The following is a 71,837-nucleotide window of genomic DNA, read 5'->3' as shown; positions in this document are numbered from 1 at the left end:
AGGGGAGAACCAGTGTTGTTTAATTAACTGAATCTTGGGAATTAGGATGTCTCCTAACCAGAGAAAGGCCTAATGGGGTCATCAGTGTCTTCACTGGGTAGCCTCAGCATTTTTTTGTCAAGCAACCACATGAACTCCTTCCCCTCCAAACAAGGGTCTGTCTATATGACAGTGTCAAGATACTTGATAATCTCCAGATAGAAGGTACTTCGTGAGCAGAAAGAACACAGTACCTCCATTTTTTTTAATCAAAATGAATTCATCTGAAGGTAAAACAACCCATTCCACTGAGTTCTCTAAAGCATCTACACATCACTGAAAGCAGTGTGGCTTTCCTCACTAATATGACAAGAAGCTTTTAAGGTACGAGGTGGCACAACAGTGGTCTAGGAAAATGCTTAGAAATCTCATGTTTGAAGGAGCCAGAGATCCTGCACACACACACTTTGCCAGACCTGAAAACAAAGGCCTCAGGGTAAACCACACCACAGTTCAGGGTGTTTTAAGTGCTGAAGAGTGAGTAGGAAAAGCACCAGTGTGAAACCTGATAGATTTGGAGGATTGTTGAGGTGGGAGTTGGGGCAGGAAGAAGAGGAGAAGAGAAAAGGAGAAAATCCATCCCAGAGCCAGACCTCAGCGCATAAATATAGCAGCCAGTAATTCGCCCACCTCACACAGTCACCAACACCCCATGACTACTGTGCCATCACCGTCAGGATTTTGATTAAGTGTTTAAATAGGTAAACTCATTTTTCTCTTTAAAAAATTGTAAAATCTCTGGTCTTTCATATTCAGTCTGAAGCTCTGTAAAGCAGCAATTTTTTCTGGGATGATGGAAGTTGTCAGCCGGTGTTCTGCCCATTTCCAGGTAAGGCTGAACACCAGGTTTTTGCTCACCCAGTTTACTCTCAGTGGGTCATCCAGACCTGTAAGTGTGAACTTGAAGAATGTCACCTTCAGGCCAGCTTCAGATCTTTCCAGAATTTGAATCCTGTCCTCATTCTTCATCTTTTTAAAAAGAAATAGACCTCAGGATCTGATTTTATTCAAATCTTTGCATATCTACTTCCTGTAACTGAGACTCAATTTCTTCTTTTACAAATGGAAATTAAAATGTCGTCCTATTTTATAGTCTCTTTTACATTCCTCTCCTTTTAAAAAGTAAAAACTTAAGGTCTTTTTTAAAATATAAGGTACAAGATTTTGAAAAGGTCTGGGGTTATAAACAACGAAAGATTCTGGAAATTTTAGGATTCTGGATTTTTGCAACAGTAGAGGAGAGAGTTTCCAGAATCTTTAGTTTTAGTTTCCATAATCTTTAGCTCCTAGCTCTGTCGGCCTTCTTGAGAAAGCTGCAGTTCTGATGCTTATCAAAACTGATGTGATGGGCTTCCTGGGAAACTTTGGGATACTGCAGGTAACTCTCAGTCCACTGGGCCTGGTACCCGTCTACCATCTGAACCAAGGCATTCTCCTTCTTATTAGTAAGGTCGTCACCAACTGTTCAACATGAACAGAAAATAAACAGGTTTGGCATATGACTCTAGCCACCAGCACAGAATTGCCAGCTTCATCCAGGCCAGGCTGCCTCCACCCATGGAAAGAAAGGAGCCTGCAACTCGAAGTTCCAAGGTAAGAGAAAACCCAGCACTTGCATGTATAGAGACAGAACTTATGCCACATGCATGGATGGCTCTGGGCTTCTCTAGCAACTCTCTTTTTGTGAGACAGGGTCCTGTCACCCAGGCAAGGGTACAGTGGCACAGTCACGACTCATTGCAGCCTCTGCATCCTAGGCACAGATGATCATCCACCTCAGCCTTCCCAGAAGTTCACAGCTATTTTTTTAATGTTTTGCAGAGGCAGAGATCTCATTATATTGCCAAGGCTGTTCTCAAACCATACTCCTGCCTCAGCCTCCCAAAGTGCTGGCATTATAGGCACAAGCCACCACACCCAACCTTTAACAGCTCTCAATAAAGATTTATCGTTTTCACCACTAGAGGTCTTATACATATTTTTAAAGATTTATTCTTATGTACTTATTTCTTGGACTTATTAGAGATGGTATATATGTACTTAATTTCAGTTTGTTGTTAGTAATATAAATGTAATTGGCTTTTTTTTTACCTTGACTTTACACCCAGCAACCTTGCTAAGCTCTTATTAGTTCTAATCATTTATCTATAAAACTCTCAATAAAGATTTATCGTTTTCACCACTAGAGGTCTTATATACATTTTTAAAGATTTATTCTTGGCTGGACACCGTGGCTCATTTCTGTAACACCAGCACTATGGGAGGCCTAGGCGAGCAGATCACAAGGTCAAGAGATCGAGACCATCCTGGCCAACATGGTAAAACCCCATCTCTACTAAAAATACAAAAATTAGCTGGGCGTGGTGGCATGCGCCTGTAGTCCCAGCTACTCAGGAGGCTGAAGCAGGAGAATCGCCTGAACCCAGGGGACGGAGGCTGTGGTGAGTGGAGATCATGCCACTGCACTCCAGCCTGGTGACACAGCAAGACTCCCGTCTCAAAAATAAAAGATTTATTCTTATGCACTTCATTTCTTGGACTTATAGGTGATATATATTTACTTAATTTCTGTTTGTTATTAGTAATATAAACGTAATTGGCTTTTTCTTTCACCTTGACTTCACACCCAGCAACCATGCTAAGCTCTTAACCAGTTCTAATCATTTGTCTTTAGAATCATTTGGATTTTTCATATACACAGCCATATAAGCTGTGAATGATGACTACTGTGTTTCTTTCTTTCCAGTCTGTGTATTTCCTGTGCCTCGTCCATGCATTCCTACACTGGTTAGGACCTTCAGCTGAAAACACGTGCTGCTAGTAAACATCCTGTCTTACTCTTGATATTGTAGGGAATGCTTTCTGCATCTTGTCTTTTACCTTCACACTGTAGGTTTTAAAAGAATGAATACACATTATCTGATTATGAAAGTTTTCTTCTATTCCTACTTTGCTGAGGTTTTCATTATGAATGCAGAATTATAACCAATATTATTTCTGAATATACTGAAATGGCTCATCAACGTGACAAATAGCACTCATTGATATCCAAAAGTTAAACCAACCCTACCTTTCTTGGATAAATGTCAGATTCAGGGTTGACTCTCTTTGAATGCCGTCGAATAGTTCCTGTGGAATTGTAATTACTTATTCCTTGAATATTTAGAAGAACTTTGTGCAGTCCATAGGGACTACTGCTTTCTTGAAGGAAAATCACTTGAATTGATTTTGAACCTTTAAGACTTTCTGTTAAGTGAAATGTTCAAATAAAAAATCTTGAAGGAAAGATTTTTTAACTACCAGTTGAGAACCAAGATAGCATACTGATTAAGAGCATAGACCTAAAGCTAAACTGTCCGAATTTACATTCCAGCTTAGCCTCCTACAAGCATGCCTTTTAGCAAGTTATGTGATCTAAGACTTAATTTTCTCGTCGGTAAACAATAATTATTAGTAAGATTACCTACTTCAAATGATCTAACATACCTAAAACGTTTAAAATTATGTCCAGCTCATAGAAAGGATGCATTTGCTATTCTTATCACTGATAATGCCTTTCATAATTGTAAAATTATTCGTTTAAAATTTTTATAAATTATTCTAATTGTGGTTACATCCATGTAACGTAAAATGTATAGCTTAGTCATTTTTAAGTGTATAGTTCTGTGGTATTTAGTACATTCTTTTTTTTTATTTTTTTGAGATGGAGTCTTGCTCTGTCACCCAGGCTGGAGTGCAATGGCACGATCTCGACTCACTGCAACCTCGGCCTCCTGGGCTCAAGTGATTCTCCTGCCTCAGCCTCCTGAGTAGCTGGGATTACAGGCTCCCACCACAATGCCTGGCTAATTTTTTTGTATTTTTAGTAGAAACGGGGTTTCACGATGTTGGCCAGGCTGGTCTCAAACTCCTGACCTCATGATCCACCCACCTTGGCCTCTCAAAGTGCTGGGATTACAGGCATGAGCCAATCATCACCACTATCCAACTCCAGAATACTTCATACTGCAAAACTGAAACCCATTAAACAAGTCTCCATTCTTCCCTCCACATAGGGCCTGGAACCACTATTCTGCTTGCTCTATCTATGAATTTGACTACTCCGGGTACTTCAAATCAGTGGAATCACACAGTATTTGTCCTTTTGTGACTGGCTTATTTCACTTAACAGAAAGTCTTAAAGGTTCATCCTTGTAGCATGTGTCAGAATTGAATTTTTTTTTTTTTAAGAAAGAAAGTCTTGCTCTTGTCTCCCAGGTTGGAGTGCAATGGCACAATCTTGGCTCACTGCAATCTCTACCTCCTGAATTCAAGTGATTCTCCTGCCTCAGCCTCCTGGGTAACCACCACCATACCTGGCTAATTTTTTTGAATTTTTAGTAGAGACAAGGTTTCATGATGTTGACTGGGCTGGTCTCAAACTCCTGACCTCAGATGATCCATCTGCCTCTGCCTCCCAAAGAGCTGGGATTACAGGCTTGAGCCACTGTGCCCGGCTATGTTTCTTTTTAAAGCTGAGTAATATTGCTTTGTATCTATATATCACATTTTGCTTATCCATTTATCTGTTGCTGGGCATTTGTGTTGCATCCACATTTTGACTATTGTGAAAAATGCCACTATGAACATGGGGGTGCAAATATCTTCTCAAGATCCTACTGTATTAATCTGTTTTCACACTGCTATAAAGAACTGCCAGAAACCGAGTAATTTATTATATAAAGGAAAGAGGCTTAATTGACTCACAGTTCAGCGTGGCTGGAGAGGCCTCAGGAAACGGAAAATCATGGCAGAGGCAAAAGAAGGGGCAAGACAACATCTTCACAAGGCGGCAGAGGACAAAATGCTCAGAAAAGTGAGACGAGCCCCTTTTAAAACCATCAGATCTCGTGAGAACTCACTCACTATTACGAGAACAGCAAGGAAGAAAACGCACCCATGATTCAATCACCTTCACCTGGTCTCTCATTTGACACGTGATAATTATGGGGATTTCAATTAAGATGACATGTGGGTGAGGACTCAAAGCCTAACCATGTCACCTGCTTCCAGTTATCTTGATTACATACCCAGACGTGGGATTGCTGAATCATATGATAATTCTATGTTTAATTTCTTTTAGGAGCCCAGCAAACTGTTTTCCACAGCAGTTGAACTATTTTACATTTCCTCAACAGTGCACAGGGGTTTCTGTTTCTCCACATCATCACCAACACTTGTTATTATCCTGGGGTTTTTTTACAGTAGCTGTCCTAATGGGTATAAAGCGATTTGGTTTTGATTTGTATTTCCCTAATGATTAGTGATGTTGAGCATCTTTTTGTGTGCTTGTTGGATGCGTGTACATCTTTGGAGAAATGTCCCTTTAAGTCCTTTGCACATTTTTTAATCTTGTTGAGTTTTAGGAGTTCTCTGTATATTGTGGATACTAATACCTTATCAGATATGTAATTTGCAAATACTTTCTTGCATTCTACGGGTTGCCTGTTTTCTCTGTTGATAGCATCTTTTGAGACACAAAGGTTTTTCATTTTTATGAGGTCTAGTTTGTCCACCCTTTCTTTTGTCTGTCCCTTTCATGTCCTACATTTTCCCTTTATTCTTTCATCAGTTTGGGTGTACTGTATCCTTCCAGGAATTTGGCCATTTCATCTATTTCCATATTTATAATACTCTTTTATCATCTGATTAATGTCTGCAGCATATTTTACTATGATCCCATTTTTTACTCCTAGTATTGTTTACTAGTGCCTTCTTCATTTCCTTAATCAATCTTGCCAGAGATTTTTCAATCCTGTTCATCTTTACACACAGCATTTTGGCTTTGCTAAAGTTCTCTTTTGTATGTTGGTTTTCTATTTTATTAACTTCTACCTTTCTCTCGATTTCCACTTTCCCACTTTCTTTAGAATTTTCCTCCATCTTTTTCCTAACTTCTTAAGGTAAATGCTTATCTCACTCATTTTCAGCCTTTTTCTTGTCTGTTATAAACACCTTAGAGCTATAAATTTTCTTCTATATTCCACAAATTCTGATATGTAGTATTTTATGATTCAGTCATAAATGATTTTTAATTTGTATATTATGTTATTCTTTAACTCGTGAGTTTATAAATTATGCTGCCATTATTATTGTTTTATTATTATTATTATTATTTCAGATGGAGTTTTGCTCTTGTTGCCCAGGCTAGAGTGCAATTGCATGATCTTGGCTCACTGCAACCTCCACCTCCTGGGTTCAAGCAATTCTCCTGCCTTAGCCTCCCTAGTAGCTGGGATTACAGGTGCCTGCCACCGTACCCGGCTAATTTTTTATATTTTTAGTAGAGGCAGGGTTTCACCATATTGGCCAGGCTAGTCTCAAATTTCTGACCTCAGGTGATCCTCCCAACTTGGCCTCCTGAAATGCTGGAATTACAGGCGTGAGCCACTGTGCCTGGCTAAATTATGCCTTATAATTTATATACAACACATGTGACTGAGACTGTACATTAGGAACAATAGTGACAGAGAAATAATACTGTGGATTTAATTCAATATTCTGGCTCCAGATTTGAAAGCAAACTACATGGCAATAAACAGTCTGGCTGCACTTATTTACATAAACCAAATCTCACAAAAGCAGCCTTATTTTGTGAACAAAAATAATCTTTCTTTGAGATTATTATTATCACAAGGGAGAATATCATCATGGGCAATTTTCAGATTTTGCAATTTTTTAAAAAAAGTTTACTAAGTGTTCTGTCTACTTAGCATGATTTCAGGTTATACCTGTCTTTTATTGCTTTTGAACTATTTTATAACTCAATAAATTGAAAAAATCTGATAATGATGCAAATGTTTTTGTCTATAGAAGTACAAATTACTTAGGTCCAGTTGAATGTAATTGATTAGTGAACCATTTTGCATCTATTTCAAATTCATTTTCAGCATTCCTTATCTCGTGTGTGTGTGTTACTTTGAATTTTCCTTTAAGTAAGTTATAACTTCTTACTCGTGCCCCCAGTAATTAATGAGATAAATTAGAACTCTTAACCTTGTTCATTTAAAGAAATCAATGATGTGGCAGGGCATGGTAGCTCCTACCTGTAATCTCAGCACTTTGAGAGGCCAAAACAGAAAGATTGCTTGAGCTGAGGAGTTTGAGACCAGCCTAGGCAATGTAATGAGACCCTGTCTCTAGACAAAAATAATAAATTAGCAGAGCATAGTGGTATGTGTCTGTCATCCCAGCTACTCAAAAGGCTGAGATGGTCTGCACTCTAGCTTGGGTGACAGAGCTAGACCCTGTCTGAAAAAGAAGAAGAGGAAGAAGAGGAAGAGGAATAAGGAGAAGGAGAAGGAAAGGAGAAGGAGGAGGAGGAAGATGAGAAGGAGGAAAAGGAGGGGAGAGGAGTGGGAAAGGAGGAGGAAGAAGAGAAAGAAGGAGGAGGAGGGGGAGAAGAAAAAAGAGGAGGAGGAGGGGAAGGAGGAGGAGAAAAAATCAATTGCTGAAAGAAATATTTTAAAATTTGTTCACCCTGAACATCTATTTATCTATTTCTCTTTATATATACAATAATTTTTGCTCTATATACTTTAAAACCATGTTATTAGATACATACAAGCCTCAAATATTGTCTCTTCCTGACAAACGTAATCTTCTGTCATTATAGGGCAACTCTCTTTCTCTAAGAACGCTTCCTAACTCAAAGCCCATTTTCTCAGTCACAACTGATAGCTGAGTCAGTAAGTGTGTGCTTTATCTTTTTCCATTCTTTCAGTTTCAAGTATTTTTAAGTATATATGTTTTAGGTGTCTTTCTTGGAAAAATCTGTTCTTTAACTGCAGGATTTAGTCTGTTGCATTTATTTTCATTGCTTAGGTATTTGCACTTGCTTTTTTTTCTTTTTCTGAGACAGGGTCTCACTCTGTCACCAAGGCTTAAGTGCAGTGGTGCAATCTTAGCTCACTGCAACCTCCACCTCCTGGGTTCAAGCGATTCTCCTGCCTCAGCCTCCCAAGTAGCTGGGATTACAGGCACCCACCACCAGGACTGGCTGATTTTTGTACTTTTAGTAGAGATGGGGTTTAACCACGTTGACCAGGCTGTCCTTGAACTCCTGGCCTTAAGGAATCCACCCACCTCAGCCTCCCAAAGTGCTGGGATGACAGGAAAGATAACAGGTGTGAGCCACAATGCCCAGCCTGCACTTACTTTTATAATCTTATTTTACATTTTCTATTTGTCCTGTCCTGCTTTTTTTTTTCACTGTTTTTTTGTTTGTTTTGCTTCCTTTCTCTCCTTTGTTGTCTTTTTTCATCATGAAGAATTCTTTTCTCCCATTCCAATTTCCCTCCCTCTACTATTTCTGCTCTTTCAGTAGCCATCTGTTATGAGTTATGTTGTGCCCCCTCCCCCCCAAAAATGTGAAAATTCTAATCCTCAGTGCCTCAGAACATGACATAATTTAAATAGGGTCATTAACAAAGTAGTTAAGTTAAATTAAGGTCATCATACTGGGCAGGGTGAGCCCTTAACCTAATATGACTAATGCCTTTATGAAAAGACAGACACACAGGAAGAAAATCATATAAAGATTGAGGCAGAAATTGGAGGGCTGCATCTCCAAGCCAAGGAACACTCCGGGTTGCCAGCCATCACTGGAAGAGAGGAGAGGCAGGGAAGAGATTCTTCTTCCCAGCCCCAGAAGGAGCAAACCCTGCTGGCACCTTGATTTTGGACTTCAAGCCTCCAGAACTGGGAGAAAATCAGTTTCTGTTGTAAGCCTCCCAGTTTTTAGTACTTTGGGATCAGCCCTAGGGAGTTAGTACACTAGCCCAGAAATTATAACATGCATACTCAATTTATCAAAAGTATTACCATTAATGAGGTCATTATCATCCTCAGGAACAACATAGGGATTATGGGATATTTTAACCATGATTTTCCTTCGTGTTGCTATGCCTTTTTATTTTTCTTTTCTATTTTTTCCCCTAATCCCATAAAACGTTATTTTTATTAACGTTATATGCCTTTGTGATTTTTTCAATTCACCATCTTCTTTGTTTACCATTCTTTTTTTTTGTCTCTCAAACTTCCTTCCTGGGATTATTTTCCTTGTGTCTAAAGTGCATTGATGAAGATTTGCTGGTGAAAATGCTCTCTGTTAGTCTAACAATGTCCTCCCTAGATACACAGTACTGGGTTCTCAGGTGGTGTTCACCCTTGGCAGTCGACGCCTTTGGCATATCTTGGAGATATTATTTCACTGTCTTCTGGCTTTGTTGCTCTTAAGAACTCTATTCATAAGTCACCCATCAGTCTAAGCATTGCTATTTTTTGAGTCATCTGTCTTAATGGCTTCCTTAAGATTTTCTCTGCATTTTGCATTCTACAGCTTCCTCTGATGTATCTAGGTACAGATGTCTATTTATATTTCATGATTGCGGTTTGTTGGGATTCTGGAATCTGAGCATTGTTATCTTTATCATTTCAGAAAAATTGTAAGCCCAATCTACTCAAATATTGCCTTATCCTCATTCTCATTCTCCTCACCTTTGGGATCTTCTGGACCATAGGTGACACATATGTTAGACCTTTTGCTCTCTCCTCTTTCATAGTTCCTATCTCTTTGTCATTCTATATGCATAACCAGCAAATTCTTCAGATGCATTTTCCAGCTCACTAATTCTCCCTCTAGTGTCCAAGCTGCTGTTAAATGTGTCCAATGAGTTTCTAACTTTACAATTTTATTTCTAGTGGTTTTTGATTATTTTTCAAATTGGCTTGATTTTTATAGTATCAATTCTCTCCAGACAAAGAATACCAGAAACACACCTGTAGTTCAACAAGTGGGTTCATTACTCGTTGCAGCAAAGAAAAATGCATCCCATAAGGAACCATGAGGCATCTCAGTAAGAGGGCAGTAAAAGGACCTGTTAAAAAGATTTGGACTTTGGCTGGGTGATTTGAGGGAAGATTTAAGAAAGCAGGATTTTCCTTTGTGTTGGATGCTGTCAGGGAACAAAATTAACTCTATAACTTGGTATCAATAAATCTTATCTAAAAAGAGGACAATTATGATCACTCATATTAGCCAATCTATGGGGATATTTGGTCAATTTTGCTATTAGGACAATGTGCATATATCGTCAGACATGACACTAGAGTGGTCTTGGTTTGGCCCAGATCCATAATGGTCACAGAGTGGCCTTGTCTGATATTGATTTTTTTTTTAAGACAGAGTCTCGCTCTGTTGCCCAGGCAACACAATCATGGCTCACTTTAACCTCTGACTTCCAGGCTCAAAGAATCCTCCTACCTCAGCCTACCAAGTAGCTGAGACCAGAGGTGCATGCCACCACTCCCAGCTTATGTTTTTATTTATTATAGAGATGGGGGTCTCACCATGTTTCCCAGGTTGATCTCGAGCTCCTGGACTCAAGTGATCACCCACCTCAGCCTCCCAAAGTGCTGGGATTACAGGTATGAGCCAGCCAATTTTCTGTAACATCGTCTACGTTCAACACAAGAACAGCATGGCCTAGCAGTGTCAGGCCAGATACTAGATGTTAGGGGCTGCTCTTTGGTTTCTCAACAGTACATTTTAGATTTTACATTTTAAATTTTCAATCCGTTCTTGTACATCATTACACACATTAAACATGGTTACTTTATATTCTGAGTCTGATCACTTCAATATCTGTAATTTCTGTGGAGCCAATGTTACCATGTGTTGTTTCCACTGGCCCTAGCTTACCGTGCTTTGTTTGTATGTATATCTGGGTTTTCTTTTTTTTGTTGTTTGTTTGTTTTTGTTTTTGTTTTGAGACGGAGTTTAGCTCTTGTTGCCCACGCTGGACTGCAATGGCGTGATCACGGCTCACTGCAACCTCCGCCTCATGGGTTCAATAGATTCTCCTGCCCCAGCCTCCTCAGTAGCTGGGATGACAGGCGTCCACCACCATGCCCAGCTAACTTTCTGTATTTATAGTAGAAATGGGGTTTCACCATGTTAGCCAAGCTGGTCTCAAACTCCTGATCTCAGGTGATCCATCTGCCTTGGCCATTCAAAGTGCTGGGATTACAGGCGTGAGCCATCACGCCTGGCCTAAATGTAGGTTTTAACTCTGTCTTTGATTTCCTATTTCATGAGATTTTACCTATGTGAATTCTGAGTCTTGGAGGTGGGCTCCTGCAGTAAACACCTGCACTTGCTTCCACCAGGACCCTGCAGGCACTACCAGTCTATAAACATGTTTATAAATGATTGGCTTATAAATTATCAATGTGATGTTCAGACCAGCCTGATGACGTGAATTGGTGCTCCAAACCTGTGTGGAGGCCAGTTTTAAGCTGGAGTTCTCAGGTAATTTTTTTTTTTTTTTTTTTTTTTTTTTTACTTTCTGCCTTACTGGGTAGATTAACCAGCTGTATCCTCTTTTCTAAATCATTCTTGCACAGAGAATGTCATCACATGAAGTCCCAGCTTTATGTAGAAAGTCTCTGTTAGCTTATCCCTGGTGAGCTTTAGGCTTTATCTCCTGTCTCTGGTGCCATAAAAACTGAAACTCAGCTGGGTATAGTAGCTCATGCCTGTGATCCCAGCACCTTGGGAGGCCAAGGTGGGCAGATCACTTGAGGTCAGGAGTTTAAGACCAGCCTGGCCAACACGATGAAACCCGATCTTTTCCAAAAATAAAAAAATTTTAAAAAGAAATTAATTGAGCATGGTGGCAGGTGCCTGTAGTCCCAGGTACTAGGGAGGCTGAAGGAGGCTGAGGCAGGAGAACCCAGGAGGCAGAGGTTGCAGTAAGCCGAGATCACACCAGTGCACTCTGGACAACCAAGCACAACTGAAAAAAAAAAAAAAAAAAAAAAAAAAAAAAAAAAAAAAAAAAAAACTGAAACTCAAGATTTTAAAGATTGCCACTATTTAACTCCATTTTTTGTCATATAGAAACATATGATGCCAGTTCTTCCAGTTGCTGAGAATTGCCAAAAATCAAGATTTGGGGATTTTTATTTCACTCTTTCTCATTTGAAAACCTTTTAAACTTTAAAAAAGTTGCAAGAACAGTAAAAAATTCCCATTTGCCCTTTACCAAGTCCCAGGACATTAAAATGTGACATTTATTTCATTCTTTTTTTCTCTCTCTTTATGTGTTTAAGTTATTTTGTAAACCAAGAACTTCAAGATATAATGCCTCTTTCTATCTAAATACTTAGATATATGTTTTCTAAATGTATTTTCTTATATAACGAGAGTGAAGTTATCAAAATCAGGAAATTAGCACTGACATCTTATGCAGATTTCATCAACTTTCCAAATACTGCCTTTCATAGGAAAAAAAAAAAAAAAAGAAGAAGAAGATTCCTGGACCATGTTCGGCAATTCAGCATCCGGGTCTCTTTAGTCTCATTGAATTAACAACAGTTATTCACTGTTTCCTTAACTTTTATGGTCTTAACAATTTTGACAATTAAAGACCTGTAATAGAGTGCATGTTCTAAAAATGGCCACCATATTTCTTTTTCCACATGTGCTTCCAGAATAGTCTTGCTACTCTCCATTGAGAGGTAGAGTCTGTATCTTGAACCTGAGTGGGTTGTTACTGCTTTGGCCAGCAGAGCACAGCAGAAGTGATGCTCTGTGACTTCTGAGGCTAGGTTAAGAAAAGAATGTGACTTTTGTCTGATTCTCTTTTTCTGTCTTTATTTCTTTATCTCTCTTGCTGTCTCTCTCTTCACTTATCCTTGGAATCCAGTCACCAAGCTGTGAAGAAGCCAAGTAGATCTCGTGGAAAAACCACATATAGGTCTTTCTGCCAGGAGGCCCAGTCAAGATCCCAGCAACCGCCAGCATCAACCACCAGGCACGCAAGTGAATGAACTTGAGGACACTTCCAATCCCCAGGCTCTGAGTCTTCCAGCCAAGACCCACACATCATGGAGTAGGGACAAACCACTCATTTTTGCATTTTCTGGATTTCTGGCCCACAGAGGCCATAAGCAACATAAATGATTGTTTGACTTAAATATGTGTTGGGGTTATTTGTTACACAGCCATAATAACCAAAATAAGACCTGCTATTTTTTAAGATATCACTCAATTTGTGTTTGTCAAATGTCCAGTGTCATATTTGTTTCTTAATATTTCTGCTTTTTTTAAGATGTAGTTTTGCTCTTGTCACCGAGGCTGCAGTGCAGTGGCATGATCTCGGCTCACTGCAACCTCCGCCTCCCGAGTTCAAGCAATTGTCCTGCCTCAGCCTCCCAACTAGCTGGGATTACAGACACCCACAGCCATGCCTGGCTACTTTTTATATTTTTGGTAGAGATGGGGTTTCAGCACATTGGCCAGGCTGGTCTCAAACTCCTGACCTCAAGTGATTCACCTACCTTGGCCTCCCAAAGTGCTGAGATTACAGGAATATTTCTACTTTTAAAATATGGGCTTAAATTCAAACATTTTAAAATAAAGTATGGACCAGACAATTTTTTTTTTCTTTTTAGATACAACACTGAAACACAATTCATGGAAGAAGAATTAAAATTTAATACTGCTCTGCAAAAGTTACTGTTAAGAGAATGGAAAGACAAGCGATAGACTAGGAAAATGCATGCAAAATACATACCTGAAAAAAGGTTTGTGTTCAAAATATACAAATAACTCAACTCTCAATACAAAAACAAACAACCCAACGTAAAAATGGGCAAAAGACCTCAACACACACCTCACCAAAGAAAATATGCACGTGGCAAAATAAGCAAATAAAAAGACGCTCCAGTAATTTGCCATTAATGAATTGCAAATCAGACCAGTAGTGAGATACTACTAGAATGACTAGTTGACTAGAATGAAGTATTATTCGAATGACTAATACCCAAAACACTAAGAATTTCGAATGCTGGTGAGGATGTGGAGAAACAGGAACTCTCACTCGTTGCCAGTTGGTGTGAAAAATTGCACAGTCACTTTGAAAGACAGTTTGGAAGTTTGACAAAACTAAACATACTCTTACTGGTCCAGCAATCAAACTCCTGAGTATTTACCCAAATGAGTTAAAAACCTCTGTGCCCACAAAATCCTGCACACTAATGTTTATAGCTGCATTATCCATAATTGTCAAAGACTAGAAGTAACCAAGATGACCTTCAACAGGTGAAAGGGTGAGCAAACTGTGATACATCCAGATAATGGAATATTATCATGGCTCACATCTATAATCCTAGCAGTTTGGATGGCCAAGGCAGGAGGATACATTGAGCCCAGAGTTCGAGACCAGCCTAGGCAACACAGTGAGACCTTATCTCTACAAAAAATAAACAAAATTAGCCAGGTGTCGTGGTGCATGACTGTGGTTTCAGCTACTTGGGAGGCTGAGGTGGGAGGATCACTTAAGCCCAGGAGGATGAGGCTGCAGTGAGCCATAATCACACTCCAGCCTGGACAACAGACTGAGACTCCATAAACATTTTTTTTAAGAGTTATCAAGTCATGAAAAGACATGAAAGAACCTTAAATGCATATTGCTAAGTGAAAGAAATCAATCTGAAAAGGCCAGAGACTATAATTCCAGCTATGGCATTCTGGGAAAAGCAAAGCTATAGAAACACTTACAAAATCAGTGGTTGACAGGGATTCAGTGGGAAGGAGGAAGGGATAAAGGGAACACACTGGATTTTTAGTGCAGTGAAAATATTGTGTATGTTATGGTGATAGTGGATAAGTGTCATTATACATTTGTGAAAACCCATAAAATATGAATCACCAAGAGTGAACTCTAGTAAACTATGGAATTTAGATTAAGAATAAGGAATCAAATTGATTCATCTATTATAACAAATATATCACATTGATGCAAGATTTTGTACTCGAATATGGGAAATTCTATAGGTGGGGTTTATGGAAACACTGTCCTTTCTGCTTAATCTTTATGTAAATCTAAAACTCTAGGCCAGGCACAGTGGCTCACACCTGTAATCCCAGCACTTTGGGAGGCCAAGGTGGGTAGATCACCTGAGATCAGGAGCTCAAGATCAGCCTGACCAACATGGAGAAACCCCATATATACTAAAAATACAAAAAGTAGCCAGGTGTGGTGGTGCATGCCTGTAATCCCAGCACTTTGGGAAGTTGAGGCAGGTGGATCACCTGAGGTCAGGAGTTCAAGATCAGTCTAACTAACATGGAGAAACCTCATCTCTACTAAAAATACAAAAAGTAGCCAGGCATGTTGGTGCATGCCTGTAATCCCAGCTACTCAGGAGGCTGAGGCAGGAGAATTGCTTGAACCCAGGAGGCAGAGGTTGCAGTGAACTGAGAGTGTGCCACTACACTCCAGCCACGGCAACAAGAGTGACACTCCATCTCAAAAATAAAAATAAAAAATAAACTGATGTAAAAAATAATGTCTATTAATTTTTAAAAAGAAAAAAAGAAAGAAAGAAAGAAACCAGCATGAGCCGAAACCACCATGTCTGCAGGACCAATAGTTGGTAACCCTTGCTTAAAAGATGTGAAGCCATTAATATACAAACCAACCCCATTTTCAGAAAAAGGAACAGATGCCCATTAACATCTACAGTAGTTAGTTAATGGCTATGTCAAGACTAAAATTAGTCTTCTTGTTCAATTCCAAGTTTTTATCAATACACCTTACTTGAAAATTAGGGTCTCACCCTATCTAAGAACACGCTCAGATAAAACTTGTCTTTGCTCTAAGTGAGCTTTAAGTTACTTCAGGAAAAAGTCCACTGAATAAAAAAATGATCGTCACTCCCAAAAATGAGCTGAAATGAGGCCTGATCAAGTACCAATGGCAGTTGTCAGTGTGGTCAAGAATGCCTTCCAACGCTCAGCTCCAGAGAGCACACTGTGCCCCTGAGGGTCCCCACCCCAATGCACATGCCCTCCTAAGATTGATGTGAGAGATACAGAAGCCAGCGCTGCCACAAACTGTCATTTATCTTTCTATGCCTTTTCTTAAGAATTTTCACTCACAATGAACCTGATCCTTGAGTCATTTCAGGGAGAGGAATGTAACTTTCACTTTTCAATAAAACACCTCTGTGTGAATGCACATGTATTTAATATCCCTTTTATTTGCATGGTTAGTCACATCAGTGTACCTGTTGAGAACTTACTGCAAATCCATGGAGAAGAAAATATTAAATCTTTAAATGCGGTTGAGGCTTTACATTTAGAAAATGCATATTTATGTTGGGTTTTCTCCCCCATAATCTTTGCATAAACCCAGTGATACAGATTACTATGCCCATTTTACAGATGAGGAAACAATGTTCAGAGAAGCTGTGTGACTTACCCAAATTCATGCTGTAAGTGGTGTAAGCCAAACTTAACAGCTTGGCCTCCAAAAGACCCGCTCTTCATCACAAACCACCTTGTCATTTTTTATTTTTTGTAATATATATAGAGAGAGACAGAGTCTTGCTCTGTCAGCCAGGCTGGAGTGCAAGGGCACAATCTCGGCTTACTGCAACCTCTGCCTCCTGGGTTCAAGCCATTCTCCTGCCTCACCCTCCCAAATAGCTGGGATTACAGGCACCTGCCACCATGCTAGGCTAACTTTTTGTATTTTTAGTAGAGACGGGGTTTCACTGTGTTGGTCAGGCTGGTCTCAAACTCCTGACCTCGTGATCTGCTCGCCTGGGCCTCCCAAAGGGCTGGGATTACAGGTGTGAGCCACCGAACCTGGCCTTTTTTTTTTTTTTTTTTTTGAGACAAAGTCCAGCAGCCTCCACCTCTTGGGTTCAAGGGATTCTCCTGCCTCAGCCTCCCAAGTAGCTGAAATACCACCATGCCCTGCTAACTTTTGTACTTTTAATAGAAATGGGGTTCCACCAAGTTGGAGAGGCTGGTTTCCAACTCCTGGCCTCAAGTGATCCACCCAACTCTGCCTCCTAAAGTGCTGGGATTGCAGGCATGAGCCACCTGGCTACCTCCTTGCCATTCTAATCAATTCATAAGCAAAGAGCCTGCTCAAGCAAAGGAAGGTGATGCAAACTGAAGGCTGTAGGAAGGGCAACTGCCCTGAGTTTCCTGTCCCTTGAGGCAGCCCCAAACTCTGAATCTCTCAGACCTTTGCTACTCAAAGTGTGGTCTGAGGCCCAACAGCTTGTGGGAAGTGCAGAATCTCAGGTCCCACTCTGCTGAATCCGAATCTGCACTGTGACCAGGACCAGGGTAATTCCTAGGTCCTTTAGAGTCTGGGAAGCCCTAGTACAGACACAGCCCTGTGGTATAAGACATGGTCTCCAGCAGAACGGTCCCTCATCAAGTGAACATGAAGGGTGGAGAAACAGATTGAGTCAGACATCAAATGCCATTAAATTTGCCCGCTAGGTTTTTGGTTTTTTTCTTTCCCCAAAGGGATATGTCCTGGCAGTGAGCCCCAGTGGGCAAGTGCGGGTACATAGATGAAGGCTGCTCCAGCAAGGCAGCTCTAGCAGACACAAAGCGGGGGAGCTCTTGAATGGCCGCGGAGTGGCCCTGGAGTGGAAGTGGGGTACCACGGGAGAGCAGGCGGCAAGACTGTCAGCACTCCAGGAATCGCTTTCTAAGCTTGCCTACAAAACCTCAGATGTGGGCGGGCTGCTGCCAGCAGATGGCAGGTAGGTGGTCTCCACCTCCCATTCCCTTCCAGGCTGGGAGAGCAGTGGATGCTCAGTCAAGGCCCCGGGACTAGGAAGCCGATGTCGACAATCTCCTCTAGCCACCCCAGGAGCTGAGCATCATGGTGACAGGGATCCAAGCCGGAAAGGCACGTGCAGCTGGGTGTAGGGCAGGTGTAGGGTAGGTGTGGGGCAGGTGTGGGGCAGGTGTAGGGTAGGTGTGGGGCAAGTGAAGGGCAGGTGAGGGGCAGGTGTGGGGCAGGTGAAGGGTAGGTGTGGGGCAGGTGTAGGGCAGGTGTAGGGCAGATGTAGGGTAGGTGCAGGGCAGGTGTAGGGCAGGTGTAGGGTAGGTGTAGGGCAGGTGTAGGGTAGGTGTAAGGTAGGCGTAGGGCAGGTGTGGGGCAGGTGTAGGGTAGGTGTAGGGAAAGTGTGGGGCAGGTGTAGGGCAGGTGTAGGGTAGGTATGGGGCAGGTGTAGGGCAGGTGTAGGGTAGGTGTAGGGCAGGTGTGGGGCAGGTGCGGGGCAGGTGTAGGGCAGGTGTAGGGTAGGTGTAGGGCAGGTGTAGGGCAGGTGTAGGGTAGGTGTAGGGAAAGTGTGGGGCAGGTGTAGGGCAGGTGTAGGGTAGGTGTGGGGCAGGTGTAGGGCAGGTGTAGGGTAGGTGTAGGGCAGGTATGGGGCAGGTGTGGGGCAGGTGTAGGGTAGGTGTAGGGTGGGTGTGGGGCAGGTGTGGGGCAGGTGTGGGATAGGTGTGGGGTAGGTGTGGGGCAGGTGTGAGGCAGGTGTAGGGTAGGTGTGGGGCAGGTGTGGGGCAGGTGAGGGGCAGGTGTGGGGCAGGTGTAGGGTAGGTGTAGGGCAGGTGTGGGGCAGGTGTGGGGCAGGTGAGGGGCAGGTGTGGGGCAGGTGTAGGGCAGGTGTGGGGTAGGTGTAGGGTAGGTGTAGGGCAGGTGTGGGGCAGGTGTAGGGTAGGTGTAGGGTAGGTGTAGGGTAGGTGCGGGGCAGGTGTGGGGCAGGTGTGGGGTAGGTGTAGGGTAGGTGTAGGGTAGGTGTGGGGCAGGTGTGGGGTAGGTGTGGGGCGGGTGTGAAGCAGGTGTGGGGCAGGTGTGAGGCAGGTGTAGGGTAGGTGTAGGATAGGTGTGGGGCAGGTGTAGGGTAGGTGTGGGGCAGGTGTGGGGGGGCAGATGTGGGGCAGGTGCAGGGCACGTGTAGGGTAGGTGCGGGGCAGGTGTAGGGCAGGTGTAGGGCAGGTGTAGGGTAGGTGTAGGGCAGGTGTAGGGTAGATATAGGGTAGGTGTGGGGCAGGTGTAGGGTAGGTGCGGGGCAGGTGTAGGGTAGCTGTGGGGCAGGTGTGGGGCAGGTGTAGGGCAGGTGTAGGGTAGGTGTGGGGCAGGTGTAGGGCAGGTGTAGGTTAAGTGTAGGGTAGGTGTGGGGCAGGTGTGGGGCAGGTGTAGGGTAGGTGTGGGGCAGGTGTGGGATAGGCGAAGGGCAGGTGTGGGGCAGGTGTAGGGTAGGTGTGGGGTAGGTGTAAGGTAGGTGTAGGGTAGGTGTGGGGCAGGTGTGGGGCAAGTGTAGGGTAGGTGTAGGGTAGGTGTGGGGCAGGTGTGGGGCAGGTGTGTGGCAAGTGTAGGGTACGTGTGGGGCAGGTGTAGGGTAGGTGTGGGGCAGGTGTAGGGTAGGTGAGGGGCAGGTGTGGGGCAGGTGCGGGGCAGGTGTGGGGCAGGTGTGGGGCAGGTGTGGGGCAGTTGCGGGGCAGGTGTGGGGCAGGTGTGGGGCAGGTGTGGGGCAGGTGAGGGGCAGGTGAGGGGCAGGTGTAGGGTAGATTCAGGGCAGCTGCAGGCTGCCATCCCAAAGAAAGATCCCTATTTCATCTGTAAAACGGGGCGGGTTGTGGTGGGAGAAGAGATATAAAACAGGATAAAACAATCTGAGTGTGGTGTGCAGGTCACAGACAGTGTGAAAGATGATGAGAAGAGACAGACGAACACTTTTGCAAGTTATAGTTATAATGCAATAATAGTATCCCTTAAAGCATAGTATCGTGTGCTTTAACGGATACTATTATTTAGATTTTAAGTTAAATCGTTTTTTACATTTTCTAAAAGTGGGTAAAATCAACATAAACTAATAAGTAAATAATATTAACAGTAAGAAGGGAAGTGGAGCGCGGAAGTAAAACAGAAGTAGGGTCCAGATGAAGGGGCTTGGCCACCCTAAGTGCCCAGGGAGGGCGCGCGGTCCCCGGCAGCTTTGCTCCTCCGGAGTCGGGGAAGAGCACGAGGGCCCCTGGTGGTGTTATGGCTCGGCGTGGGCTCCTCCCACCGCCCCTGCCCCGCCCGGGGCCGCCGCCCACCCAGGCTCCTCTGGCGGGTCCCGCGGCCCGCGCCGAGCACCACTATCCACCCTGGCGCCGGCGGCCCCGCGCCGTCAACAGCGCGAGGTGTCGGGTGTCCCCGGGTGTTTGGGTCACCCCGGGAGGCCGTTCGAATGACTGGGACATCCCCCTGGCCAAAACAAAACAACCCAACCCCCTGCGGCGCCAGCCGGCGGGGAGCGGAGAGAGACTGACGGAGGCTGTGGCGCAACGCTGGGACCCCTGGACCCCAACCCCATCGGGGACAGAGTCCAAAAGTAAGCAAGTCCGCAAGGGGAGCGGGCGCCACAGCCGCGCCGTTCCCAGAAGCGCCTAGGAGATGGCCGGGGGTCCACGCGGTCTCTGAATTTGTTTTATTTGTCGTTCCAGGTGGCTCGCGTCCTTGGAGTTCGCCTTGGCGCAGTAGCTTCGCCGTCGCGCAATCTGCACTCGCCCCGATGCAGGTCTAAGGCCAGACCTGGGCCACCCTAACTTCTCCGCGTCTCCTATTTCTACGACCCTGCAGGGCAGAGGTTGCGCCGGGCGTGGTGGCTCCAAGGAAGTGCCCTGGGGCTCAGAACTCAGCCTCTGAAACCCGCCCCCAAGTTGGAATCAGGGACACGCGTTTGTTGTCCCGGCCGGCCTTATTATCCACGCTGAGATAAAGGGTACTCAGCTCAAACCATGGGATGAGGATTAAGGATTAAACGGGTTCATATCCGTTGAGACTGAGAACAGTTCCTGGCACCACGTAAACATTCTTATCAAGGGTTAAAAAACTTTCGCTGGTCGCGGTGGCTCACGGCTGTAATCCCAACACTTTGAGAGACCGAGGAGGGCGGATCACCTGAGGTCAGGAGTTCCAGACCAGCCTGAACAACATGAAGAAACCCAAAATTAACCGGATGTGGTGGCACATGCCTGTAATCCCAGATACTCGGGAGGCCGAGGCAGGAGAACCGCTGGAACCCGGGAGGAGGAGGTTGTAGCGAGCCGAGATCCTGCCATTGCACTCTAGATTGGGCAGCAAGAGCAAAACTGGGTCTCAAAAAACAACAAAAATTCTCTAAGATTTAGAAAGTGGACAGGTGATTTTTCTACGGATTATACGTGTCTGTGTCAATGTAAAATTCAACGTGTATATTTCAAAATATATAGTTAAATGGGTGGCTATTCTATTAAAATGGTCAAAGAAACCTCTAATGAGAAAATGCAACATATAAGTAAATCTTATATAAATAACTCTCCTGAGACAACCACCGCCCATCACTTTACATTTTAAAAACCAAATCATCCCGCAAGTTCTGCCTTGCCTGTGAAATCATCTTCTACACTTTTTTGATTTCTTTTTTTAAGACAGGGTCTTACTCTGTTGCCCAGGCTGGAGTGCAGTGGCATGATCAGGGCTCACTAAAGTCTTGACTTTTCAGGCTCAAACAATCCTCTGCCTCAGCCTCCTAAGTAGCTGGGACTTGTAGATATGGCACCACCATATCTAATTTTTGTTATTTCTGTTGTTTTGTTTCTTTGTCTGTTTTTTGTAGAGATGGGGTCTCTCCCTGTTGTCCACGCTAGTCTCAAACTCCTGAGCTCAAGTGACCCACCCACCTCAGCCTCCCAAATTGCTGGAATTACAGGCATGTGCCACCACCTCCCAGCCACCTTCTACATTTTCTAATTTCCTTTGTTTCCCTAATTTTGCCATGGAATTATTTCCCAGTTGGTCCATACATTCTCAGTAATATGCACAGCACTGAACAGCTTCCTTACCTGCGATGCTTTCTGCCTGGTTTTGCTGAGACTAGGGAAGCAGGTGGGGGCTTAGGGAGCCTCCGCCTCAGAATTCCTCCCAGTCAGAGGCTGAAACCCTGGAAGACAGCTGGCTTTGTCAACTCAGAACACACTGATTGGGAATAGTGACTTATGTGAAGTGTCTGCTCCATCCGTAGAGAAAAGTTTTGGTAAGAAAAAATAATTATGATAAGGACACAGATACTATAACACCAGCAATGATTAATTTTGTCAATGCAAAGATGATGACTACAGGCTGCTTTCAAAAGCTGGAGACACTGTTTCAGGCCAAGCCTTGATACGTTCATTACATTCAAGTAAAGAGAAATCAGTTCTCTTTACTACAGGACTAAAGTGGCCCTTAAAGAATTTCTACTAGGGTCAAGGTGCAATGGCTCACACCTGTAATCCCAGCACTTTGGGAGGCTGAGGCGGGTAGATCACCTGAGGTCGAGAGTTTGAGACCAGCCTGACCAACTTGGAGAAACCCCGTGTCTACTAAAAATACAAAATTAGCCAGGTGTGGTGGTGCATACCTGTAATGCCAGCTACTCGGGAGGCTGAGGAAAGAGAATGGCTTGAACCCAGGAGGCGAAAGTTGCAGTGAGCTGAGATCAGCCATTGCACTCCAGCCTGGGCAACAAGAGCAAAACTCCATCTCAAACAAAAAAATTATCTCTACTAGCAGAGAATGTAATGTCCGCAATGTCTTAACATAGTTTCACTTCATGTGCATAGCTGTAAACAGCGAAACTGCATCCTTTCACTCCTCCATCCTTCAATCAGAAAATAATAACGGTTCCCCCAACCTCTGCCTCAGATAATCTCTATCCCTATTTTAACTGGGAGGAGGGATAAAAAAAATATAGCAAACACACACACCAAAAAGTGTATAAAACATAAATGTTGTAGCTAATGAATTGTAAAACAAACACTAGGACAACCACCACCCAAGGTAAGATATCCTGGAAGCTCTCACAAGCCTCTTCTGGATCACAAACCTCTCTTCTTAGTAGTCCTCACCACAATTACTTTTATGGAACTCATTCCTTTTCTTTTCTTTTTAGCAGTTGCATTATCTAAGTATCCCTCTGCCATATGGAGTAGTTTAATTTTGCCTGCTTTTAAGACTTTATGTAAATGAAATCATTTAATATGTGTTTTGTATCTGGCTTATTTAGCTCACCATTTTGTCTTTAAGATTCATGTCTGGGGCTGGGTGTGGTGGCTCCTACCTGTAATCCCAGCACTTGGCAAGGCTGAAGCAGGAGGATTGCTTGAGCCCAGGAGTTCAAGGCCAGCCTGGGCAATATAGTGAGACCCTATCTCTATTTTAAAATAATTTTAAAATTAGCCAGGCATGGGTGGCGCATGCCTGTAGTCCCAGCTACTCAAGAGACTGAGGAAGGAAGATTGCTTAAACCCAGATCAAGGATGCAAAAAGCTATGATTGTGCCACTGCACTCCAGCCTGGGCAACAGAGCAAGACCCTGTCTAAAAAAAAAAAAGAAAGAAAGAAAGAAAGAAAGAAAGAAAAATTAATCCTTGTTGTGTGTATCTGAAGTTCACTTACTTTTGTTGTTGTAGAGTATTTCACACTACTTTTTATTTACTTAGCATTTCATATTTGCAGTATTTCATGCATATTCTTCTATGTCATTCCATACTATAACGCAATGTGTTTTATCCAATTTTGCTGCTGATGAACATTTGAATTATTTCCATTTTGGAGCTATTGAAAACAGTGCTTCCATGAACATTCGTGTAAGTGTCTTAGTGCAGGTGTTTACACACTTCAGTGGGGTTTATTTGCACGAGCGGAATTGCTGTGTCATGGAATAATTGGACCTCCAACATTGTTAGACACTGTCACGCAGACTTTCAACTTTCACTCCCACTAGCAGTGTATGGACATTTCTCTGGCTCTACACCCTAGCCCACACCTTTTGTGGTCAAGCTTTAAATTTTCAGCCAATTTAGTCTATTGATGACTGCCCCTTTTTATGTTTACTGGCTGTTTAGATTTCTTCCTTCTGGGGGAAAAAAAAAGTAGTTTGTCCATTTTTTAAGTTCTTATTGATTTAGAAGAGACTGGTCCATATTCTGGATATCAGCTCTTTGCCATGACGTGCTGCAAAAATCTCTCTGGTTCGCCTTTTTAGTAGAGTGCTGATGGTTTCTGATGACCAAAATGTAGCCTCATTTGCCAGTCTTTTCCTTTATAGTGTGTACCTATTATAAGAAATCCCCCCCCTACTGGGAGGCTATGAAAATATTCTTCCAAGTCATATTTTTAGAAGCTTTAAACATTTGCTTTTCACATTTAGGGACACTGGGGTTATGAGTCAGTGACTTAAAATTCTACCTCCAAGACATTTTCCTATGATGCAAGACAAATATCCGCAGGATTCTGGTTGTGGCCTCTGTAACCACTGGGTTTTCTTGGCCCCAGGCCAAGTAGATGCCTCATGGTATCTACAAGTAGTAGCCTGTGGGAAGTAGAAAAGTTCCTTTTTAAAGTTTCCTTTCTTGTTGAAGAATAAGTGCACTAATAACTTCGTTAAGCCCTATCCTATGTACCTGTCAGACATGCCATGATTACAGGCACATAGTATATTCTATGTCCTTGTACTTTAACCAAGATATCTGTGCTGGATGTGCTCACAGGCATGGCCCAGCTCTCCATTGCTTTTACCTGTTTAGAAAAGTTAAGTTGTTACCCAATTGGGTTTTAGTTTAGATTGTGAGGTCTGGCTCCAGCCAACTGAGATCAGACACAGAAGTAAGGATGACCCCAAATGTGTAAGTAATAAATTTATGTGTTTTCCTTTGTTCATTGTACTCTTGTGTCAAGATGGCTAGTGAGAGTACCCTTCCTGCAGTCCAGGAAGTAAAAATTGCATTGCTGAAAAATCCTTTGTCTCAGTGCTAATTTTTCTTTGTAGCACTGAGCATCTATTTCCAACATAGCCCAAAGTGGGGGAAGCTGCAGGCAGCGAAGGACAATTTATTTCTACTTCTTTGCAACCATCTCGAAGCCAAATGATGCAGATGAGCTCCAGGCATGTTCCTTGCATCCCCAAGGCAACTTGTGAAAAAGCAGAAAGCCCGCACTACCCTTCCCTGGCTGCAGGCTGTGCCCATTGGTGGGTCTCCCAACACGATCCCTTCTCCAAGCTCCAACAGTCATTTCTGGGCCAGGGAACTCTCTGGGAACCAGGAACTGAGCCCATTCAACATCCACCACCACCCAACCACCCCCATCACTTCATGATCCCTTGGCTTCTCCTGGTGGGATCACCTTCTCTAAAAACTGAAGTCTCCTAGGAGACTTGAAGAAGGCCCTGGAGAGAAGGAGAGGTTGTGACTGGATTCCACAAGGTGCCAAAGCCCAAATGGGGACAGAGGGGCTCAGACTACATCCAGAGGCATCTACTTGAGACTCTCTGATGTCCATTTTTCTAGTAGGTTCTGCCACCATAGGCCACCTTTCTAGAAGAACTGAAGCCTTCCATTCTCTCCTACTATCCCACTTTATACCAAGGAAAAACAATCTGAGAAGAACATTTATTACAGGAAAGTTTATGGTTCTGAACACTGTGGGAGGTCATTGTTTTAGACTGAGCTCTTCCACCAGGCTCCCTCAGACCAGACCAGCCAAAATGGAGTCACTCATGCTAAATGCCACAAATTCAAACTGAAATTTTATGAAAGCAGACAGATTTCAAAAAAAGCCATTTCCCCGCCACCCCAAAAACAAGAGATTCCAGTCTACCCAAGTCAGGACAATAAGAAAGTCCCCTCTGCTTTAACCTTTAATCAAATAACCTGATATTAACCAATCAGCTTCTTTTTTATTGTTGTGTTTCCTTGTTCCCACCTTCCCAAACTCACCGTTCGAACACTGCCCAGTGCAACTCTCTAGGTATTTTGTAGAATGAAGGCTGCCTCCATTTAGAAATCACAGCTAAAAGCCGATCACATCTATCACAAATTTGGTGCGATTTTATGTCTTTTGACAATAGAAATGTTACTTAGAAAAGTGAAAATCTGTAGGAAACCTAAATATCCCACAACAGAACTCTAACTTTTAAAACTCTATAGATCCACCAGGCACAGTGTTGTATGCCCGAAATCCCAACATTTTGGGAGGCCAAGGCAGGTGGATCACCTGAGGTCAGGAGTTTGAGACCAGCCTGGCCAACATAGTGAAACCTCATCTCTACTGAAAATACAAAATTAGCTAGGTGTGGTGGTGGGCACCCATAATCCCTACTACTTGGGAGGCTAAGGCAGGAGAATTGCTTGAACCTGGGAGGCAGAGGTTGAACTAAGCCAAGATGGCGCCACTGCCCTCCAGCCTGGGCCACAGAGCGAGACTCCATCTCAAAAAAATAAAATATATAAAATCATTAGAAAATTACGTAGATCTACAGGATAAAATATTATATAATCACTCAAAATCGTGTCACAGAAGATGTTCAATGACAGGCAAAGTCTTACAGTGTATTGTTAAGGATGGAAAACAGAAAGCCACATATCTCATCCTTATTTATTTAAAAGGAATTAATTAGACACATATAAAAAATGAGTAAATGGATAATAAAATGTTTCTTCTAGGTAATGGGATTAGGAGATTTTGATTTTCTTTGTGTTTTTCTAAGTTGTTCTTTGTTTTTGGTAAATGCATGCTACTTTAGGAATCCAGTGACTTTTGAATAAAGGAAAAAGAGAGACTGATATTGATTCATGACATTTCTAAAACTGCTTTGGCTCCTTGGGGTGAGGACAGACCTGTCGTCAAGGCTGGTTTCTGTGCAATCAATTCTGAGGCCAGGTCTATATCCCTAGAAAACTGAGGATTGAGGCAACTACTTGGGTAATTCAGGCAGCAGACAGAGAGAGAGAAAAGGGAGGAAGGGAGGGAGGGAGAAGAAAGTTCTGCTGTTTTCTGCCTGGAAAAGACTGGAATTTGCTTAATAAATGTACTCTTCATTCTACTTATTTTAGTTTTTCTATGCAACCGTCTCCACTTGAATGTATCTACTCTCTCTCAAATAAAAGCCAATCCCAGTGTTTACTGTACTCAGAGGTTTCTTTGAACCACCCCTGAGTGCTGCCAGAGAAAAGCCGATCTGTGTTGCCAAACTGGAGAGCCAGGGCAGAAGCCCTGGGTCCCCCTCCTGCCCAGTACAGCCACCCAGTTCCCCCACCAGAACTCGCCCCACACAAAGATGAGCAACCACACACATGCATTCCTGGCTTCTAGAGGCCCAGGCTTGGAATCAATAGGCCCATTCTTTGGGTTTAGCCACCAGAGGTTACTGTCACCCACCCACCTGTCCAGCCACCCTGCCAAGGTCACCATTGACTCTCTGTTTTTAAATTCAAGATTCATTTCTAGATCCTCTTATTTGACCTACCAGCAGCATTTTACATGAATTTTTTTTTTAACTGAGTATTTCTCTGTCCCCAGGCTGGACTGCAGCCTCTACCTCCTGTGATCAAGTGATTCTCATGCCTCAGCTTCCTTAGCAGCTGAGACTACAGGTACACACCACCACACTCAGCTGGTATTTGTATTTTTTGTAGAGACAGGGTTTCACTCTGTTGTCCAGGCTGATCTCAAACTCCTGACCTCAAGTGATCAGCCTGCCTTGGCCTCCCAAAGTGCTGGGATTACAGGCGTGAGCCACTGCACCTGGCCTCACATTTTACATGTATTTTATTTCCTCTTTCTTTATACACCTCCCAAAGTGCTGGGATTACAGGCGTGAGCCACCACGCCCGGCTCCCTCTTTCTTTAGACACTTCCTTCACTTGGTTTCCAGGACACCCATAGCCATCTCTGCTCTGCTCTTCTCTGGAGTCTCCTATACTTGTCCTCCCAAGCTTTCTTTTTTTCCTCTGACAGTTTTATTTTGAAATTTTCTAACTATAGGAAAATCGAAAGAACAGGACAATGAATACCTACTTATATATCGCTCACCTAACTTTGCACCTAGCCATTCACCAGCTATTGTCATTTCACATTTGTTCTCTCTACACGTGTAGTTGTTGAGCCATTTGAAAGTTGCATATGCCAAGACTTTCAACAAAACTCCTCTACTACTATTACATCTAAGAAAATTAACCTCAGTATGATATCATCTAATATCTATTCACATTTCTCCGATTGTCCCAAAAGTCTTTGGTTCTTGCAGCTTCTTTTTAGCGAGTATCCAATGCAGGTTCACCAAGTGTGTTTGGTGGCAATGGCTCTTTGGTTTCTTTTTACCCATACCAGCTCAGCACATTTAAAAATAAATAAATAAACAGCATTGAACTTTTTTGCAGAGTTCAGAAGAGTTGGTTTGTGAATGTCTCCTGTCCCCTGATCTCCTCACTTTTGGGCTGCCTAAGAATTTGGTTTTGGACTTGTTTTCTTCTTTATTTATACTCACTGTCTTGGTGATCTCATCTGGGATAATGGCTTTAAATAATGTCCACATGCTACAACTCTCAAATACGTATTCTCAGCCTAGGTCTGTCTCCTGAATGCCTGACTCTAAGTATTAATGGCTTTCTCTATACCTGGTATTTCATAATCAGCTCAAATTTTAAAACTGAACATTTGGTCTTTCCAAAACTTCTTCTGCCTGTAGACTTTTCCTTCTCAACGGATGGCAACCCCACCTTTCATCTGCTCAAGCCAAAAAACTTAGAATCATCCTTGACCCACCACTGGGTCTTACTGTCTACGTCCAATCTGTCTAGAAGCACTGTTCCCTCACCCTTCAGAATACACTCTGAATCTGACCACTTTTCAACACCTCCATTGCTTGCACCTGTCTAGCTCACTGCAATGGCCTCTGAGCAAGTCTTCCTCCTTCCACTTCTGTTCTCCTGTAACCCTTTCTAACACAGAAACCAAGGAGGCCTTTCACGATCTTAAGCCACATTTTATGTCATATACTCTTCTACTCAACACCTTCCTATGTTCTCAGTTTGCCTCCAAAGTAAAAACCAAAAATCTTCACTAGCCTATGAAGGCCCCCTTACCTCTCTGACCCCATCGCCTCTACCCCTTCCCCTTTTCGCCTCATTCAGGCCACTCCATCTATTCTCAGCACACTGATTCTCAAACATACCAAGTGTGAACCCACCTTTGGACCTTTGCACACTCCCTCCAGCCACCCTCATGGCTCCTTCCTCCACCCCCCTTGGTCCTTGCTCAAGCGGCAACTTCTCAAAGAAAACTATGCCTGACATTTCTTCTTAAAATTGCAATTGCTCGCCTGTGTGCAACACACATATATAGCACACAAGCATCTCTGATCCCCCTTACCCCTTATCTTATATTACCTTCTAACATGCTATGCAATTTACCTATGTGTTCTATTTCTTGTTTATTTCTTGTCCCTCCCTCCCCAGTGTAAGCTCCTAAAGGCAGAAATCAAGCTGACCTAAGCAAAGACCGGACGGACCTATGAGGACATCTGGCAGAAAAGACAATGCTACGGGTAAGGAATCATACAAACATATGAAAAATGTCCACAAAAAGCACACCACCTGGTAGGCGCAGAATGAGTACTAGCTATTATTAATATTTAGTTCACCCCTTCCTTCAAAATGGAAAAGCAATACTGTGAATTTTAATGAATAGTTTATAATTAAACCAACCATATTTATTTAAAGCTACTTGGCATAAAGGTACTAGGTTAGGGGGCAGGGCAGGGGAGGAATGACAAAAGCTGATACCCCACAGACACCTAAGTCATGCCCAGGAGACCCAGGAAGGAATGTGGCATTCCCAGCAGAACAGAAACCCTGACCCTTCACTTCGAAGAATGTGCTGTCAACCACATTATTCAATCTCTCTGGCCCTGTCCGTAAAAACGAAGGGGATGGTTGATAATGCCTAGAGTTGGGTAAATTAACAGCCAAATATTAGCTTTTGATAAAGAGTCCCTCTTGGAATAAGACAGAAAATAACAATTACTCTTAGGACTGGCAGCTTTATTCTCTGCATAAACTTGGTTTGGCAGTTAAACTTCCTGTGTATTTTAACAAACAGAATTTCAGCTTCTCCCCCAACCACCTTTATTTCCAGACTCTCAGAGGGATCAAAAGGAAAAAGAAAGTAAAATTTTGAAGATGTGGCAATTTGACAGTCAGCATGATGGATGAGAGTCAAATATTCTATAACTTTTTCTTATAATTTCTGTTTTGCAGTCTCTCAAATTGTTAGAATGCAGGAATGGAGAACGAATTAGCAGCTTCTTTTAGGGTAAATGAATTAGCAGCTTATTTTAAGGTAAAAACCTTCTATCCTCCACCCTACCCCAAGCATGCCCAGGGTCTTCTGGCCACAGCTCCACTCCAAGCCTGCTCCAAGTAGGCAAGGCAGCCTGTAGCATCCAGGCACTGGAGCGAGGAATCCTGACAAAGGAAGCTGAATGAGCAGCTCTAGCACAGTGAGAGCCTCCTGGGCTTAATTCTCTTATGTAAAGTGGACCGGCTGAAAATAAGACCTTCCCTGGATCGCTTTTAAATGACCCATCCTGCTCTCTAATACTTCTACCCAGCGTCAGACTGTCTGGGGAGGAGGTAGAAAGGGAAGCACACTTGGTTATCAGGATAATTTATCTACATGGCACCAAACGCCAGTGTGCCGCTGTGCCTGCCTGCTCCCTCTGTGTCCATGTAGTTGTTCTCTGCTGCACTCCCCCTCCCACCACTTCTATGCATGTCTGGAGAGTGGACACTGGGGAAAGAGTAATGGGCTGTGTTGCAGCAGCTCCCCCCGGCCCTGGGCTTGCCCTCCACTCCCCCTGCACAGTAACCCACATGCCCTTCTCCTGTGTTTGGAGGGAAGCATCCACAAGTTCCCTGCGCCTGGGGGATCTCAGGAGAGTTTCCACTTTCCCTGGCATTTTTTCCTGGCATTCTTCCAGAATTAAGGAACATGGAAGCCTGTTGCCATATTGCAAATTAAGTTCCGTCTATGCAAGGCACCCTCCAGGGCTGGGTGGTCCCACAGATGGCTAAGGACATAGTCTGATGGTTGTTGCCTGAGGAGGCAATAGATTATCAGACTGTGAGTGCCTTAGGATTCAGAGTGCTGTGCATCAATGATAGACTGGATAAGGAAAATGTGGCACATATACACCATGGAATACTACGTACCCATAAAAAAGAATGAGTTCATGTCCTTTGCAGGGACTGGGATGAAGCTGGGGGTCATCATTCTCAGCAAACTAACACAGGAACGAAAAACCAAACACTGCATGCTCTCATGCATAAGGGGGAGTTGAACGATGGGAACACATGGCACAAGGAGGGGAACATCCCAGGGAGGGGAACATCACACCCGGGGACTTGTCACAGGATGGGGGGCAAGGGGAGGGAAAGCATTAAGACAAATACCTAATGTATTCGGGGCCTAAAACTTAGATGATGGGTTGATAGATGCATCAAATCACCACAGTACATGTATACCTATGTAACAAAACTGCACGTTCTGCACATGTATCCCAGAACTTAAAGTAAAATTTAAAAAAAAATAAAAAGTGCTGTGCAGAGGCAAAATACTCAGAAGGATGGCATGGCACCTCATTTACACCTCCCTTCAGTCATGAGCCCCAGAAGCTGGGATGGATGGCATTTAACTAGGAAACCCACTTCACAGCTGCTCCTAACACTTGGAACTGCTTGCAGTTTGGCCTGACCCATCTCATCTTAGCAGGTGTCTCCTTTTCCTAAAGAGTGTGCTTAAAAGGTCTTTTGAAAGGTAAACTCATGGCCAGGTGCAGTGGCTAACACCTATAATCCCAGCACTTTGGGAGGCCGAGAAGAGCGAAAAACGAGGTTAGGAGTTCAAGACACAGCCTGCCAACATGGTGAAACTATTAAATAGATCGTAGCAGACCACCTCTACTAAACACGCGAAATATTAACTGGGCATAGTGGTGGATGCCTGTAATCCCAGTTTACTCAGGAGGCTGAGGCAGGAGAACTGCTTGAACCCGGGAGGTTCAAGGGCCTTAGGACTCAAAGAGTGCTGTGAGCCGGAGATCGTGCCACCGCACTCCAGCCTGGGCGACAGAGTGAGACTCCGTCTCAAAAGTTAAACTCATAAGCACAACTAGTTTATCTGTATTATACCCAGAGAAAGAGCTTTTAATTCGAAAAACAAGTTCAGAAGCCTGGGCTGGCTCTAGCAAGTCACAGAAGCCCCTGGAGGGTGAATTCAGGAACAACTCTTGGGAACATGCAATTATGTTGAAGAAAGAAATCAACAAGAGTTTTGTTTGTTTGTTTAAATGGCTTTTTTTTTTTTTTTTGGTAGAAAGATTTCATTTAGAATGCTGTTCACCGCAGACACTGTGGACACTGTGGACCCTATATTCAGTGGGCGCAGGAGAGGTGTTGACATATTTTACATTTGTAGAGGATTAACAGTAATGATACTAGAAACTCATTTACAGCAATGTGCAGGTTGGTAACTTCTTACGGAAGGTGAAACTTGGAGCTCTGTGTTCAGCCCTGGGATGCCTGAGTAGCAGACCTGTCATGTCCCCCTCCCTAGGTGAGCAGCTGGCCAGTGGCTATAAACAAGTTAAGGGACTCCGAGCCTCAACATCCCATTCCTGGAATGGAGAGAATGACGTCTGCCCTGCTTATCTGGATGGGACATCGATGAGATCATAAAAGCCCAAGCTGAGCTGAGAAAAAAGGGTCTGTCTGACCTTCAGGTCAGCATTGTGTGTGCAACTGCGGGGTCAGGGGACGCAGCCACGTGTTCCACCGCACCCCAGGCTGTGGGGATATTGTAGGGCCCAGCAAGACAGTGACTGCCAGTTTATTAAAAGAGCAACTGCCATCCCACCTCGCAGTGGGGCAGGGAGCCGCCACCTGGAGAGACAGCTCCGGGCCGCGCTGATCTGGGCCTCTGTCGGACCTGCCACCCTCCACGACACAGACACACACACACACGCGCGCGCACACACACGCACACATGCACGCACACGCACGCGCTCGCGCACATGGACGTACACACACGCACGGCGCACACACAGGCACGCACACACACGCACGCGCACACATACACTCAAGCACACGCAAGCACACGCACGCACACAGGCACGCACGCACACGCACGCGCGCGAGCACACACACGCACATACACGCGCACGCACGAATGCACATACGCACACGGCTCACGCACATGCACGTACACGCACACACGCATATACGCACACACGCGCACGCACGCACGCACCACCGCCGGGCCTGGAGTTTATTTTTCTGGGCGCTGGCGGGGACTCCGCTCCCGCGTCGGGCGGCGGCGCCGGAATGTTAATTGAAAAGGAGCCGCAAAGCGCGGCGCAGATCAGCGCCATTGCTCCCCAGTCCGCGATCCGGGAAGGCCGCGCCGCCCCTCGGGCCGCCGAGGGTTTTCTTTCCCACGCTGGAGGAGTGGAACGCGCGCAGAGGCGGCTCGGCGCCCGCGGCCCCGGGAGTCACCCCCCGCGCTCTGTCCCAGAACTAAACGGCCTGCGACACCCAAAGCCCAGAAGCTGAGAAGCGGGTTGGGGGAGGGTGATGCGGAGAAATGGAGAAGCCCACACAGCAGATTTTTATTTTCTTTAACTGGTTGGTTTTTCTAAACGTTTAATACAAGAAAGATCTTGGCCCACTTCACTTTACGCTGCACCCATGCTCTTCCACTAACCCTGAGAATTTTGCACTGATTTTCTGGGTTCGCGGGGAGCACCTCTGAAAGTGATGGCGGACAACCAGTCACAATGGCCCCAGCGTAGCAATTTAGGAAAAGATACTATCAGATCCTTAATTCACACAATACACTCGAATGTAAACAAAGAAATTATAACAAATACTAGAAGAAAATAAGGATGAATTCCTTTTTATCCTCAGTGTAGGAAAAGGCCTTCTCCCCATGACTCATATCAAGAAACAAGGAAAGATAACACAAATGATGACATTTTTTTAAATGCATGGTAAAATGCACTATAAAAGAAGTGAAAAGGCAATTGTCAAACAGGAAGAAAATAATTGCAACATATAGCACACATAACCAAAGTAACCAATATTGAGAAAACTTAAAAAGTGAAATTGGGAGACAGATACAATTTACGTTTGTGTATATATGTACATCTATATTTATGTTTTTTATTTTTATGTAATACGTGTACATGTATAGATACATACACATATATAGATCCCTTAAACATATAAAAAATGTTCCACCTCCTTTGTAATTAGAGAAATGCAAATGAAAAATGACACTGAGATACTGTTTCTCGCCTATCAAATTGTGAAAATAAAGAGCTATGATCATGCATTCTGTGGCCCAGGGTACCTGGGAAGCAGGCACTCCCACACAATGCTGGTGCAATGCAGACCTGTAGAACCTTTATGGAGAGGAGAACACTTACAAAATATTATATATGCATTTATGTTTCACGTATGGTCCCAATTCTTAGAATATCCAAAGACATGCCTCTAACAATATAAAACACATATAAACTCATGATTGCTATTGTAAAGTACTGGAAAACTCTAAATCAGGCGTCCCCAAACTACGGCCTGCATGCCGCATGTGGCCCCCGGAGGCCATTTATCCGGTCCCCCGCCGCACTTCAGGAAGGGGCACCTCTTTCATCGGTGGTCAGTGAGAGGAGCACAGTATGTGGCGGCCCTCCAACGGTCTGAGGGACAGTGAACTGGCCCCTGTGTAAAAAGTTTGGGGACGCCTGCTCTAAATATTCATAGAACAGTGGTTGAATAAACTTTGGTACATTCATGCAATGGAGTACTAAGCAACTACAGAAACAATAAGGAAGACCTCTTTGAACCAATATGGTGTGATTGCTGAGCATATTGTTAAGTGAAAAACGCTAATGGCAAAACAGTATCTTCAGGAATCAATGAGAGCAGGGAACAGCTCCTGTTCTGGGGAGGGGCTTGTGTCCCCCTCGGGGCTTTGGGTGTATGATTGACTGCAGGTGTGCTTGTCTTGTGGCAGCAGAAAAAGGATTCGATAGTGGTCAACCCATCTCTTAAACATGGTAATCAGATCAACATTATAGATTCGAATGATAAAAGTATCATTATAAATGAAAATGTTATCCTTCACCAAGTGGCTGAAATTAGGCACACTAATGCCAGGCCAGCACACAAAGGTGGGCTGGTGACATTCTACAATAAAAGCTTATTCAGTCTCCTGACTAGACTGAATACTCCTGGAGGGTCCTGAAGTGTGTGCTATTTATCTTTGTGTGCTGAGTGCCTTGTAGATGGGTGACCATATATTCTGGTTTACCCAGGACAGTTGTGGTTAGTCTACACTTGGCATGCCATCTAGTTAGTGTTAAAGGACACTTTCCTCTTCCCCAGATAGGCCAGGTGCAGTGGCTTATGCCTGTAATCCCAACACTTTGGGAGACCACAGTGGGAAGATCACTTGAGGCCAGGAGTTCCAGATCAGCCTAGTCAACAAAGCAAGACTCTGTCTCTTTTTAAGTGTCCCAGTTTGTATGACAGATTCTATCACGACCTTTTCCATGTAATAGGCACTCTCAGAAAATATCTTCTGAATTGAATAGAATAATTTAGAACATAATGAAGTAATAGTTTTGCTGAAATTTAAAAATGTTGAATATATTTTTCTATGGAGGAAGTGTACTAACATGTACTGAGCCAAGAGGTAAGGAGAAACATAAAAGGTGATTACCAAATAAATGCATTCATCTTAGTCTGTGAAAGAACACCATATGGGAAATCGTGAGATAGATGTGGTCTCAAACAAATTTCTTAACATTTCTTTCTCTTGTTTCCTTCATGTATAAACTAGAAGTCATAACTCCTTTATACTATTGGCTGTATTTTGAGTTATTTTGAAAACCAGTGAGATGAGATGCAAATACACAATTTTTAAAAAAGGAAACTATACAGGAAATAATCTAGGTCTGTTTGCTAAGTCGTTCCCAGTTATTTTTCAACTCATCATTTCTACTCTAGAGGGAACTGAAGTGGGAGCAGGGCCACTGAAGTGCAGAGCAGTGGCCCCAGGATTGAGTGAGAAAACCTGGATTCTGACTTTCCTCTGCTATTCGACAGCTGTGTGATCTTGGACCATATGTAACCTCTGTGTTCTTTATCTGTAAAATAAAGATGACTAAGCTAAAGCCATCATTTCCAAAAAATGAGAAAATTTACTGAGTCATTTTAAGAGGGTTTACTTTAAAATTATTATTATGCACTCTAGAGTATAAGATTATGAAGCCCTATGCTAACGGTCATGAGTAGGAAGTGGGGAGGGAATCCCTTCGTTTTAGAAGAGTGAAAGAAACAGGAAATAAGGACTTTCGTTAACCATGGATACAAACAGGTTCAATAAATATAGTGTACAAATTCCATCTGATTGTGCAAGGTAACACGCTGCGTAGGAATCCTTTAAAATCTGTCTTCTATGCAAGAACGCAGGTTCAGATAGAGGGTTGAGACCCCTCATTTTCTCAGTATCGCCAGGGCTTGGGCAGAGCTGACACATGGTAGGCGCTTAAAACATTCTGCGGACCAAGCGGATCAGTTACACCTCTAGCACGACCGTCTCCATCTGACTTAAGAACAGAGGTGACCACAATGTCTCCATTCCCGAGCAAGGGGGACACACACACACATACACACACACACCCCTCCCCGCACCACGCTATTGGGGCTGCGGGGAATCCTGCCTGAAAGTCTCTGGACTTCCCGGCTTTTCTGCTCTCAAAGCCCCTCCTAGTTTCTTCCCGGCTGTCCTGGGCCCCAATCGCTTAGGCAAATGGCCCTTCACTGGCGCCTCTGTTAAAACTGACCGGGAGATTCGAGGTACCCGCTCCACTGTCCGCCTGCGAGCGGGCAGTTCTCAGTTCTCCGGGCGCTGAAGGGAGGAGGGACGCCAGACCCCTCCGAGAGGTGACCCAGAGAGGGCGAGACCCAAGCAAGCGAAGAGCTCCGGGAGCTGAAACCAGAGTGCAGGACACTGCAAATTCCCGCCCCGTGGCGCAGAAGGACCGCCTCGCTCCCTGCAGGGGTGGGAGCACGGCAGGGACCCTTCTCCCCAGGTTTGCGCCGGGAGCGCAGAGCCTGAGCGGAAACAACCCTTTCGGTAACAAGTACTCGCTCCGCTGGAGACCCCGCTCTTGGAAAGCGGCGGGTCGCTGCTCCGCAGACCTGAACTCCGGTCCAAGCGAGGCGTTTCCACCGCTCGAGAGGGGTTAGAAAGCATTTCCACCTCAAAAAAATCTCATTTGATGGTCGCAGCTAGCCAGCAAGGGCACGGCTGGGGACCTAAGTCTAAGATTTGAACTCAAGGCTTCCGACGCCAAAGCCCCCCCAAGATGTCCTTTCTCTACGATGTAGGTAGAGTGCGACTGTCCGCAGGGAGAATTCCACCAGGTGATAAAGTGCTGGCAGTTTGTGCCTTAAGGCTTGTTTCTACCCGGGGTCGCCCTACTTTCTGCCTCTAGCACTTGGAAGGGGAGAACCAGCGAGCTGCCAGTATCCCCTGGGACGGGTGGAGCTCGAACCGCGGAAATGCTCTAAGTCCAGGGTCTCTCGTGGGTGTCCGATGGTAACTGTAAATACCCATCGACCAGGCGCTCGCCTGCACTTCCGGGGTAAAGGTACAATAATATTGTTTTCCTAGGAAGCCCTGGAATGGCATGTCTTATAAGCATTAAAATATTTGACTCATTGATGCTTCTTCTACAGGTGTCCTGAGAAAATAATAGAAAACACTGACAAGGATGAAAATTAAAGGTACAAGAATAAGGCCTTATTTACATTGATGGGAAAAAAGATAATATCTAAAATATAAATACAGTCTATTATGGTCTATCCATAACATGAAATATTAGATTGCTATTTTCAATTATATTTGTTTTAAAATTCTAAATATGAACTAGACATGATTATGATAGAAATTTAAACATATACAAACTCACATATACACTATAAGCTCATATAAAAATAAAGAGAAGAAGGTGGACGAAAATGTTATCCCTGGATGGATTTTTTCCTTTAACTTTTCTTCACTTTTTCCAAGGTGCCCATGATTACTTTTATCAGAAAAATAAAATCCAAATAAATGTATGGGTCATCACAAGATTTTGAGATCTCTAAGAGCAAAGGATGTCTATTTCAAAAAGAAAAAGAAAAGATTTATTGTCTTGGTTTACAGGCTAGTCTGGTCCTGCAATTCGGTGAACGATCTGGGCGACTTCTCCGATCTGGTGAGAAAGAAAGAGAGAGAGAAAGAAAGGAAGAGAGAGAGAGCGCGCGCTGAAAACATTTGGGTATTGCTTTGATGTAAAGATTAAATGTTACCATGCATAAGAAATCATTACTTGGTAGCTGAACGATCAGATTTGCTGAGATTTTGCATAAATCTTTGTAAGCAATTTTGCACCCATTAGCCTGGGGAGATGAGTTGGGTTTATCTGGATTTCAGGAGATAATAATATCCAAACAGCTATTGTAACATTGAATTCACATAAGAAGGTTTAAGAAGCATTTGAGGCCTGTGAGATGGCTCACACCTGTAATCCCAACACTTCGGGAGGCCGAGGTGGGGAGGTGGGCACATTGCTTGAGCCCAGGAGTTCAAGACCAGCTTAAGCAACATGGTTAAACCCCATTTCTACAATAAATAAATGGCCAGGTTTAGTGGCATCTGTGGTCCCTCCTACCCAGGACGCTGAGGTCGGAGGATCAGTGAGCCCGGAGAAGAGACTACAGCCATGATCTGGGCACTGCACTCCTATCCGGGAGACAGAGACAGACCCTGTCTCAAAAGAAGAAGGAGGAGGGGGGGGAGGGGAGGGAGAGGAAGGAAGGAAGGAAGGAAGGAAAAAGAAAAAAAAAAAAGATCTGAAATCCCCAAAAGAACACTAAAGAAATCTCACTGTGATTAAAACACGGCTTTTAAACCTCCTTCGATTCTGTGCTGACAGCAAATCACGTTTCCTTGATCCAGGCCCCCTGAGTCGTAACAGCAGGGGCTGGATCTGTTGGCGCTATAACCGTGTTGTAACCACTGTACCACACTGCCCCATTCACTCGGTGCCCACTGTATCCGAGGGCCTTTTCAGGAGATTTGGTGCGATTCAAATCTTCCCAGCCCTGCGGCGGGCGCCGCGTTTATACACGAACGCACGCTGGCACGCTCCAGGCAATCCGCTTTAAGGAGATACACGTGAGGAAGAGAAGGAACATGGGGACGCCAGGGCAACGGTAGACCCCCTCTGACCCCTTGGCACTCAGCGATGGCCTTCCCTTCTCTCCCACCATTCTGGAAGCCCTCTAAAAGGCCGAGGGCTCCCTAGATGTAGCCCCTACACCCATTCCTCGGTCTTGGGACTGAGACGCTGCTCCTGGGAAGTGGCGGGTAGAGACTCCGCAGACCTGGACTCGGTTCGAAGACAGGCTTCCACCTCAGTATAGGCGGTCCGTCCTCTGCGCTCGCTCGTAAGATCCCAGTGGGCATCTCAAATCCCGCGAGCCCCCAGCTGTCTCTGGCTTAGCTTTCCTCCGCCATAAGAATGCAGAGTTGAGCTAAGACCAAGCTGCATGGACCGGATCGGGTTGCACAGAAACGACTCCACCCCCTATCCCCACACGTCCACCAGGAGGGTCCCCGTGGACCCTAGGTTGACCTCGGAAGTTCCTGGTAGTACCGTATTGACGAAGATCCGAGCCGCGCGCAGCACTCTCTCTCCACGTTTTCTTATCTTTTGAGAACCGTCAATAAGAACCAAACCTCCAAGGAAGGCGACTGCGGACCGGAGAGGATTAGACGGGCGCGCGGGAAGAAAGCGCTGGGGGAGGAAGGTGCAGGGTTAGCACGTGGTTTCTGCTAGAACCAATGGGAGGCTACGGTCGCGTCACCCGGCCCTGGACCCGGGCCCGCCGGGATGGCCCAGAGGAAGGCGCGGTCTGGGACTCTGGGCGTCTGTCCCAGAGCTTGGGTTTGTCTGCGGACCCTGCAGCGACAGGACGGGAAACTCGTGGTGCGGCGCCTCAACAGGACCAGGCACTCCTCGGCCCCGCCCCATCCGCCTTCGGGATGCTGCTGAGCCCGGTCACCTCCACCCCCTTCTCGGTCAAAGACATCCTGCGGCTGGAGCGTGAGCAGAGCGGTTCCGCGGCTTCTCCTCACCCGCGGATGCGGAAGACCCCGGAAAATTTTCAGTACCTGCGAATGGATCGGGAGCTGCGAGGGTCAGAGGTTCACAACGCTGGTGGCGGTGGAGGTGACAGAAGGCAGGATGGATCGGAGCCTCCTGGGAGTCCCTGTGAGGCAGTCTTGGAGATGGACGGGGAACGGATTGGGGAGCCACGTGAGTAAGCGCTCAGGTCTTGTGTCCTACAGGGGAAATATGGGTGGGTGGGGAGGGGGCGTGATCCACGGTTGCGTGGGGAAAACGCGCCTCCTATCTCCTGGGTTCGAGACTCTCTCCCCATTTTCTCTCACTTGAGGAGTTCAAAAAAAAAAAAGGCTTCTGAACCCCATTCCCACCCTCTCCTGATAACCAGTGTGTTTCACACGCCCCTAACGAAATTAAGGCCCTGAATCTTAAGGATTCACTTTTCCGAAATCCACTCCTCTGATTCCCACAAACGCATCGCTCCCACTCGCAGTCACAGTGCCCAGAACCTTCACCTTCTCATCTCCATAGCGAAACCCTCCGCAGAGTCTTAGCGGTCCCAGTCACCACGGCGCTTCCCTGTCATCACCCTGGTATCTCTCTACCCCAAAACCGTTTGCAAAAGAATGTGGCCATCAAAGCAGTGGAACCCTCGTGGCTCTGAGGCCACTCCTAACTAGGCCCTTTCTTGCGGGCCTGGCCACGGCCGCCTATGCCTCCTCATAGATTCTTCTTCTGGAAGACGGGAGCTGGGGACTGGATAGCATTTGATTCTTCCCAAGTGGAAGGCCCTGTTGGCGCAGGGTTCTCCACGTCAGGGAGAATGTTAAAGGCCACCAGGATTTCCTCTGCCCTGGGACACGTCTCTGGTCGAGTCTCGTCTCCTAAATCCGAAGGCGCAACCACACGCCAGGCTGCGGAGAGGCCCACGCACCTGTGTCCAGCAGCTGGTAGGGAAGGGGCTGGCGGGGAGCTGTGTTGCATCGATCCGGAAGGCTTTGGCTGCAGAGGCCGGACAGTTGGAGGGATGAAAACGCCACCTTCCTCTCTCCAAACCTCAGCACCACGCTCGGCCTTCTCAACGCCCGGGCCCCAGGTAGCGCCCCGCAGGACAGACCTCCTCTGCCAGACTGTGCCGTGACGCCTTCATTAAAGGCACAAACTAACGAAATAAATCAAGGGGCTAGATCGGAGTTATTCACTGGCTTGCAGGCCAGTTATTCACTAATTCCAGTAGCCGGACAACATTATCTGCTGTGTCTGCCAAGAAGCTGATAGGTTTTCTGCAGCGGATTCTAAATTCTCTTGGCTCTGGGCAGCCAACTCGGTTATCACTTCGGCTCTGCTGACAAAGGATCACGTTCCTTCGACCACCGCAGTCTCCTCGAAGCCCATGGTATTTGCGGAGCCTTCCTCCTCCCCCTGGAAACCAAATCCTGGGCGCATCTCTTCCGCTGCAGCCGTGGACGCTGCCGAGGAGGGAACCAAGGCCGGCTCCAGGAACTGAGCCCCGGGGCTGCGGTGGCAATCCGGATGGGAAAGGCACTTTCAGTGGGCTTCACGCCCTTCTCCATCACAACCGTCCCACCTCACCCTCAAGAACTCCAGGACTGTGACCAGGAGAGCGCAGAGTGCTGGTGTGTCCTGCAGTTCTGTGCAGCCCCAGCGCCTGCGTGGTCTGTGACTTTCAAATGGGGTCTTCCTTGCTCTGCACCCTGGCTGAAGGTCAGTTGTTCCCTTTCCTTGTGCTAAGAAAACAAACCCTCCTCAGGAGTTTTCCTCTTTGCTAGGGGAGATGGCCTCAGTTTATCTGAGCACAGGCATCTCTGAAGGAAGTCGTTCTTTACTCAAACTTTAAATACCAAACAGCTCCATCCCTCAGGAGATCATGCCAGTGCCTTGGGTATTAGGAGTCTGGTTTCAATCGCAATGGCTCTAAATAGGCCTGTCCTTGTCCCCTCTTGCCATGAACTTGCACCCCCTCCGTGCTCCTGGTTTTCTCCTGGCATGAGATCCCATGAAAACTCAGCGTTTCCTTTCTATCCACCGTTAGGGTCAAACGCGGCTTAAACCCAGACAGTAGAGAGGTGAGAAGGGAAGAAAATGCTGCCTCTTGGTGGGCACAGTCTCAGCTGTAGAGGTCGCCCTGGGTGAATGGAGGACTTCAGGGTGAAGCCCACACCACCTACTTGCCAGAAAGACCTTAAAGGAGGGAGAGGCTACTTTTTAAGAAGCCAAATGCGGACCTCAACTTTATGCATCTCTCAAAGAGAACTTCAGTTTCTGAGCCTAGAATCAGGAGCCAGGAAATATTTTGTTTTCATCATATATTGTTAATTTGGGTTAAAAGCATCACATCCAAGAAAGCTGGGATGCATCCCTGGTGCTGGTGGAGTACTTCATCAGGAAGACAAGAGTGTGCGCAAAAGTGGGGTGAAGGCAGGAGACACTCAAGGCTCCTGCTCCTAGACTTGGAGCCGGGTTTCGTGCAGTGTGCTTGGGGCTGCAAAGGAAAATGAGGCAGATGGGAGCCTCCGGAGAGCCTGTCACCGAGTCCGCACCTTCTTGGCACCCAGCCTTCTCTCAGTTTTTCTTTTCTTACTTCCTCTTCATCCTCTTCCTCCTCCTCTTCTTCCTCCTCCTCTTCCCCTACCTGTTTCTTCTCCTTCATTCTTTACTTCCAAGAAGGGTCCAAAGTCTCCCCAATCTGATAGTCACCCCCACGCACACTTATTCCTCACAGCGAACGTTTACCAAACTGGGCCACCATGCACACACATTCTAAGAAGCAAATGGAGCTGCCTTAACCCTTTATCCAGAGTTTACCTTTTGGAAAAGGACGCACACACCGGGGACCACAGGGCCTCACAATTTCCGTTCCAGAAGCACCATATAAAAGTGGCAGAGCATGGAAGGAAAGGACATTGAGACAGCCCTGGCACAGGGTTGGGGGCGCAGTAGGAGGGAGGAGGAGGGCGCAGGGTGAAGCCTTCCAGGGAGAGGGGAGTCTTGAAAACTAAGTAGGAACTGCTCAGGTGAGCCTTAGGCTGGGCGCTGATGTGTCCCTTCCTGTGCTTTTAGAGCCCGGCCTGAGCGCAGCCTCACCCCTCCGCGGCGGGACCAGGGTGCCAGAGCGCGGCGTTGGCAACAGCGGCGACAGCGTGCGGGGTGGCCGCTCGGAGCAGCCCAAGGCGCGGCAGCGGCGGAAGCCGCGCGTGCTCTTCTCGCAGGCGCAGGTGCTGGCCCTGGAGCGGCGCTTCAAGCAGCAGCGGTACCTGTCAGCGCCGGAGCGCGAGCACCTGGCCAGCGCGCTGCAGCTCACGTCCACGCAAGTCAAGATCTGGTTCCAGAACCGACGCTACAAGTGCAAGAGACAGCGCCAGGACAAGTCGCTGGAACTAGCCGGCCACCCTCTAGCGCCGCGCCGGGTGGCGGTGCCGGTGCTGGTGAGAGATGGCAAGCCCTGCCTGGGCCCCGGCCCGGGCGCTCCCGCCTTCCCCAGCCCCTACGGCGCCGTGGTGTCGCCCTATTCCTGCTACGGAGGGCACACCGGAGCACCCTACGGCGCAGGCTACGGTGGCTGCTACGCGGGCGGGCCCTCGGGTCCTGCGCCACACACATCACTGAGCAGCGCGGGCTTCGGACCCGGTGGCCCGAGTGCCACTCCGCAGGGACATCTGGCAGCCACGCTGCAGGGCGTCAGGGCCTGGTGAGGCGCCTCCGCCTTACTCTGCCCACCAGGGCCAGAAGCTCGGTGCCCTCCCCTCCTCCCGCAGGTCGTGGCAAGGACAAGGGGACGCGGCGGTGGAGGGTAGCGGCTACTCAATGGCGCTTCTTTCCGGGGCGGTCTCTGCAACTGCGATCTGCACCAGAGTCACCCAGCTAAAGGCCCTGCCTCGGACGTTCTTCCCTCAAAAGGCGACCTCTCCACCGGTCACCCACCAAGCTACACAGGGACTGAAGAAAACGGCGGCTGGCTGGCAGTTTAGGGTGTGGGAGCAGTACTGAGTGAGGCACGTGACCTTTGGGACTTCAACACCAGGGGCCTGACAGGCTCTTGAATGTGTACGCATTGGCCGCGGGGCATTGCCGTTGAATGGAGATGGTGATCTAGCGGGCCTACCAACCCCCAATTAATGACAGCAGGAGCGGGAAGAAAGAGAGGAGGACCAGAGTGCGGAAAGGGAGCTGAAAAGCCGGGAACTTGAGGATCCAGGAGGTTCACGGAGAAGTACCTGCCTTGAGCCTCCTTCTGTGGGGTTTAAACATCCGGCAAGGCTGCTCCCGTGGGGACTCTGTTAATCCAGAGGAATGCTCTTTTCTGGCCACAGTTGCTCTCCTGGAAGTAGGCTCCACATTCCGGTCCCTTTCACTATCATGCATTTTATCTCTTTGTACAGCACAGCATCTCCAATAAATACGCGGCCTAAGTGTGTGTGTGGTTGCGTGTGTGTAGCCCGCTAGAACAGATATTTGCCATTACCTTGAAACAATTTCTAATTAAAGTAGAAATGAAGCCCAGAAGTGCCAGGTAAACAAAACCGATTCAGTCCTGGAAGTAGGTTTCCTGATTTGTTCCCTCGCACTCCTCTCTCCCTCTTTGGAGGTTTTCTTTGGCGCATCAGCAGTTTCTAAGTTCTGTGCCAGGTAAACAGACCTCCAAGTGCCCCCCAAAGTCATAAAAAGATGAGTAGAAAGCCTGACCTTTAGGCTTTCTAAAATTGTGAAATTTTGACATCTTCACCCCCATATATCTGAGGTCACGCAAATTCAAGAATGAAAACAGACTCATTTTATTCATACGGACATGGGATCAAATACAAAACTGTGTGTTTGGTAAGACAGATTTTATAGAAAATTTAGTAGGAAAAGCTGGCCTTTATTCCCCCTTGGATTGCATTTTTAAATAATGAAAACTCTAATTATTCATCCCGCAGGACTACTGACTTATCAAAGGTTAAATTCTCTTATTTGATAAATTCCCATATTTAATTCCAATGTACTACCCCTGAATTTTCTCATTTCTCATATGGCCTGGTTGTTTTACTAAAGTGAGAAGCAGACTGCTTGAGGGTATGTAAACTATACCTGACTGTTGATAGCTTTCATCCCTTAAAGTGTATATTTGTTTAAGCTTAAAAAGAGTAGTAATTAATTTTTTTTACTATCATTTTCTTACGTTTTCTCTCCTTTGGTTTTTTACCACGTATCTCTTTTCTCTTTCTTTCCTTTCTTTCTTTCTTTCTTTCTTAAATTGAGCTAGGGTCTTGCTCTGCTGCCCAGGCTGGGGTGTATTGGCATGGTATTATCATAGCTCACTGGCGCCTGCATCTCCCAGGCTTGAACCATCTTCCCTCCTCAGCCTTCCAAGCAGCTGGGACAATAGGTGCATGCCATCACACCCAGCTCATTTTTTTGAGTTTGTGTAGAGAGAGGGTCTCCCTGTGATGCCCAGGCTGGCTCAAGTGATCCTCCCGCCTCAGCTTCTCAAAGTCTTGGGATTACAGGTGTGAGTTATCGAGCCCAGCCCTTATTTATCCATGTTCACTGCTAATAAAAGTGTGTTCAGAAACACTTCACAGTATCGTTCTTCCCCTTCCCCTCCACCCCTGCCCCACCAATGGAGACTTGTTCTGTTAGCCAGGTAGAGTGCAGTGGTGCAATCTCGGCTCACAGCAACCTCCACTTCCCAGGTTTAAGCAATTCTCCTGCCTCAGCCTCCTGAGTAGCTGGGATTACAGGCTTCTACCACCATGCTCGGCTAATTTTTGTAGTTTTAGTAGAGATGAGGTTTCACCATGTTGGCCAGGCTGGTCTCGAACTCCTGACTTTGTGATCTGCCTGCCTCAGCCTCCCACAGTGCTGGGATTACAGGCATGAGCCACCGTGCCTGGCCCCAACAGTATCTTTCAATTATACTGTTGTGCCCCAGGATTAAAAAGTGATTATACATATTTTAAATTTAGGAATATCAGTGAGTCAATTTGGTCAACAAAACTGAGGGGAAAAAAAAAGTGGAGATTATATTGAAAATCTCCATCTCAAGAGAATTGTCATAGAGTGCTGCCAGTCTTCTTTCACTTAGGTCATTCCTAACAGGAGCAGCGGTCTCACCCTCAGACACTTGCCTTAGATCCATGACAGGTGAGTTTCAGTCCAACGCTGCCACTGAGTTATAATCTGTTCAGTCCTCAATGGTTAAGTGGGTTTTATTAAATGTTTCTATTATCAAATTCTAAAATGCTATATGTTAATTTTTTTAAAATCCTCTAGGTAAGATATCTACCCCAAAAATATAGGTCACTGTAGTTTGGATTGAGAAGTACTTGGTACTGAGTAGGAAATTAATCAATGTTATTTCCTTTAACCTCTCACCCTCTCCTAACATAGAATAGTAACAGAAGAAGCAGTTACTAGGTATGTGATGTTTCAAATAACCTTGTCTCTGGATTTAGGCTGAATGAAAGACTCCCATGCCTTCTCTACACCTCTGTGACCACAGGGAGAGGTACAGGAAGGTCAGGGGTGGTTGGGTCAAGGGTCAGAGTGAACGGGGAAAGAAAGAGGCTCAGTTTAATCATCAGTAACTCAGTTATTGCTGAACATTCCTGGTAGGGACACAAGAAAAAAAAATAAAATGTGGCTGCCACTCTCAAGGAATGTATTTTCTAATTGGGAAAGCAAAGACCAACTCGTGGAAGTTATCTAAAAATACAAGGTGGTTTATGCTGCATGTCAAATAGGACAGACATTAAGTTCACTCTAGACAGAAAGAAAATCCGGCCCAAGCTGGGGTGCTAGAGAAAGCTACATGGAGGATGGGGGTTCATACTGGTGATTACCATGGGAATGACACTGTTTACTGGGAGAGGCTCCAAGAAAGCTCTAGGACTTTGGAATAGAGAAAAGAAACAGGTATATGCCAAAGCCAGAGCCATATTTTACAGAAGTTTGAGATATAATTCAAGCTAGCTCTAGAACAACTGCATTCAGTTGGCTGAAGGGGTGTGGGAGGCGGGAAGGGGTGTCAGTTACATGTACACCCAAGATCCTTTAGATGTTCCATTTGCCTGTCACATTTTTTGTTATGCTCCCCAGATTGATGTGGTATCTATATTTGGCTGGCCAAAAAAAAAAAAAAAAAAAAAAAAAAACCTATAACAAAAACCTTGTCCACGTACAATCCACCTGGCTTTTCCTTCAGACCACAGCAAGGAAGTCTGAGATTCACAGGACAGCAAAGAATTCATTCCTAAAGGATAGTGAAGGAAAGCTCTCTTCCCCCATCTCCCCACTCTCTGCCTGTCACGATCACTTTAAAACGCATGGCTCTCCCAGCTCATCAGGCCCATCCCCAGCTGCCTGTCTTCCGTCTCCATAATCTCTCCTCTGCACTGAAAGCTGCCCCTTTTTGTGTGTCTCTTACCGACAACTGCTTATCCTCTGCAGAGCTTTTACCAGGGAGCCGCTCTGTAAGCAATCAGCCTCTTATCTCCATCGCTCACTCCAGTCACCTCTTAATGTTCACAAGTTCCCCAAATGGGAAGTAATTGACCTCTAAACAAAACAAAAAAGCTCTCAGAGAGATAGCAGAGGTTCCTTTCCTGACTGTCCCAGGGCTAGGGGTCTCACCTAGGCCAGGTGGATAAGTCAATAAAGTTGCAGACTTCCTGGCTCCCTGTCTTTCCTTTCCCATCCCAGCCCCACTCCAAGCCAGCTCCATCCTGATACCATCTGCAAGGCAGATGGAGTCTAATTCTAGATCACAGACTTGCCAGAGATTCCTGGTATTTATTTTTTGTAATGTTGTCATTATTATGATTAACGTAATCATTATTATGATTTGAGGATGGCATATTTAAATCTTTTAAAATTCCATTTGAAATGTGTTTACAACCCTCAACGTTTATACCAGCTCTTTATTATTTTACTGGCTCACCAACTGGCCCTTTTTATTTTTCACAAAACAAGGGACCTCTCAGGCTTAAAAGCTGTGCTCCTCCCTGCCCTTCCCCTGAAGAAGAGTCCAGAGACAGAGGAGGTAGAAAAACTTGAGTTCGGACTTGTTTCATGCTAGTCCCAGTTCCACTGAGAACATGCTCTGTGACTTTGAGTAAGCCTCCTAACCTCTCTGGGCTTCATTCTCCACAGCTATAAAATTGAGAAGATGGATCTCTGAGGCTGCTGTTCTAATGTGGGATGGCTCCCTATTGATTTCAGATGCCTTTAATTTTTTAAAATTATGAGATAGATCATAGATCCAGAAGACTACATAAAACATATGTACAGTTTAAAGAATACCTGTAAAGTGAACACAGACGGAACTCCCACTTAAAGCAAGAAACGTGGGATGCCAGCTCCCCAGCAGCCCTTCTTCCCACACACCTTCCAGAATGCCATCCCTTTCCGCCTCCTCCCGCCAAAGGGGGTACCAGCTACTTTGACTTCTGTTTAATAGTAATAAAGAGAATAATGAACAGGCTTCTCTTCATGGATTGACCAGGCTTCTCTCTTTGTATTTACCCATATGAACACAACTCTTAACAAATATGGTTTAATTTTGCCGGATTTTGAATGTTCTCTAGGTAGAACCATACTACATATATTCTTTTCTTTTTCCATTTTTTGTTTGTTTGCTTTTAGACACGCTCTCACTGTGGTTGGAGTGCAGTGGTATAATCATAGCTCACTGCAGCCTTGAACTCCTGGGTTCAAGAGATCTTCCTGCCTCAGCCTCCCAGGTACCTGGGACTACAGACACACACCACTGCACCTGGCTAATTTTTTTAAAATTAATTTTTTGTGTAGAGACAGGGTCTGGCTATATTGCATAGGCCGGTCTCAAACTCCTGGCATCAAGCAATCCTCCTGCCTCAGCCTCCCAAAGTACTGGGATTACAGGCAGGAGCTACAGCACCCAAATGTGCATGTATTCTTTCATGACTTGCTTCCTTTAGTTAACTTAATATTGTGAGATTTGTTCATACTGTCGAGTGCAGCTTCTGTTTGCTCGTTTTCATTGCTACATTGTGTCCAATTGGATGCATGTATCTCAATGTATGTATTTTACTGAAAACGTAGGGAGTTTCCAAGTGCAGATTGTAACAGATTTGTGTTGGTGGTACCCTGTCACAGGTCCAGCGGAATTCCGTAGCTGGAATATGTCCTGGGCTGTCTTGCACTTTTGTGACTTGCTGGCAAGCATCCATCCTCTGATAGATTTCTATTTATATAACAAATAACAGCCTTGCACTGGCATATCCTTTGAACTATGGTATGATCGCGTTTGGTACTTACCGTCCATGCAAGGGGGAATATATTACTACTCCCATCCACAGAGTAAGAGTCCAAGGGTCAGAAAGGTGACAGCAACACTGTGAGTTAGTGACAGAACTGGGAATTGACCCTGGGCCCTCTGTCCTCTAGCCGTGTGTTCCTGCCACTGAATTCTCCACAAGGAGTTCTCATCCTCATTCAAATCAGACTATTGAGTGACATTTTCTTTCTGTGCTGAGTCAAAATGTATGAGAGGTAGGAGCCCTTTGGAAAGCATGAAGAGGGGAGAACTATGAAGCAAGGTGCCAGAAAGGGTGGGGAGGGAAGGGACAGATAGAATAGCATCTTCCGACACTGGTGGGTCAACACCGTGTGGAGACCCTAGGCTTCTACCTTCCCCTTGCCTAGGTCAGTCCACGTTTTCCTCTGTGCTTTGAAGCCCTGGGGACACTGATTCAAGCTTTCAAATGGCCAGCTCTTCCGAGTGGGGAGCAATCAGCCCCTGAATGTTTCTTCTCCTCAATTCCACCTCCCCCCACAGTGGGAAGAGGGCTTCGTGGGAAGCCCATCTGCCTTCCTCCCTGACCCTCTGTTTAGACTCGTCTAGCAACCCCCACACAATCCAAGAGAAAGATGTGGTCTTAGTGACATAGTCCAGATTCCACTGTAAGAAAAGCAAAGATATGCCCAGCAGCCCTGAGCACGAACCTCAGAGTGTTTCTGACTCTGTCCCTGTGGGGCTGCCCTTGTAGGCTGCTCTCAGCTAAGCCTGCCTCCTTCCCGTTGTGTCACAGTGACTCCTGCTTCCTCCCATCGCCAGTCCAGTTTAATTGCCTGAAATCTGAGGGCAAGAGATTGAAATCCTAAGCAAGGACTTCAGTGGTCCAAAGGGGATCCTTCCCTTGCACAGCTCCGATATCCAGCCCATCCCAGAGCCGTCTGGTGCCTTGCCTGGACATTCCTGGAAGAGAGCCTGTCTTAATGCCCCAGTTGGGTCACGTGCCTCTGGCATGTAGTCCTGGAGTACCCTGGATGTCTCCATGACAATTAAGTGACTCTCCAGGTCTGTTGTCCTATTTATTTTTATTTATTTATTTAATTTATTTATTGACACAAAGTTTTGCTCTTGTTGCCCAGGCTGGAGTGCAATGGCACAATCTCAGCTCACCACAACCTCTACCTCCCGGGTTCAAGTGATTCTCCTGCCTCAGCCTCTGAGTAGCTGGGATTACAGGCATGTGCACCACATCTGGCTAATTTTGTATTTTTAGTAGAGACGGGATTTCTCCATGTTGGTCAGGCTGTTCTTGAACTCCCAACTTCAGGTGATCCACCTGCCTTGGCCTCCCAAAGTGCTGGGATTACAGGCATGAGCCACCATACCCAGCCATCTGTTGTCCTTTTTAAACAATCAGTTGTTTGTTCTTTTTAAGGAATCGATCTGCCCTGTGTATATCCAACTTTCCCTGTGCCCAACATAGAGTAGGGGCCCCATGCCATTTGTTGGTTGATCAAATGAATGAGTGACTGTTGGTTGGCTTTTTTGTATGACCTCGCAAAGTCTTCATTAAACATTAGGGCTCTGACTGGTTCCTGAGCTGTCAGGTCCTCTAGAAGGGACCTAGCTCTTGGCAGGGATTATCTGACCCCTGATAACAGGGACTCTAATCTGTCAGCCAGGATTTATAGCAATGGAGAAAAAGAAAGTTCTTTGCTTCTTCCAACCATTCTCCTGTAGATCAACTTAACTTCAATTAGCAAGTATAATGAATAAAGCATTGTAGGTGAATATAAGATCAGTATCATTAAAAAATATTTACTAGAGACCTATTACATAGTGCAAAGTGCTCTTCTATACACCGAGAAAAGGAAGCATAGAGAGCAAGAGAGACCTGAGCATGCAAAGAACATTTAGTCATATTCTCAAGAAGATTATAAACTCGCAGGTGAGACAGCACCTCTATAGCTAATTAGACCACATAGAGAACTAGAAGACGTGCATTATAAACATCGCACGGAAGCACACAGAAGGGAACTATTTATTCGGACTGTAGTCAATAATTCATTCTATTAATTGAATACCTACATTATGATGCCTGTCCAAAAGATGCTTATGATGGGAGACAGTCTGGCTGTCATCCAATGTGTGTTTTCCCTCTTTCCTCTTCAGTAATTGAATGCCAGAGTTTTAGTTAAGCACACAGTCTCCTAGCTAAAGATTACATTTTCCTTACTCGTTTTGCAGCGAAGGGTAGCCAAATAATTACACTGTAGCCAAAAGGATATAAGCAGATGTGAGGGGAGCACCCTCCATGACACAGCCTCCACTTTTCTTCTCTCCTGCTGCTGGCTGGAATACAGATGAAATGGCAAGAGCAGTAGCAGCTATCTCAGATTACAACAGAGCAACAAGAAAGAAGAAGGCTAGGTCCCCACGTTATCACCTCCCACCTGACCATGTGCAATTTCTCCTAACTGGCATCCCTGCCAAGCCATTCCATTTTCTCTCCAAGCCACTCCTCACGCTTCTATAGGACTTTTTTTAAAAGTATGTTTCTTGATGAAAAGACTTTCAGTGTAGTCTTCGTTCTTCAACCAGACACACAGAGCTTCAATAATCTATCTCTTCCCTACATTTCCAGTCTCATTTCCTACCAAATGCTTCTGCATGCTTTCTGTTTGCAGTCAGCAAAACTCTGGCTCTCCAAAACACACAAGGCATGTCTTCCTCTTTTGGTCTTTCATGCCCAGTTCAATGTCACCTCTTAAGGAAGTCCTCTGAGCTACCCAGTCAAGGACTCCAGTCAGGGTGCTCCGAGCTGTCACAGCTCATGGTTTGTTCCCTGCTGTAGCACACAGTTCACCCTCGGATTGTAGTTGACTGTTTCCCTAATTGTTCTCCAGTAAAACTGTAAGCCACTTGACTGAAGAAATCAATTTTAGCCAATTTGCTTTATTTGTATACATTTGTATTGAAGTGTAGACTATAGAGAGAAAGGTATACAAATAATGCATCTATAGCCAGATAAAATTTCATAAAGTGAATTTCCCACATAATGGGGACCCAGATCATGAAGCAGAATATGAATATCCTCCCCCACAGAAACTCTCTTGTACTCTTTTCATGGCCAGCACCGCCCAACGGAAACTACTATCTTGACTTTTTGTTTTTTTTTTTTTTCTTCTGAGAAAGAGTCTTTCTCAGGAGTGCAGTGGCACAACCTCAGCTCACTGCAACCTCCGACTCCCTGGTTCATGTGATTCTCCTTCCTGAGCCTCCCAAGTACTTGGGACTATAGGCATACACCAGCATGCCCAGCTAATTTTTGTATTTTTAGTAGAGGTGGGGTTTCACCATGTTGGCCAGGATGGTCTTGATCTCCTGACCTCGTGATCTGCCCACCTCGGCCTCCCAAAGTGCTGGGATTACAGCCATGAGCCACCACACCTGGCCTATCTTGACTTTTAACATCATTTTGCCTATTTTTGAAACAGGCAAAAGTAAACATACATTGAATCATACGGTATATACTATTTTTGTCTGGTTTCCTTTGCTTTTAACATTATGTGTATGAGTTTCATCCATGCTGCTGTGGATGGCTGCAATTCATCCACTCCTATTGCTGTTTGGTTTTCACTGTATGAACATACCACAGTGGATGTATCTCTTCCACCATGGATGGGCATTCGGGCTGTTTCCAATTTGGAGTTACTCTCATCAGTGCTGCTGTGAACATTCTTGCGCATGTCTTCTGGTGAACATATGAGCACATTTCTGTTGAGTGTATACTAGGTGTGGCAATTCTGAGTCATGGGACAGGCATATGGCCAGGTTTAGTAGATCTATTTATCCGGGGGAGTTGTGTTAATTTACATTCCCGACAGGAATGTCTGAAAGCTCTGGCTGCTCCATGTTCTCACCACTCCTAGTCAGTCATCTATTCACCTATCCCTTCTTCCACTTCCTTGCCCAGAACAAGGCAATACCGACAGACAGTGAGAGTACCACGAATATTTGTATAACGGCACAGAGTTGACTTGAACCACTGGAGAAGCAGAGGGAGATAAAAATAATGAATGTGTAAACCCACACCAAGTGCTGAGTTCTTGACATGCTTTGTAGTATTTAATCACCATAATCAGTCTCTACACTCTACAGTCCAATGGAGCCCAATAAACTCCCAAATTAGAAAACTAAACACAAGAGGGTTCAGGAAACATATGCAGAATCACCATCACTAAGGGTAGCGGTAGAAGCTGACCCTCCAAAGTCCACGTGCTTTCCATTACATTCTGTTGCCTTCTGGCACTCATTACAATCTGCTGCTCCTATTCTTTAACTACTTTAACATACAGCTCGATTTGCTAATGATTCAGCACCCAGCATCTGCCTTCTGGCTACTGTGGTGGGTTTTTTGTTTGTTTGTTTTTGTTTTTTACCCTGCTCTTTTCATCCCAGCCTCAGAGGGAGTGACTCAGAGGGAAAGGGTCTAGCCCAAAGAGCACCTTCAGATGTTCCATAAGGCTAAGATCTCAGCGATGCCCATGGGGATCTGTTCTCTATCCCAGGATGTATGCATTCAGAATCTATAAATGACTCATTACACGAATATTGCTTGTAACGCCAAGAACGTCTGTGCTGGAGGTAACACCTGTAGACCAACCAGCAGCCATTGCTTGCAGAACTTAAACTGCCCACCAGGGGACACCATTGCCTCCAGTTTCCCACTGTGGGAAAGAGAAAATTCCTCCAAATTCCTTGGGACTCCACCTGAAGCCTTGCATTTGACTTTAAGCAATGATTCCGGTTTCTTTTTTCAGGTCAAGCCTAAGCCCCTTTACCTTCCCACTTGCATGTTGAAAGCTGGGGATGAACAGGAGACACTGAATCAATAGATTAAGAGCTCCAGGGATAGCAGCTGTTGTTGGCAATGGTTTCAGTGTGACAAGTATTAATGATAACATTGGTGACGCTGGTGGTTATGAGATCAGTGGGATGCTTTACAATGCATTAATGTCCCCCATAAATACCATCTCATTTAATCACCACATGAGAAAGTATGGTTCCCACATAGCTGAAGAAACTAGGGAAACCGAGGGACTTCACCTAGGTCACCCAGCTTGTAAATGAGAGAGAGAACATAAATCCACTAATCCTGTTGACAAATCCTCTGTTCAGGGTTTATTTGTGTACATAAAATATAACTGTCTATTTTTTTAGGAAACTTAACTCTCTCTGAAGGGTTGGTAAAGCAAATATTGCTAACAGATTAGCCTGCAACCCTGCCGGCCTCCTCACCAGCGTCCAGGCTCTCGCTCAAACACACATAAGGGAAAGTGATGGGATCACACTTCACGCTGAACTGTTCCTGACTCAAAGCAGCGGTTCCCCATTCTTCCTCAGTTGAAGACTGCTTGGAGAATCAACATTATGGAATCTAGGGGATTCCAGTCTCACTTTACCCTGACCAGTTTGGTGACAGACGGTAAGTTACTTCATCTCTTTAGGCTTCAACTTCATCTTAGGTAAGACGGAATGAGTTAAACCTCATCCATGAGACTCTTTGAGTTGTAAATGACAGACGCCCAACTCACACTTGCAATGAGCAAAAGAAAAAAAAAAAATCAGGGCAATGTCTTGGCCCACACAGCTGAATGGCAGAAAGGCTTAAGGTGGTACTGCAGTTAAGGATGGCTGAAACCAGGGAGTAGCTCAATCTCTTACCCACTGAATTAAAAAATCAGTGCAGCTTTGAGGACCCCATGCTTTCCTACACTATGCAGTAAAATCCTCTTGACCTAAAAATAGCCTTATCTTCAGGGCAGGGTCAAGGCTTCCACAGTGGGCCAGGCTGGCATATAGTGGCTGGCTTATTCTTAGGACTTCAAGCTGTGGCAATTGGGCAGAGACACAGCAGGGCAGTAACAGAAGGACTTGGCTCCACCCAGGAAAATCAAAATGAAGTTGATGTGCATGAAGTGCAGTCTATAACTACCAGCCTCCACATACATATACACATACACACACTCCCTCTGTTCTGACGATGGCTAGAGACACTGGATGCCCCCCAGCCTGCAGCATCCTCTGATAACTGCCTTAGGCTTTACTTTGACCTGATCCCCCTCCATGTACAAGAGGTAGTGGGGAGCCCATAGATCAGACTGCTTTGGCTCTATGCTAGTCCCACAGAAGGCTCTGTACTAGGGCTACCTGAGTCCTTTCCCACTAAGCAGCTCCTCTCAAGCTCGGAGCCTCAACGCTTTAGGAACAGAGTTGCAGCCTTCAGGACAATCATATATCCAGGGGTAGGGAATCCAGGGTCCACCCAACAATACTATTAAAGCAGAAATTGATGCCTTTTCTTGCTTTTCAAGGACTCTCAGCTTCTAGGTTGGATAGTGAAACTGTTGGCAAAGCTCTTCTGGGTGAGCTGATGGAAGTCCTTCCTGGCCTCCTCCATCTATCCTGATAGGGAATGTGACATGGCCCATCAGAGGCATCAGGGACACCGCCGGATGGAGCTCCCCAAGGCTGAGTCCATAGGCTGCTCAGACACTAAAGCAAGGACTTCGCATACTTTGTCAATCCTCAGCACACTTCCATGTGACAGCCAACCCTTAGGCATCCCACTTATCAGAGGGCTTGCTTAGGCCAGGAGAGGTTAAGTGTACATGTGCCTCGCAAAGGGCAGAACTGGGATTTAAACTTGGCCTCTGAGAGCCTGAAGCCGGCCTGCCTCCTGGCATCCTCTCCTGCGTAGGTCCTCCTCCTTAAGCTCAGGCTCACTGCCCTGGGCCTCCTGATTCTGCTGCTGCCACCTGTCTTCAAATGCTGCAACAGCACATGCTGTCCGCTATGAGGTTGTCACCTAGTATTTCCACCAGCAGCGTCTTTCCAAAATGCAAATTTGGTGGTACTGCTTCTCTTTGCTCCAAATCTCTGCACAGCCCCCAAGTGGCGTGTTGTGTGCAAACCCTTCCGTGTGTCAGTCCAGACTGCTTCCCTTCCCACGCAGGCCCTGAATCCTCCTTCTCTGCATGCTCTCCAACACTTTCAATGCGTCAAGCCCCATTTAAAAGCCCACCTCCTCCATGAAGTTTCCGTCCCAAAACCACTGGTCTCAGGGATAGAGAGTTGAAGAGGCCCCTTGTCTGGTGGCTTTCAAACTAGGTTCTAAAAAATGACGAGGTTCCTCAGGACCTACACTGGGACAAACAGATGCTGGGTGCGCTTGGCAGGGAGGGGTCATGAGCTCCTGGCCTCTGCTCACTAGCAACAGATTCGCCTGTATCTGCCATGGATTTGGGATTTCCGTAACATTTCATCTGAAAAAGGTTCGCTGCTAACATAAATATAATATTTTATGTATCACATATACATAATTATCATATTATTTACTATATAGTATATTCCATAATATAGTATTTCTATGTCACATATTATAAAAATATAATATATATCATATTGAATAATATATTGAATCATGTAATGTAGTATTGAATATTATATTCAATATTCAATATTATATTATGTTCAATACTATACATGATACTATACAATACTATTACATGATACATATTTAGGAACAGAGTCCCAGCCTTCAGGACGAGCATATATCCAGAGGTAGTGAATCCAGGATTCACCCAACTATACTATTAAAGCAGAAATTGATTTCTTCAGACATACTTTCTCTTGCTTTTTAAGCACTCTCAGCTTCCAGATTAGATAGTGAAACCGTTGGCAAATACTATATTACATGATACATATAATATAATAATATACAGTATTGAACATAATATAATATTAATATAATATATATTATATATTGTAATTTATAATATATTAATATATGTTATGTATTTTATATAATACAATATAGAACATATATTTAATGTTATAGAAATTATAATGTATTACTTTTATGATATAATTTGAATATGACACAGTAATGCTAGCCTAACGAGCAGCATCCAGTCCAATCTTCTCATTTTACAAATTACAGCACATGCTGTCCGCTATGAATCTGACACCTGGAATATTCTACCCCCTGTCGATAAATTGTTTTTCCCTGTGTATGTCTGTCTTCCCAACTTGAATATAAATTCCTCATGGGCAAAGATGCAGTCTTATTTTTGGTTATCTCCAGGGCTAACAAGCTTAAGATATGTTTATTTGTTATGACTATTCCATCATCTGCTTCAGATATTTCTTTAAAGACATAATACAATGCAAATAGAGCTAAAGCCCTACCCCAGTCCCTTCCTGCTCACTCCCTTCTCAAAGATAACCACAACCCAAATGTATGTGTGAATCGCGTCCGTGAATGCACAGAAGAGTTAGCGTGAAAGCACAGAAAATGCATCCCATGCTGTGTAATTTATTGCTTCCTGAGTTCCAGTGCTGTACGTCAGTGGTCACCTCTTTACCCTTTTGCAGCTTAAGCAATGTGGGAGACAGGTGTGAGATGAAGGCTGCTTTTTCATACCTATCTTGTTTCCCAACTGGACTCCAAGCTCCTTGAGGGCAGACAGCACGTTCTGCAACTTCTTAACACCCCTCTTCACAATTTAAATCACATGCTGACTCCAGGGACAATTCCTACTCATCCCTTAAGGATATGGCATTTCCTCCTTTGGAGAATCCGTGGTCAGGAGCAATAACAGAAGAAGGCAGCATCCCAGGTGATTAAATGTGCAGGATTCAGGGCCAGGTAGCATGCATCTTGGCTTTGCTTTTTACTAGCTGAGTGGCTGCGCAAAGTTAGCCAGCTTTTCCTGCTTTGGTTTCTTTTTCTATAAAACGGAGGTATAATGGCATCCCCCGGGCCCTCGAGAGGGGAAAGGAGCCTGGATACATATATGAATGGATGAAAGGCTCTGTCTATGCCCAAAGCATTTCAGGCATCAGGGCACTGCTGCAGGGTGGTCTCGGGTCTGACCTTCCTTCTTCACATGCCTGGGGTGGCCATTTCCCTCATGAGCTGTAAAAACACCAGGAGGGTCTTGCCTGCCTCCCTCCCTGGGAGCAACAGGGAGGGGGCTTGCCTCAGGCGAGATAGGAACTCCTGGCTGAGCAAATTACTCCCCACCCAATGGTCCATGGTTGTGCTGTCCCAAATGATTTTCAGGAAAGTGTCCATCATAGGAGCTGCAATCAGAAGTCCTGGGAGAAAGCCATTTTCTTTGTGAGGCAGCCTGTCCGGGCTCCCAGGTCCTGTTCAGTCTCAAGGATCAATAGAACCCTTGGAGAGCCAAGCAGAGGCCTAGCCCCCAGCCCCTCAGCCCACAGGGATCTTGCGCCACCCTGTGCCTGGAAATGGGCTCCATCACCTTCTCAAATGATCATCCACCCGGAAGGCATCGTGTTGGGGCACCAGGAGGCCACGATAACCTGCTCCACTTTATGGCAGGCACTGAGCATCAAGAAGCAGCAGAGGGAAGGTCTCAAATTGCTTCTGGCAGGCAGTGCAGGGCAGGAAGGTCAGAGCCTCCTCCCCTAGACAAACAGCACCCGACGTATCTCCCAGGCAAGGGTCCTCGTTAAGTTGTTGAGCAGACCAGGCTCAGAAGGACCACGACCACCCAGGAAGAGGGCAGGGAAACTTCTGCAGACTCAGCCCGGCAGCCCCAGGGCTATCCCGAAGCCAGCAGCCGTGGAGGGGGTGAGGAGAGGTGACCAGGGCACCGTTAGCAAAATACTCTCGGATTCCTATTGCCCAGTAAATCCTCCCTAGTGGCTTTTCTTGGGTCATAACATTGATGAGGGGTGTAATGAGGTTGAGCTATCATCTGCTGCAAACGTTTCCCAAACCTTCATGCCTTGGCCTTACAGAAAGGCCTGCAGGGAGAGCGGACACACACAGCTACAGAGTGGCGAGGTCAGATGTTTTTAAAGGGCCCTGGGATGTGGGGAAAGAGTGCTTTTGGCAGGTATGAGATAGGAAGCGTGAATGGTATGAGCATGAGCTAAAGAGCAAAGGAACACGAGGTCTGGCGTCCCCGAAAGGAACAATGAATGGAGACCATCGCGTGAATCTATAGCGGCCTCTGCCTCCTCCTCATAGAGTCCCCCCTCCCCCCCGGCTGAGCCGCTCAGAGCCCTTGGACTCTCACTAAGGGAGAGGGGGTGTGCTGGGCCAGTAGCACAGGCATCACTTGAGAGTGTTAAAAGCACAATCTTAGAGTCTGCCCAGATCTACTGAAGCAAAACCAATTACTTTTTTTTTTGGCCAGAGTGCAGTGACATGATTGCATCGCAACCTCTGCCTCCCAGGCTCAAGCGATCCTCCCACTGCAGCCTCCTGAGTAGCTGGGACTCCTGGCATATACCACCACACCCAACGTGGTTTCTGTAGAGATGGGGTATCGCCATATTGCCCAGGCTGATCTCAAGCGATCCACCTGCCTCGGCCTCCCAAAGTGCTGAAATTACAAGTGTGAGCCGCCTCGACTGGCCTCAGAATCTACATTTTAATAAGATCTTCAGTGTATGCAAGCGCTGCCCTAGCAGGCCAGAGTCCTGTCCTCACCTTCTCACACCCCCAAGCTAGTTCTCCTGGGTCCTGGGTGGGTTTCTTTACCCTCTCCTCTTGTGCCAGGTCTCTCATAACCCGCTGCTCTGCCCACTGCCAACTACCAGCTGGAATATAAAGGTCAGACTAATTCATGCCACTGTGTAAATGGTGGAGGGTCTGTCAGTGTGCCGCCAAACTCATATCACATTTTCATATTAACACAGGACAATCATCTTAACCAAATGCCACAGGGAAAAATACAGGGCCCAGAGCAAGACCAGTTGGGAGGGGCTGCTGGGGAACCACTCAGGAAAGACAGTGGCTTGAGGATGGTATCATCTGTTCCCGTTCCATTCTTCAATAGCCCTGCCTGTTGGGCTCCCTTGGAAGAAGAAAAAAGAGAAGCGAGCCAGGAAATGAGGTCAACTAAGCTAGGAAGTTTGGAGAAGCCGTGGAAGGTGGCTGCAACCCTCGGGAGGCCATCCACAGTCCTGGCTGCCTTCCTCATTCTAGGAAACTGACACATATTTTCTCTTTCCCACTGTCAACCCGAATAGAGAAACTCAGGCTGTTGAAGAGCCTGATCTGTTCTCAAAGCCATTTCCGAAAAGCCAGGTCGACAGGTGTTTATGGAACACCTGCTACATGCCCAGTGCATGCGGTGATGGGGAAGGAACAGGCTTTGGAGCCAGGACAACCTGGGTTAACAGGGAGAACCTGGGCATGTTACCTTCATGTCTGAGCTTCCTTCTCTCCACAAAACACTCCCGAGGGGGTTGTAGTGCTTACTGAATGTCTACAGTGAGCCACAGATTCACTGTGATGACCCTAGAGTGAGCATTCAACGAGTGTCAGTCTTCTCTCCTGCATCCTGGTGTGCGCCAGGAAGAGGAGAAGCCGAAACACAGCCCTGGGCCTCAATAAGGTTCACAGGAAAACTGGAGCTACGGTATGAATGTATCCTCTCCAGAGTTCAGGTGATAACTTCAAGGCCAAGTTTCAACACCTGAACTTTGGAGGGGATACATTCAAATGTATTAAGAGATGGGGCTTTAAGAGGTGATTCAGTCATGAGGACTCCTCCTTCATAAATGGAATTAAGGCCCTTATCAAAGCAGCCTCACAAAGGGTTCAGCCTCTTGTCTTGTCAGGACACAGCGTTCCTTCCCTCTGGAGGCTGCAACATAAGGCACCACCTTGGAAGCAGAGAGCAGCCCTTGCTAGACAACAGAACCCACTGGCACCTTCATCTTGGACTTCTCAGACTCCAGAACTGTGAGAAAATAAATGTCTGCACTTGATAAATTACCTAGTCTATGGTATTTTGTTATAGCAGCACAAACAGAATGAGATAACTAGCGAGCATCAGAAGATTAAATATTCTAAGGCAATGTAAGTGCCCAAATGAGCAGCAGAGCCATCAGTGAAGGCTGGAGAGGGCTACAAAATCTTTTGGGTGGAAATTGAACCAGTGAAGATAAGTAAGAGACAGGAAATATACACACAGCTTGCAAAAAGGCCTAGAACTGATAGGACTGAGCATGACAGGAGTGGGAACTATGGCAAACCAGAGAGTAGGGGAAAATGTCGATAAGGAAGGGGAGAAAGGGCAGGGAAGCTGAGGATCGTGACCAACTATCCAGTCCTAAATCTGTGTAGCTGTCTGTTCACCTAACCCAGTCCTTTCCATCAAAACCACAATAAAGTCTTCAGCCAGACTTTCCCCTCACCCCTTCTGTGTCCCAACGGACCCTGGGGCTTCCCTGTGTGGCCCTGCAGGTTGTGTCCCCTGCTTCCAGGGTCTGTAAGTATAAAACTTTCTTCTGGGCTGGGTTTATTACTGGCTCACGCCTGTAATCCCAACACGTAGGGAAGCCAAGGCAGGGGGATCACTTGAGGTCAGGAGTTCAAGACCAGCCTAGCCAACATGGAGTACAAAAAAAAAAAAAAAAATTAGCTGGGTGTGGTGGCATGTGCCTGTAACCTCCACTACTCAGGAGGCTGAGGCAGGAGAATCACTTGAATCCAGGAGGTGGGGATTGCAGTGAGCCAAGATCATGCCATTGCACTCCAGCGTGGGCAATAGAGTGAAACTCTGTCTCAAAAAATGAAAAGAAAAAACACCTTCTTCCTTCATGACAGTCATTTCTGTGTTTGTGTGTCTTACTATACCTGATTAAAACAAAACCCAGATATGTTTTCAAACACACATATAGGGGCTGAGTCTATGGGCTCTGGCTGTGCTTCCTACCCTAGTGGGTGGCAGCGGAAGCAGGTGAAGGGGGCGGAAGGATGGAGGGTGATGTAGTGGAGACATCTACGGGCCTAGAGGTTTAGGGACTCAACTTCGATACAGTTCTGTCGTCTCTGCAAACTTGAGGCTCCCTCCTAGAAAAGCAAGACATTTGCTTAGATAATCCTGAGGTCCCTTCTAGCTCTTAGATAGTTTCTAAAACATGTAATGGGGGAAAAAAGGATACAAAATTATATTTATCCTACCATCAAAGATAGTCCAAGACTGAAAGAAAACACACAAAGAAAACAGTTTAATGAAGGGATGAGATTATGGGTCGAAACAGATATTTCAGCTTAAAAGGGAAAAAAGAATCCCAAGTTCACATCTGCACAGTCGGGGCCGAGCTGGTAGGACCTCCTTCATCACTGCTGCTCTTTGCCAATGCGCCTATATTAGTTTCTCACTGCTGCCGTGGCAAATCACCACAAAGTTAGTGGCTTAAAACAATGCACATTTATTACGCTGTAGTTCATCAGAAGCCCACACCAGCTTATTGGGCTAATATCAAGGTGTCATCAAGGCTGTGTTCCCTCTGGATGCTCTAGAAGAGAATCCACTTTTCTTTCCCTGTTGCCTGCATTGGTTGGCTCCTGGCCTCCATGCACCCTTAAAGCCAGCAGGGGTTGGCTGAGTCCTTCCCACAATTGCTGTTTTTTTGATTGTCCTTTTGTATTTTGAGATGGAGTCTCGCTCTGTTGCCCAGGCTGGAGTTCAGTGGCAGGATCTTGGCTCATCACAACCCCCCTCTCCAGGGTTCAAGTGATTCTCCTGCCTCAGCCTCCCAAGTAGCTGGGATTACAGGTGTACAGCACCATGCTCAGCTAAGTTTTATATTTTTAGTAGAGATGGGGTTTCACTATGATGACCAGACTGGTCTTGAACTCCTGAACTCATAATCTGCCCATTGTGGCTTCCCAAAGTGCTGGGATTACAGGCGTGAGCCACTGTACCCAGCACAATTGAGTCTTTCTAGCCTTGCTTCAATTGTCACATCTCCTTGTCTGAGTCTGATGCTCCGGCCTCATACCTGTACTGACAAAGACCCCTGGGACTACAACAGGCCCACTTGGATAATCCAGAATAAGCTTCCCATCTCAAGGTCAGCAGACCAGCAAACTTAATTCCATCTGCAGCATTACCTTTCGCTGTCTTTTTACATAGCATATTCACAGCATCTGGGGATTAGGGGTTGGCCATATCATTGGGAGGGGGCAATGTTCTGGGCTGCAGCCAATGAGTGTCTCCAGATTGCCTTGCACATTTTCACCCAATTTAAGCTGCATAAACACAGCAAGGGGAGGAGGACGAGCCTTCCACTGTGATTTGCCTGGGGGTCCTTTGGCCCCTTAGGATCATTCTGCTAGCCAGTGAGATGCCTCCTAACAACTGGAGCTGGACATTCAGCCAGCAAGCATTTGTGGAGTACCTTCTGTATGTCAAAACTAAGCCAGACTTTAGGGATGGCACACATATGAGAAGGACTCAGTCCCTTCTCAGGGAGCTCACAGTCTCATAAAGATGAGCATCCACAGCCCCAAATACAAAGCACCAGGGGAGGAAACATGCAGTGAGGTGAGGCTGAGGACCATGAGCTGTGGCCTCACGCACAGGCCTGAGGAGGGCTCAGTGGAGGAGGGCAGTCCAGGCTCAGCTCCAGCCTGACAGTTTTTTTAAGTATCAGTGAGCACAAGGAAATACACCCTGTTCCACTCTCCTCCTGTCCCTCTCCCAACCTACCTACTGTCTCCATCTCTCCATCTCACTGAGCAGAAATAACTATTGAAAAAAAGAATATATATGTGTATATCTTGTTCCTTATATATTCTGCATGTTAAAGTGTTCAAATGTAAAACATTATATAGATAACCTATAATGCTGTGTTATACAATGGGTTTAGTCTATAACATATTTTGAAGCTTGAACCAGTCTCTGACCAAATTGAATATATGTTCCCAAGTCAATACATTGTGTATTTGTGCATTTCTAGGGCAAATCACCAAACACAGAATAGCTGTGTCAAAGGATATGCTCAGTTTTAATTTTGACAAATACGGCCAAGTTGCCATCCAAAAACAGTCATGTATCCTTAGGAACAAGAATGTGTTCTGAGAGATGCATTGTTAGGCAATTTCGTTGTTATGCAAACATTATAGAGCTACTTACACAGACTTAGATGGATACAGTCTACTATGCACCTAGGCTACATGGTATATGCCCTATTGCTCCTAGGCTACACACCTGCACAGCATGTTACTGTACTGAATACTACAGGCAAAGGTAACACAATGGTAAGAATTTGTGCATCTAAACATAAAAAGGTACAGTAAAAATACAGCATTATAACCTTATGGAACCACCATCATACATGCTGTCTGTCATTGACCAAACACCATGATGCAGAGCACGACTGTGTGAAAGCACCTGTTCGTCCACACTCTCACTGACACTGGACATTATCCATTTTTTTAACCTCTGTTCATCTGAAAGGTGGAAAAGGCTTGTCTCAATGTGATTCCGATTTGCATTTCTTTAGTGATCAAGCGTCGTTAAAATATTTTTTTCACATGCTTGTTTGTGTTTTATATTTTTCAGCTGTCTGGAATTTATTTTGTCATAAGAATAGAACTTTATAATTTCCAAATGGCAGCACTTGTTATTAAATAATTCATACCCAGCTCTCAATTTTAAAAATGAAAGGAGGCCATCTCAACCTAAACCTCATACTATACACAAAAATTAATTCTGAATGAATCATGAATTTAAGAGTAAAGCATGAAACTTTTAGAAGATAACATAGGAGCAAATCTTCAGTATTAGGAGTAAGCAAAGAGTTCTTAGGCATGACATCAAAATCATAATTTGCAAAATTCAAAAATCATAAATTGATCTTCAATGAAATTAAACTTTTGTTCCATTGAAGATCCTGTTAAAGGGAGGAAAACACAAGCCACAGACTGGGTAATAATATTTGCAAACCACCTACCCGACAAAGACTTACATACAGCAATACATAAAGAACTATCACAACTCAATAATTTTTTTAAAATCCGTTATGAGCAAAAGGCTTGAACAGATATTTCACCAAAGAGGAAATATGGAAAGTAAACAAGCACATGACAAGATTTTCAACACCCCTATTTGTGAAATGCAAATTTAAAAATTAAACCCCAATAAGGCAGGCACAGTAGCTCACGTCTGCAGTCACAGCACTTTGGGAAGTCAAGGGGGAAGTATTGTTTGAGTCCAGGGCTTTGAGACCAGCCTAAGCAACAAGGTGAAACCTCACCTTTAGGAAAATTATCTGGACATGGTGGCATCCACCTGTAGTCCCAGCTATTCAGGAGGTTGAGGTGGGAGAATCTCTCCAGCCCAGGAGATCCGAGTTGCAGTGAGCCATGATCTCTCCACTGCACTCCAGCCTAGACAACAGAGTAAGATCCTGTCTCTAAATAAGTAAATAAAATGAGTTCTGTAGTCTAGTTAACTGTAATGTCCCAATGTAAATTTCCTGTTTTTTACATTGTCCTACAGTTACATAAGATGTCACTGAAAGACACTGGAGGTATTATTTTTGCAACTTCCTGTGAATCTACAATGATTCAAAAGAAAACATTTTTTTAAATGTTCTAATATATAAAGACTCTGAAAAGATGAGAGAAGAAAACCAGCTTTGCCAAAGCCTTGCCCATTGCACAGGTGGTTTTTGGCAGTCGCTTTATCAGCAATAATCTATTAACTTTCCTTCCTCCAGAGACACATGACGTATCATTCTTTCGAAAAGTTTCCGGTCAAATGGATAGGCGTCTTAGACCAGGACAGACTCAAAAGTTGCATTTAAAAAAAAAAAATAGTTCAAAAAAAAATCAGCCTACCCTTTTTCCAGATTACCAACCGTTACCATTTAACCCATTGGCTTTGTGGAGTGCGATCTATCAATCTAAATCCTTGTTTCAGAACCATTTGATGTTCAGTTTCATAGAACTTGTGCCTTCACTCCTACATACTTCAGTGTTTATTTCCTAAAAGTATTCTCTTATACACTGACAGTACGGTGTGCAACTTCAGTAAATTTAACAGTAATTCAGTACTTCCATCATCGGCCGAGACTGCCACTCACACCTGTGGGGAGGCCAAGGCAGGAGGATCGCTTGAATCCAGGAGATTGAGGCTTCAGTGAGCTATGATGGCATCACCGCGCTGCAGCCTGGGCGGCAGAAAAACACCCTGTCCGTAAAAAGGGAGGAGAAAAGAAAATACTTCCAGCATCTCTGTTCCACCTTCATCCATTGTCACGGTACCACCCAGTCCAATCACTGTACTGGTTGGTCCAGTTTGGCTAACTGATTGTTAAATGTTAACAGTTAAACGGGTTAAATGTTAACAGTTGGTAATGTGGAAAAAGGGTATGCTGATGTTCTTTTGAACTATTTTTTTGAATGCAGTTTTTGTGTCTGTCCTGCTCTGAAATGCCTTCCACCTGTCTGGAATTTTTCAAAAGGATGGTATGTCATCTGTCTGGGGCGGAAAGAAAGTTAATAGGTTATTGCAGATAAAGGAAAGGCCAAAGAAACCCACTTGAGGAAAGGCTTTGACAAAGGTGGTTTCTTTCTCTCAGGCTGGGGTCAGGCTTCACCTACTTGTCACGCCTCTTTGAGGCGGTAGATATTGCAGATCTGAGTATGCCACCATCTCTCTGAGAGAGAGAGCTCCCAGAACTCTCACGGTACTGTGCGGCGGCAGTGACTGCGCACTCACACCCTGTGATGGCTCTGACGGGCCCGAAGAACTAACTGGAGTGTTTGTCTCGGTCATCCCATCCCCAAGAGCGTCTCAACTTCTGTTGCGGGTAGGTGGGGCAGAGTCGTCCCGCTTTGGTGTGCGCTCCCTCCCGGCCTGGGAAAACGGCTCAGGGTGGAGGGAGGAGAGCCAGGAAAGGGGTGGGAACTGGGGAAGGAATCCCCGAGAAAGGAGTTGAACCCTGCGGCGCCCAGGACTCGCTGCTCTGCGGGGTCACCTGGAGCTGGGGCGGCCAATCCGCAGCGCGCCCGTCCTGTGGCCAATGGGAAGGCGGCGCGGCCGCGCTCCCCGAGGCTATAAGCAAGCTGGGCGATGGAAAGCGAAAGCGTTGCCAGCGTTGCCAGCGTTGCCGGCGCGGCCGGCGGGCACAGCCAGGCTGGGGTCAGGCCGGAGCCGGGCCGCCGGGATGCTCAGGACTCCAGAGCCGCGGTCCGGAGAGGCAGAAGCGGAGGGGGCAGCGCCGCCGACCCCGTCCAAGCCGCTCACGTCCTTCCTCATCCAGGACATCCTGCGGGACGGCGCTCAGCGGCCAGGCGGCCACAGGGGTACCTCGCGACGGCGGGACCCGGAGCTGGAGGCGGAGGGAGGACGCGGTGGTGCCGGGGCGCAGAAGGACGAGCTGAGCTCTGGGCCCCGCGCCGCGCCGGAGACGGAGCCAGGTAAGCGGCTAGTCGGGGGGCCAGAGGAGGGGCGGACGGGCCCGGCCCGAGGGCTGCTCGAGGCGGACCCTCTAGAGCTCGGGATGCGGAGACACGGGGCCCCGCGGCCGCAGGCAGAGAGACCTCCCCGCCTCCCCCGCCACGCGTGCGCCCGGGGGATGAACCCTGAGCCCCAGCGTCAGGGCGGCGCAGGATTCTGACACCGCAGGGCTCGCCCGGCTGGATGCCCTCGGCTCCCTGGGGCTCAGAACCCCGCGCGACCGCAGGGCGACCGCCCTCCATCGTCCCGGGAGCGGATCCCACCGCGCCACTCGCGATGGGCGCCAGCCCCACCGTAGTTACGAGAACTAATAATAACTTATTAATAGTGACAAAGCAGGGGTTGCCCAGCAAAGACCGTGTGCTTCCCAATCCTGTGGGCAGTAAAGCCGTACATTGGGGTTCCCTCCGGTGTCCAGGAGACAGAGACCACTGATTTTCTTTCCTGCCACTTCTGATGAGGCCACTGAAGGCCCCGTTTAGCGAAGAGGGAATGAAAGCCCTGAATGAGCCTGCCTCTGCCTCTCCCGAGGCACAAGCCCTCCCTTGCCCACCTAGATCCGAACACCGGATGCCTTTTGGTCCGGCCTTCCCGGGTATTTGGTTCCTCGGCGTCTTCCCTGCCTCCCTCTCCCTCCTCTCCTCAGCACACAGATCCAGAATCCTCCTTTAACTCTACCAGACAATAGGGAGAAAGTTCAACCACGAAATGCCTCTAACTTTGGGTTCTTGCTGATTCTTAGAAAATGAATACCTAATAAACATATTTACTCACTCTTCCCTCCGGAGAGCGGCTTAGTCTGTCTTGTGAAAAAAGTGAAATGTATCCACGATGACAGTGGGCTGTTTGTTCACTCACTGAAGAGATAAGGGTGGATTGAATTCTGGTCTCTTCCCTGCTAACATGTTACTTTTGTCTTCCCTCCCTCCTTCCCTGCTTTCCTTTCCAGATAGGCACTTGGGGTCTTGTCTGTTGGACTGTGAAAAGACTTCAGGCGCCCTTCCAAGCCTCCCCCAAACCCCCAAGCAGCCGCAGAAGCGCTCGCGGGCTGCTTTCTCCCACACGCAGGTTATCGAATTGGAGAGGAAGTTCAGCCATCAGAAGTACCTGTCGGCCCCTGAACGGGCTCACCTGGCCAAGAACCTCAAGCTCACGGAGACCCAAGTGAAAATATGGTTCCAGAACAGACGCTATAAGACTAAACGGAAGCAACTCTCCTCGGAGCTGGGAGGCTTGGAGAAGCACTCCTCTTTGCCAGCGCTGAAAGAGGAGGCCTTCTCCCGGGCCTCCCTGGTCTCCGTGTATAACAGCTATCCTTACTACCCATACCTGTACTGTGTGGGCAGCTGGAGCCCACCTTTTTGGTAATGCCAGCTCAGGTGACAACCACGTATGATCAAAAGCTGCCTTCCCCGGGGTGTCTCTCAGAAAAGCACAAGGGGCCAAGCTCAAGGAGCGACAGGTGTGCACACCAAAGCTGTTGGAGATTTGCGTGGCAATCTCAGATTCTTCACTGGTGGGACAATGAAAAAAACAGACAGTGGCAGTTTTAATATCTCATTCATTCCCCCAGTGCATACTGTAGGTCATTTTTTGCTTCTGGCTACCTGTTTGAAGGGGGGAGAGGGAAAATCAAGTGCTATTTCCAGCACGTTGTATGATTTTGGATGAGCTGTACACCTGAGGATTCTGTCCTACATCTCTGTCCTCCTGTGTCACTGAATATCAGCTCTGAAGAAGCAAACCTAAAGGGAGGAAGGACAGCCAGGATGAGGATGTCACCAACTGAATTCAACTTAAGTCCAGAAGCCTTCTGTTGGCCAAGGCTCTCTCTGTCCCTGTAAAAGAGAGGGGCAAATTGAAGGTCTCCAAGAGAACGCCTTCATGCTCAGCACACATTTGTGTGGGAGAGGGAGATGGGTGGGAGGAGGTGAAATATCAGCTGCTTCTTATTCCTTCTTATTCCTTTTAAAATATTATGCCAACTTAAGTATTTACAGGGTGGCCCAAATAGAACAAGATGCACTCACTGTGATTTTTAAGACAAGCTGTATAAACAGAACTCCACTGCAAGTGGTGGGGCCTTGCCAGAGAATCTTCACATGTCCAACCCAGGGGCCTAAGGAGGGTCTTCGCACTGCTTCTAGGGGCTGTTGCATTTTTTATTAGCAGAAAGGCCTCTTCTCAACTTTTTTCCCCTGGATTGGAGAATTTAGAATCAAACGTTTTCTGGAGTTTACAGGCTATCACATGTACTGAATCCTGAGAGACAACATAATTCTTCCTTCCCTCCTTTTTAAATATTTTGTTCCTTTTTTTGCAGCAGTTACTCACTAAAGGGCTTCATTTTAGTCCCAACTTTGAGTCTGGCTACACCTAACATATGCCTCGTTTATTTAGCCTGAGATCTGGTCTTTCTTTCTTTTTTCCACCTCTCCCCAAATCTTTGTCTGTCCTGAGTTTAAAAAAAAAAAAAAAAAAAAAAAAAAAAAAAAAAATGCTGGGGAACAGATTCTGAATTAGCTAAAAGAGATGCATTTTTAAAACTAGCAACTCTTCTTTCCTTTAAAAATATACAGCATTAAATCCCAATCCTGTTTAAAGACCTGACAGCTTGAGAAGGTCACTGCTGCGTTTATAGCACCTTCTGGTGGTTCTGTTGTTACGTTCGAAGTCTGACAATTCCTGGGAATCTTTGCATGCAGAGGAGGTAAGAGATATCGGATTTTCATAGAGAAGGAAGAACACGGTGCAGAATGAAGGGCCAGGCTCACTGAGCTGACCAGCGGGGGGCTCATGGGTGGGACATGGAAAAGAAGGCAGCCTAGGCCTTGGGGAGCCCAGTCCACTGAGCAAGCAAGGGACTCAGCCTTCGGTATGAAAAGGCTAAGATAAAGAAAACCTGTTTCAAAACACAAGAAGCTGTCTAAACACTTTGGGGACTGTGTTTAATGCCTCTAATGGGTCTCCAATATGGATGACCTAGACTTTAGAGAGAATGAGCAGAGAGCAAAGGAGAAATCTGGCTATCCTACCATTTTCATTCTGTTATCTCAGGGGACCTGGTAGAGGGGAGACATCAGAAAAAATAAAACAACAAAATAATTACTAATGAGGTACGCTATGCCTGGAAGTTTCTTGATTCCACTACTTAATTCTGTTTAGTGAGAAACCTTTCAATTTTCTTTTATTAAAAGGGCAAATTTACTGTTGGTGGCAAAATTGCCAACATAAGTTCATAGAAAGTTGGCCGATTTCACCCCATTTTCTGTGGTTTGGGATCCACATTGAAATGTTTAATGCCACATGCTGCCAACACCCACCAGGGTACTAGACAGCACAAAGCCAGGGTAGCTTTCTGCTTTGTGCATTTCTTTAAAAATAAGTGTTTAGTGCTCACTCCCTCTTGTACTCTCTCTCCCCTCCTCTGAATTTAATTATTTCCACTTGAAATTTGCAAGGATTACACATTTCACTGTGATGTATATTGTGTTGCAAAAAAAGTGTCTTGGTTTAAAATAATTTGGTTTCTGAACCCACCTTGCTTTTCCCTCATTGGAACCAGTCATTAACCCATCTCTGAACTGGTAGAAAAACATTTGAAGAGCTAGTCTCTCCGTATCTAGCAGGTGAACTGGATGGTTCTCAGAACCAGACAGCCTGTTTCTATCCTCTTTAATAAATTAGTTTGTGTTCTCCACGTGCATAACAAACCCTGCTCGAAGCTGTAACATAAAAGTCTGTGACGTGAAGTTTAGTCAGCACCCCCACGAAACTTTATTTTTCCATGTATTTTTTCCAACATATGAGTGTTTTGAAAATAAAGTACCCATGCCTTTATTCGATGTATCTGTGTATGATTTTCAGTTTCCTAAAAACTACATGCTGCATAACTTAGATTTATAATTTATAATTTAAATTTATAAATTTAAATTTATAATTACCATATCTTCTTGTCCTTGTCCTCCTGACACACCCATGGCAACCTATGGCGATCAATAGCCTCAGCCTACCCAGTAGCTGGTGACGGCCATCCTTTTATAAAGGCACTGGCCTTCATTCCTGTTAAGTCATGAGGAGATGAAGGCCTTTTCTCTCTTCAGTTTAATAAATCAACTGCTCCACTATTCACAATAGCAACATCGTAGGCTGAGCCTACATGTCCATTAACAGAACATCAGATTTTAAAATGTGGTACATATACACCATGGAATACCTATGCAGCCATCAAAAATAAATCACATCTTTTGCAGCAACATGGA

General features: G+C 45.6%; 2 protein-coding genes across 2 annotated transcripts; both read left to right on the top strand.

The window, feature by feature from the left end:
* The first annotated feature begins 39,747 nt into the window (after positions 1-39,747).
* NKX2-6 (NK2 homeobox 6) lies at positions 39,748-44,413 on the top strand. The gene is made up of 2 exons (XM_003937177.3): positions 39,748-40,185; positions 43,075-44,413. Exons 1-2 carry the CDS (start codon positions 39,912-39,914, stop codon positions 43,704-43,706), a joined length of 906 nt encoding a protein of 301 aa, XP_003937226.1. The 5' UTR covers positions 39,748-39,911; the 3' UTR covers positions 43,707-44,413.
* Positions 44,414-67,182: 22,769 nt separating this feature from the next.
* On the top strand, positions 67,183-71,405 carry NKX3-1 (NK3 homeobox 1). Its single transcript, XM_003937176.4, has 2 exons — positions 67,183-67,535; positions 68,525-71,405. The coding sequence occupies exons 1-2, from the start codon at positions 67,283-67,285 to the stop codon at positions 68,941-68,943; spliced, it is 672 nt and encodes a 223-aa protein (XP_003937225.3). The 5' UTR covers positions 67,183-67,282; the 3' UTR covers positions 68,944-71,405.
* The last annotated feature ends 432 nt before the right edge of the window (positions 71,406-71,837 follow it).

Source organism: Saimiri boliviensis, chromosome 13 (genome assembly GCF_048565385.1).
Source record: "Saimiri boliviensis isolate mSaiBol1 chromosome 13, mSaiBol1.pri, whole genome shotgun sequence".
Lineage (NCBI taxonomy): Eukaryota > Metazoa > Chordata > Mammalia > Primates > Cebidae > Saimiri > Saimiri boliviensis.
Note: the sequence above shows the minus strand (reverse complement) of the source record. Positions and strands in the feature narration are given on the sequence as shown.

Bases quoted from the DNA above. Each gene is read 5' to 3' on its own strand.
- NKX2-6 (XM_003937177.3), top strand. From the start codon at position 39,912: ATGCTGCTGAGCCCGGTCACCTCCACCCCCTTCTCGGTCAAAGACATC. The intron at 40,186-43,074 runs GTGAGTAAGCGC...CTGTGCTTTTAG, and splicing joins GGAACGGATTGGGGAGCCAC to AGCCCGGCCTGAGCGCAGCC.
- NKX3-1 (XM_003937176.4), top strand. From the start codon at position 67,283: ATGCTCAGGACTCCAGAGCCGCGGTCCGGAGAGGCAGAAGCGGAGGGG. The intron at 67,536-68,524 runs GTAAGCGGCTAG...TTTCCTTTCCAG, and splicing joins CGCGCCGGAGACGGAGCCAG to ATAGGCACTTGGGGTCTTGT.